Source organism: Tachysurus vachellii, chromosome 22 (genome assembly GCF_030014155.1).
Source record: "Tachysurus vachellii isolate PV-2020 chromosome 22, HZAU_Pvac_v1, whole genome shotgun sequence".
In the NCBI taxonomy this organism is placed as follows: domain Eukaryota; kingdom Metazoa; phylum Chordata; class Actinopteri; order Siluriformes; family Bagridae; genus Tachysurus; species Tachysurus vachellii.
Window position 1 is genome coordinate 16,887,705 of NC_083481.1, and position 72,089 is coordinate 16,959,793.

The 72,089-nt window shown below is 42.1% G+C and overlaps 3 protein-coding genes across 9 annotated transcripts in view; all 3 read right to left on the reverse strand.

Annotated features, from left to right (window-relative positions):
- Window positions 1-10,241: 10,241 nt before the first annotated feature.
- tafa4b (TAFA chemokine like family member 4b) lies at window positions 10,242-48,271 on the reverse strand. Its single transcript, XM_060858417.1, has 7 exons — window positions 48,167-48,271; window positions 47,764-47,973; window positions 29,928-29,995; window positions 29,629-29,738; window positions 20,040-20,195; window positions 13,287-13,411; window positions 10,242-11,082 (listed from the first exon to the last, which is right to left on the reverse strand). The coding sequence occupies exons 4-7, from the start codon at window positions 29,735-29,737 to the stop codon at window positions 11,071-11,073; spliced, it is 402 nt and encodes a 133-aa protein (XP_060714400.1). The 5' UTR covers window position 29,738; window positions 29,928-29,995; window positions 47,764-47,973; window positions 48,167-48,271; the 3' UTR covers window positions 10,242-11,070.
- A 4,627-nt stretch (window positions 48,272-52,898) lies between these two features.
- On the reverse strand, window positions 52,899-66,215 carry eogt (EGF domain-specific O-linked N-acetylglucosamine (GlcNAc) transferase). 4 transcript variants are annotated; one of them, XM_060858413.1, is made up of 16 exons: window positions 66,163-66,215; window positions 64,210-64,440; window positions 63,564-63,664; window positions 62,981-63,089; window positions 62,734-62,828; window positions 61,575-61,679; window positions 60,995-61,101; window positions 60,581-60,684; window positions 59,432-59,524; window positions 58,550-58,621; window positions 58,034-58,120; window positions 57,228-57,296; window positions 56,916-56,977; window positions 56,672-56,791; window positions 56,373-56,475; window positions 52,899-55,881 (listed from the first exon to the last, which is right to left on the reverse strand). In XM_060858413.1, exons 2-16 carry the CDS (start codon window positions 64,390-64,392, stop codon window positions 55,735-55,737), a joined length of 1,557 nt encoding a protein of 518 aa, XP_060714396.1. In that variant the 5' UTR covers window positions 64,393-64,440; window positions 66,163-66,215; the 3' UTR covers window positions 52,899-55,734. The 4 variants fall into 4 exon arrangements, with proteins under 4 accessions (XP_060714396.1, XP_060714398.1, XP_060714397.1 ...); XM_060858415.1 differs by lacking the exons at window positions 59,432-59,524; window positions 66,163-66,215 and having other exon boundaries at window positions 64,210-64,524; XM_060858414.1 differs by lacking the exons at window positions 58,550-58,621; window positions 66,163-66,215 and having other exon boundaries at window positions 64,210-64,524.
- Window positions 66,216-66,750: 535 nt separating this feature from the next.
- The window catches only part of tmf1 (TATA element modulatory factor 1), an 11,623-nt gene continuing 6,284 nt past the window's right edge, over window positions 66,751-72,089 (reverse strand). For 2 of the 4 annotated variants that reach the window (XM_060857852.1, XM_060857850.1), the window contains 11 exons: window positions 71,976-72,089; window positions 71,423-71,579; window positions 71,103-71,195; window positions 70,773-70,929; window positions 70,432-70,624; window positions 70,101-70,170; window positions 69,916-70,008; window positions 69,342-69,467; window positions 68,767-68,913; window positions 68,533-68,658; window positions 66,751-68,209 (listed from right to left, as the gene is read on the reverse strand). The exon at window positions 71,976-72,089 is cut by the window's right edge and continues 53 nt beyond it. In XM_060857852.1, coding sequence (XP_060713835.1) covers window positions 68,069-68,209; window positions 68,533-68,658; window positions 68,767-68,913; window positions 69,342-69,467; window positions 69,916-70,008; window positions 70,101-70,170; window positions 70,432-70,624; window positions 70,773-70,929; window positions 71,103-71,195; window positions 71,423-71,579; window positions 71,976-72,089 — 1,417 coding nt within the window. In that variant the 3' untranslated portion in view covers window positions 66,751-68,068. Of the gene's footprint in view, window positions 68,210-68,532; window positions 68,659-68,766; window positions 68,917-69,341; window positions 69,468-69,915; window positions 70,009-70,100; window positions 70,171-70,431; window positions 70,625-70,772; window positions 70,930-71,102; window positions 71,196-71,422; window positions 71,580-71,975 lie in introns of all 4 variants that reach the window. The other 2 variants (XM_060857851.1, XM_060857849.1) reach the window with 1 other exon arrangement.

Below are 72,089 nucleotides of genomic sequence, written 5' to 3' on the forward strand. Positions count from 1 at the left end.
GGAGGCGTGGTCTCTGTGCCTGAATCCTAATTGTGGAGGCATGGTCTCTGAGGTTCAGTACTAATTACGGAGGTGATTATGGATCCTGAGTCTGTAAGCTGATGTGTTTACTTTGTTTGCTAGCTCTAAAATTCTAACACCTCTGCTCCATGTCTGAATGGTTAATTATGAAGTGTTTATTCACACTGACAGCATGTCACATTAAGACGTGATCCTTGTTGAAACAGATTTAAACACTTTGCAGTATAAAGTATACATTATGAATGATGTGTGTGTTTTGGTTTCTCCCCAAAACATGTGCAACAAATTTCAGTACATGCCTTAGGGCAGAGTTGAATTATTCGCTTGTGTGTGTGTGTGTGTGTGTGTGTGTGCAGAAAATGTTTACATTCAATCTCTAACTGCCAGCTACCGCGCGTGTGTGTGTGTGTGTGTGTGTGTGTGTGTACAGTGTCTCTGACAGTAATGCATAGTGGCAGTAAATCAGAGCAACACGCATCAAAATTCCTTAAATAACTGTGTGGATAAACCCAGATCTCTATGAGATGATGTGATTGTTGTCTCTCATCAGGGCGTCCTTTGCATGTGTGTGTGTGTATGTGTGTGTGTGTGTGTGTGTGAGCAGGTTTTGTTAGGAAGTAAATGCTTGAAGGAAACAAACCATCTGAGAGTCAGGGTAAGTTAATTTGGCTGGATTTGATTAACTAGAACAAAACAAAACAAAACAATACAAAAGCTGAAAGTAGGCCGAGCTGCTGTATCTTACATGCAAATCACTGAGCAGATACATTTATCTCAGGGGATGAATCTGTAGTCCCTCGATTCATTTCTGATTTATCTTCTATCTTAGCGTAAAGAAACAAGTTTCCGAGACCTTTTCGGACAAAAGACCATGTGTTTATGAGATAAAAGATAATAAATTAACAAAATATGCTTTTTAGAAGTCAGCTGTTAGGAATTCATTTGCAACAGGTACAAACTATGAGTGTAATACTCTAATGTAGTTCTCATGGGCACACACACACACACACACACACACACACACACACAAAGCTACCGTTAGTAATCAGGAAAATATGAAGTAAATCTTAAGGTTATGACAGCATTGAGATGAAAGTTCATGTCCTGTGATGAATCCTATAGATATGTAAATGTTTCCCCTTAAAATTAAAGAGACGATCCTAGTAAAGATTATTATTCAAAAAGCGTCTTAACACTTAAAAGAGCTCAAAAGGTCAAAGAGTGTTAGGAGAAGTGAGAAGAGCTTAGAGTTTCTTTACCAGAGAAATAAATGACTGAAAGATGAAGAGGGAGAAGTAATGTATTATATACAGTATTTAATAATGATAGTGAGTTAATAAGATGATACAGATTAGATCGTGTAGGTATTATTGTTGTGACCAACCATATTAGAGATAACATCTCCCACACACACACACACACACACACACACACACAGTGTTGTAATGTAACGGAGTACAAATACTTCGTTACTGTACTTAAGTAGAAATGTCACGTATCTGTACTTTACTTCGCTATTTAAATTTATGTCAACTTTCACTTTTACTCCACTACATTTCCTAGATAAAATGTACACTTTTACTCCGTTATATTTCCACTAAGCATCTTCGTTACTCGTTACTACAAAATAAAATCAGATGAAATGTGTGGGACTGCAATAAGGGAGGTTTGGCGAGTCACTGCTCCTAGATTCTATTACGCTCCGCACGCTCTACGGAGAAGCACAGGGACGCTCAGCGTGCACGCGCAGTCAGAGCTGGAGGCGTTTATCTATAATGTTAAAGCCGCAAAGACGCCAACCAAAAGCAGTGAAATGTCACTATTCTTATTACCAGAGTTGTAGCACAAACAAAATATTAATGCAAACAATCCATTCAATGCTAAATAAAAATAACATTTATTGATTTGTTCTTTGTCTTGTGAATTTTTTTTATTAATGACTGCATTCATTGGACACACTGTTTGTAGAGAACACACACATACATGAACTGATCTGATTCAAGACCGGCATCATTACATCATGCATAAAATTTTGGTGTCCACTTTTGCCATTAAATAAAACCATAACTTTTGGCTTACTATGTAGTCATATAATATATAATATAAAACTCTTCTTGTTTTAAATTCTCACTGAGGGCTAAAACCCCCTAAAGATGAGACCCTAGAACCGCCCCCTGCTCTTATGCCTACTGAAAATCACTGAAATTTTACTTTTTACTTTTACTTCAAATACTTAAGTACATTAAATATCAGAAAATGACTTTTGATATTTAAGTACAGTAAATATCAGATACTTTAAGACTTTTACTTGAGTAATATTCTAAAAGGTAACTTTCACTTCTACCAAAGTCTTTTTCTAGTACGATACTTGTACTTTTACTCAAGTATTGCTTTCTAGTACTTATACAACACTGCACACACACACACACACACACACACTCACACATTCTTCTGCTATGTCATTTAGAGATACTTTAACATCTCTGAAACAAAGCAGAAATAGTGTCAGAAATGATAGAATTTGTCTCTATGACATTTCTGCTCTGTGTCGATGTTTACGTTTACATTTACATTTACATTTATTACATTTATAACATACAGATGTTAGAACGTCTCTAATATGTTCGGTCACAAACGTAATCTCTACACCATATAATCTCAAATATCTTAACATAGAGATAAAGTGAAGGTTTATTATAGACCAGATTTTAAAATTGCTCCTTTATTTATCGGTCAACCAATCACAGTCTGTAAAAGAATGTGTCACCTAGTAATGGGTTAAGCCCCGCCTCCTCTCTAAGATAAAAGCTGTTGTATTTTCCTTGCTCATAGATTCTCTGAGATCGGTCCTGAATCACTGTTAAGGTTCATAGTTAGAAATGTTTAAGATAAATTAGGAGCTCTCTGAGATAGAGTCTTCTATTACACTCTTTATGAATACACTCATTTTTATACAACTGTACTTTTTTATACCCCTGTTCTTTTTATACCCCTGTTCTTTTTATACCCCTGTTCTTTTTTATACACCTGTTCTTTTTTACACACCTGTTCTTTTTATACCCCTGTTCTTTTTTATACACCTGTTCTTTTTTACACACCTGTTCTTTTTATACACCTCTACTTTTTTATACACCTGTTCTTTTTTATACACCTGTTCTTTTTTACGCACCTGTTCTTTTTATACACCTGTATTTTTTATACACCTGTATTTTGAGACACTTAAATGTCCTCTACACATTTATAAATGTCTGGCAAACAAGATATTTCCTGTTATAACTTTTTATTATTATGGGGGGGCACGGTGGCTTAGTGGTTAGCACGTTCGCCTCACACCTCCAGGGTCGGGGTTCGATTCCCGCCTCCGCCTTGTGTGTGTGGAGTTTGCATGTTCTCCCCGTGCCTCGGGGGTTTCCTCCGGGTACTCCGGTTTCCTCCCCCAGTCCAAAGACATGCATGGTAGGTTGATTGGCATCTCTGAAAAATTGTCCGTAGTGTGTGATTGTATGAGAGTGCGTGTGTGTGCCCTGTGATGGGTTGGCACTCCATCCAGGGTGTATCCTGCCTTGATGCCCGATGACGCCTGAGATAGGCACAGGCTCCCCGTGACCCGAGGTACTTCGGATAAGCGGTAGAAGATGAATGAATGAATGAACTTTTTATTATAGCATATACAAAAGTTTCCCCATCAACATCTCTCTCTCTCTCTCTCTCTCTCTCTGTGTCTCTCTCTCTCTCTCTCTCTCTCGATCGATCGATCGATACTGAGTGATTATAGTTATTAGAAATTGCTTTGTGTTTGCTGTTACAGGAAAACACTCCACACTCGCGCAGCATGAAATGACCACAGTTGATATTCCTTGATATGTTTTATTCCTCTTAAACCAGAACATACCTCGCTGTCTCGTACTTTTGTTGTCTTTTACTTTCATTCCAAAATGGCGACGCTAAAGAAAACTTGAGAAAGACGAATCCACGTGTCTGCCTTTTGACAGCTATGTATTATGTACGATGCACTTTCTGTAATGATGTTTTCTCTCTTGACTGTGAGACACTCAGGCGTCATTGCCTCAAATCACTTCTGACAACTTCAATTCCAACAAGTACCCTATAACCATAAAACAGCTCCCACCCGAGCACCGGCGCTTTCTCTTCATGATGAACACAAACACCTCGGAGCTGTGCACGCTCTCTTCTCTCTCTGGACTTCACCCAGAGCTCACAGATGAAACGAACGCCGCTGCCGTCTGCTGCTCTCAATCCTGTCTGACACGCCGGCCGTGCCACCAAAACATGCCCGTGGACGGAGAGCTCGGCCAGCCGAGGCGAGCGGCCACCCCGAGGCTGGTGTGTTATCAGGTGCTGTCACATTGGCTCCTCCCCTGGCACACCGGGGAGCGCCGGAGGTCCAGGACTCCCTGCTGTCTCTGGCTAATCTAACAAAGGTTGCGGTCAATACAGCCTGCAGTGGCTAGCGGGGGTCCAGAGATAACAGGCACCATCGTCGGTGTACATTGAAAAAGTTGGATAATTGTCCTTTTTCTTTTCCTCTCTCTCTCTCTCTCTCTCTCTCCAATCATAAACATCTTCTTGTGTTCAGCTGTACTATGACTTGGAGAAGATGAATTTCTGGACGATGCCTATAGTGTATATGTTTCTCCTCAACATCTGAGTAAATGACTAAACCCTCATACAGAGACCGTGATCATGAACGTGCTCGGATCCCGTGCTTGGCTGACGGTTGATCAGCTGTAACCGATGTAACCTTCGTTTCTGCTCATCACGGTTGTACAGAGTGCTAATTTAAGTTACTATGTAGAGCAGAACATCAGCAGGTTCTAAAAGACACAAAGCAGCTCATCTTCTCTGGTTGAAATGATATTTTCCCTCATTCTGATGTTGGATGTGAACATTAACTGAAGCTCTTGCCAGGTATCTGTGTAGAGCAACAACTGTACTTTGTGGAAAAAGGCAAAGTGTTTCGTTCAACTGTATGAGATAATCAGTGGTGTGTATGAATTTTTAATCTCTCTCTCTCTCTCTCTCTCTCTCTCTGTCTCTCTGTCTCTTTCTGTCTCTCTCTCTCTCTCTCTCTCTCTCTCTGTCTCTCTGTCTCTTTCTGTCTCTCTCTCTGTCTCTCTCTCTATGTCTCGCTCTCTCTCTCTCTCTCTCCGTCTCTCTCTCCGTCTCTCTCTTCGTCTCTCTCTGTCTCGCTCTCTATGTCTCGCTCTCTATGTCTCGCTCTCTATGTCTCTGTCTCTCTCTCTCTCTCTCTCTCTCTCTCTGTCTCTGTCTCTCTCTCTATGTCTCGCTCTCTCTGTCTCACTCTCTCTGTCTCACTCTCTCTGTCTCTGTCTCTCTCTGTCTCTCTCTCTCTCTCTCTCTCTCTCTCTCTCTCTCTCTCTGTCTCTGTCTCTCGCTCTCTCTCTCTCTCTCTCTCTCCGTCTCTCTCTCCCTCTCTCTCTATGTCTCTCTCTCCGTCTCTCTCTCTGTTTCTCTCTCTGTCTCTCTCTCTGTCTCTCTCTCTATGTCTCGCTCTCTCTCTCTATGTCTCGCTCTCTCTCTCTCTCTCCGTCTCTCTCTCTGTCTCTCTCTCTCCCCCTCTCTCTGTGTCTCTCTCTATGTCTCGTGCTCTCTGTCTCTCTCTCTCCCCCTCTCTCTGTGTCTCTCTCTATGTCTCGTGCTCTCTGTCTCTCTCTCTCCCCCTCTCTCTGTGTCTCTCTCTATGTCTCGCGCTCTCTGTCTCTCTCTCTCTCTCTCTCTCTCTCAACACGGTCAGCATGTTCGAGAGTTTTTGGCTGTTGACGAATATAAAAAATTAGACCTGACCAAACACAAGAGGAACTACAAGAGCAGCTCTGTGTCTTTTTTATCTTCACCTCAGCTTTGCATTACAGAGGCGGACGCTGAATTGAGACGGGCTCTAAGTGGGCTCCTGGGACACGGAGAAGGATTTTAACTTCCGTTTACTACTGAAATTTCTTTGCAGTCTTATTTTTTCTTTTAACTCTTTGATTCTACAGGCAACCGTGTTGAAAAGAAGCTACATCGTGCTGATTGTTGCCCTTTTGTGTCTTTATCTAATTAAATTTCTCGCTCTCACAGACTGCGTATTTACATTACTGGTCAGGTCCGAGGAGCCAATCACGACGAGGCGCTAAGCCGCCAATCAAATCACCGGGTCAACCTTAAGGTGGATTATTGAATGTACAGTTGCTATCTAGCAGCTTTTAGTTTCCAAACTCCTTCTGGTATAGTTTTATTTTTGACTATTTTCCGTAACACACTAACAACTGCTTATGTTACAATTAAGCTGGAGATCCATGAAGAAAAGTAGCTTCTCAGTTGTAGTATTTCTCTCAGGCTCCAATGTTACTCCTCTCCTCTCTCTAGATCACGTGGATACTCGTTGTGTGTCTTTTCCTACAATTAAAATCTCTGACGGCGCCTTAAATAAAAAAAAAGAAAAAAAATCTTCTGACTCGTTCTGTGAGTCTAACACTCTTCCCACGTGTGTGTGTGTCGAGGGAGTCCTGAAGACTGTAATAGTCCCGGTCATTATATTGTAATGTAATAGTAATGTAATGTAATAGTCCCGGTCATCCCGATGTCTGATGTGTTTATATGTCTTTTTTTCTGTGTCTTTAAACGCAGTCGTTGTGGAAGTCTCCAGCTACGAGGAAGCGGCGCGTTAAAACCACACACATCGATCATTAAGTAGAGACACGTGTAAGACAGGCAGATGTGTGAGGCTCGTAGTCGGGTGTAGCGCCCCCTCGAGAACACAGAGAAAGCGAAGATTTACAGTTTAGAGTTCACAGAGCTCTTAGGATTCACAATATGTCACTGACGTTTTACCAGAATGAGGACAGCTCAATAGATCACACGCTAGGAGAAAAAGGTGAGGAGAAAAGGGAATAATGGAGAGTGCAAAGGAAGGGTAGGGATCAAGGGATCAAGGGATCAAGGGACAAAGACATTAAGAAGCAGGGTAGTGAGTAGTGGTGCAGAGGAATCATTTATTTGCTGTGAAAGTTAGATGTTTACGACAAAATGTAGTAGCTATGGCACCGACGCAAAGTGGGCGGAGCCAGATGATGTAATATTAACTCTATTAACTTTAGAGAAATGAGTGACACATTATTTTATTTTGAAGGCTCCTTCTATTCAGAATGGAGGTGTAAAGTAATCTATACAGTATAAATCTGTAGGTTGTGTATGAGATGTTAAAACCTCACCACCATTATAAGGTTCTCAATTCTGATTGGTCAGAAAGTTATTCATATATATATCAATCATTCTAGTATAATTTGTACATCACTTGTGCTTGTTTTCTGTAACCATCAGGTTCATACGAGACTTCAAGAGAGAAAAAAGGCAGTGGAGAAGGATTACGAGAACAGGAACTACCTGGTCATGCTGATGGTCCACAATTTGAATTGGATAAAAAGTGTGGATGACGTTCACACAGTAGGATTCGGTGTTGTCTCGGTGCTTTCGTTTCAGTGCAATGTTCTGCTGTTGGTTTGATTCTGATGTTACCTTCAATGTTCCAGGAGAATTTGACTGACCTGCAAAACCACCAAAGCCTCAAGTTCATAGTTAAATGTGTGGAATTAAAATAAACACAGTGATGAACTGTAGGTGAAAAAGAGTTGGGACAACATCAAGATACTTGCAGTGGCGTAAACATTCAGAAGAGAAATTAATAAGAATTGAAACTTTCAGGGAAGAAGCGTGATAACGTGTAAAAGAGCTTCATCCAGAGTAGTCTTCCTCTTACAGCTACAGAGTAAACCTGAGGTTCAGCCAGTGCTGACGGAAGCAAGAAGCGCAGTGTGAATTGAGTTGGGTTTTTTTCCCATGAAACAGTATTTAGCTCCTAAGTTTTTTTTAGCAGGGTAATTAAAAAAAAAACATTTAAAAAACACACAAATTACTAAAATGTCCTGTTTTGGAGCCGTGCTTTTGGCGTTCTGCTCCAGCTTTTCTGGCGTATGAAACCTAATACTGGCTCTGATTCATTCCGATGTTTTATTTTCACAAACACACACCCGTATACGCTTCGGTTTCGCTGCACCAGTATCACACAAGGCTCTCTGTCGAACAGCAGATGCTTGCAAGCCTAAAATACCCTCTGTGATATTCCCTGGAGAGCACTGTGGCATCCTGCAGTATCCAGACCTCCGTAATGAGACTTTGAGCTGCGGCACGGCCCTGAGTCCCCTGCGATCCCGGAGCTCTGCGCGCAACACACTGCGGCTCAGATAGATTTATCACAGCTCAGGGAGCTACACACACACACACACACACACACACACACACACACTCCAAAAAAGGTCCAAATCAGAGAGAGACTCGGTTCTGAGGAGCGCTGACACAGCAGCGAACCTGCCCTGGGAGAAACACTTCACCACACTCCACTGGAGAGTCCTGAGAGAAAGAGAGAGAGAGAGAAAGAGAGAGAGAGAGAGAGAGAGAGAGAAAGAGAGAGAGAGAGCACCTCCACTCCATCTTGTCAGCGAACCAAATGCAGATCAATCAAAGTCAGGCCCGGCAGTGTGCAAGGTCAAACCCGGCTCCAGTAAATGAAAGCTCTATTAGACTTAAGCTCTGCTGTCTGGCACACAGAGGTGACGACTAATTAATTAACCATCTGAGGAAAATTGAAGAAAAAACATGTTGGTGGAATAAAAGTGGAACTTTTATTAGAATGCAGTATTGGGCACACGTTATGGTTTTTTTTAAAACACTTTTCCTGGGTTTAAAAGTGTTTCTAGACCATACAGTGATTATAATCATATCATTTAACATTATAAAACTATGATTTTCATGGTTGTCATGCACTGGATTTCGTTACAGTCTCGGTTTAGAGCTTCAGCGTCGATTTTTCTGACCCAGAAATAACCCTGTGTCCTGTCCCGGAAACAGCTCCATGTCTGGACTTTAATTTTCTACCTAAATATGAGGTGAGGGAATGGAAGACGTGTCGAGATCTGACGCGGTTTTCTACCCTGTGATAAGTTCTAGATGAACAGCAGCACATCGCAGCGCTTTTCCACCGAACATCACTTCCTACTGCCGCATTTGGAGCCGTCCTTCTTAAACAGGTACCGTGAGATCAAGCCAGGATGTACAACTGGACAAAGCAATTTTTTAGTCTCCAAGATTGTTTTGTCTTCATTTTTAAAGCAGCACGATACATCGAGCCTTTAAACAGCTTTATATATATATATATATTACATCACTGTGATCTAAATAAAATCCCCGTCTTCGAGTCATCCAGAATCTGATATTTCTCTCATTCACTCTTAAACTTGGCACAGGGATGCTTTCAAAAGTATTGGCTCTCTTGAGCGTGTTTGGATGCATTCGCTGTGTCTCATGCTAAACGCTTTAGCCTGTTACGGAGGCACATGTTAGCATAACGTCGCTTTCAGGCGGAATCCTCGTATCTCAAAACCGTTATTTTTCAGTAAATTAAAAAAACACTGTACCTTATCTGCAGTGCACAGGGTTTAGTCCGCGTCACAGTGGATTGTCTTGCGCTAAATTCCCGTCCTCAGACGAGCACCAGAACTAGCGGGGGTCAAGATTTTTTTCTTTGAGCCCAGTGTTTTGAAGACATTTACCTCAGAAGACGTGTTGATTCGTTGCGACTCTTCTTGAGGAGAAATATGCCGTGAAGCTCTCCCACGGAGTGAGGAAGAGGTGGACAGTTGAAGTGTCCAATGGAGTTATGAGATTTGCGCTCAAGCTATTTTCAAGACTTTAGATTGGTTAATAACTTGTAAAAATAACAGACCCACATGGGGACTGACCAATAGCATCGATATGTGAAAAAATATGAAATTGACAAAATTTGGACATACGAGGTTTCTGCCCGACAGCGACGATAAGATAACCTATAATAAGATATGTATGGTATTATTTTGCTTCTTCACTAGTCACCACACCATATCCCTTCTTAAAGACCCTTGTTTATTTACGAGCATTGTTCAGTAACGGATAGCAGACCGTTCGGATTTAAGCCGCGTCGTGCTACGCTGTTCGGTTGAAAAGCACGACGTTCCTCGCTGTAAATCAAATCTCCAAACAAAGATGGATGAGTTTTAAGGATACACGTGTAGTTCATACATTTTGTAGATAATCATCATCTGCGAGTGTGTTAAAATGTCCCAAAGAAAAAAGGAGACAGGATAAATTCCAATAAGAATCTTTTGTCCATCACAAGTCTTTGTATTTTATCAGCGTCCAACCGACGGCGTATTTTTCTAATGTATTTACATCACGCTTCCCTCAGGACCTCGTGTGACATGAAGATAAAGAACTATCTAGACAAAAACAAAATTATTCTCCAAACTGATTTCTAACAAGTGCTAATATCATACATTCTTCTGACCCTATTTAGCAACTCTAATTAAGAGTCTGTAAAGACTGGGGTGTGATTGATGTGCTCGCCGTGCTCTCGCATGGATCTCTGTATCCTCTCGCTCGGGACCTTGGAGGTTTTCTTGGCTCACGGACAAACACACACACACACACACACACACACACACACACACACACACACACACACACATATATGTATGTATGCACACAAGTGCGTGTTTGCACATATATACATGCACAAACACACGGCTGTATGCATTTACACATACACACACACACACACGCGTTCACCAAGGTTGAATCTATCTTCCGTACAGTCCCCCGCAAATCTGCCACATTCCTCTAGGAGTTCAAGTGTTTAACTTAGAGAAGTCTCCGCCCACATCCTTCACCACTGGATATTTATATCGATTTACATTTTTTGTTTTTTGTATAAATAGATGTTGTCCTTCATCATGTCTTTTCATCACTTTGAGTTTATAACATGGTATATCCATCCATCCATCCATCAGTCTGTCTGTCTGTCTGTCTGTCTGTCCGTTGTTTGCTAAATTCCCAGCCTGGGTGATATCCGGTGTAATCAGGCTACTTTTCCCAGAATAGAAATCCATGTTAAAGATTCTGAGATCTCCTGGAGCTGAGGGGGCAGCCGTGTTCTCGCTATCGCGTGACCTAAAAAGTAAAAGAGAAGATAATGAGAAGTGTGTGTGAGGTTTTTTTGTGTTTTTTTTTTTTTTTCTTGGAATGGAAGATGTTCTCAGTTCTGGGTCGGAGGATAAACGCTGCCTCTGTGTAACACAGTAATCAGTGTGTGGAGTGTGGTGAGGAGCCCAAGGCTAAAGAAACGAGACATTAGAGCACCATTACACGACCTGCTGCATTTAAATTAGGAAACAGACAGGACTGGAGGAGAGAAAGTGCACTGGTGTGTGTGTGTATATATATATATATATATATATATATATATATATATATATATATATATATATATATATATATATACATATAAATACATACACACACTCGTCCTAATTCTGCCAAGTAACAGTCTGCTCTCGGCCAACAAGGTCTGAAGTAAAGTTCAATTGGACCAGCAAACTTTTCGGTTTCGTTATAACTTTACAGCAGCATTATTTATACCGCTGCACTTCTGAATCCTCCATTGTGATTGGTCAGAACAAAAGTCCTGTGTTTTTAGGTTTTGGTCATTTTGGGTTTTTTTTTTTTGGAACAGTGTTGGATTTTGTAAAAACTTTCCAAAATGGGAAAATCTTACAGGCTACAGATTACGGATTTTGGGAAAAGATCGGATTTCCCTGTAACAAGCTGAGATTTTTCCGTTTCTATAGTAACCGAGTCTCGGTCACCGGGAAAAAGATATAAAATGTGTGACTGTTGACGTGTTGAAGTTTTCTGTGCAGTGATGTTTATGTGTCTCTTACAGAAGGAGTCTCCAGTATCAGGACAGAGGATTCTTCTCATACAGCAGATGACACAGCTACCTAAATACAGCACGGCTCTGATATTAGATACCTTTGATACCTTTGAGCTCTCCACTAGTTACATTAATGAGCAAACTACTCTTTATGTACTGTGCAATTCAAGTCACGAGCTATTTAATGTCATATATCTAATTTACTGCACAATTTAAAGGTGGCTCTAATCAAAGCTAAATATCTGTCCGATTAAAGGCAGTGTTTGATGTGAAGTGGCATGAAGAGCAGGAGGAAGGTCAGGCGCCCCTGATCATGTTATCGGGATAGACCAATCCCAGTCAGGACGACTGTGAGAGCTGACAAACGACTGTTCTTCAAGGGTTCTTTAGAGAGTTAAAGGTTCTTGATTTCTTCAGAGAGTCCTGCTGGGAAATCTTTTTGAAAGGGAAACACTGATGTAGGTTTCTACATTGAATTATACAAGACGAATCCTTGTGTGTTCTTCGTTTAATCTTTTTTCTAAGAAGGAATTAAATATATAATAATGATATATATAATGTAGCGCAGAGTAACATCTGGCTAACAGCACATGTAGTGACAGCTCCATTGAAGCCTTGTACTAATTCCGTAGAGATCAGACACACATTTAAAGCCCAGTGGAGCAGGGAAGCAAGAAGCTCCCATCCACGCCTCGCTACATCTCACTGGCTCGTTACCCATCAGGAGGCGGGGAAACTGACTCCGGGCTTGTTTCAGCCAATCAGGTGCCAAACGTCTGGGGTCATAAATTCAATCGGAAGCCCAGAATCCTCAATCCGTCAGCTTCTGCGATTTAATTAGTTCTCTTGATTTGAAAGGCACGGCGGAACCTGTAGCAGTAACACGTTCTAATGACTGTGACAGATGCGCCGTTATTCCGTCTCTCCGAGCAATTACTCGCACGTCGCCCGTGTGCTCTCCACAACTGTTTTTCTTTTTCTATGTCACCTGTGAGGAAAACAGCACCTGTACCGAGCTGCTGCCATCGTCCCCAAGCACAAACTGCCTTTCGCAGGTCGCCAGATTTCAGAGCCGTGGAACGGGACCCTCGGCTCACGGCAATCTGTCCAAGCACACCGGAGTTTCCAGGACGCCAGCTGAGCGTCTGTTTTGTTTTGACATGTGTCCAGATTTCTTGGTTTTACTTCTCTCTTATTTATTATTTCATGCCACCTGAAGCTGCGTTTTCTGTCGTTCTGTCTCGGTGACGACTTCTGAAACCGGAACAGCGAGTGTGTTTTTATCTCTCGGGCCTCTGGCATTTTCAGTGCTTTCATTTGTATGATAGATGATTTGATTATCGATCACAGGTGCACGTTAAAGGTCACGTCTGATGGTCATGTGTTAAGTAATATACAGTAAGTGTCCTGCGTTAACACCATCTCCAGAGCGCATCCTCACCTTGGTGGTTTTGACTTTGTTGCCCGTGCTGCAGGACCATCCTGTGAGGTCTGGTAGAACCTTACACTCCTCCCCGTCCAGACACGGGTGCATCTGACACCACCATTTCTGCAGGACGATGGACGCTGAAAGAGAAGAGAGAAAAGAGTCAGACACGCAAATAAAAAGAGACAGATCGAGACAGGGAGAAAAAAAAACCCACATCAGAATGAATTCTGACAGAAGATCGTTATCTAAGCTATATATACACACTCCAGGTTATGCTTCCAGTACATCAGGTCCAAACTTTCAGTCTATTTCTTCACATTCAGCAAAAAGAGAAACGTCCTGCAGTAAATTTTAATAAGTCTGAACCAGTTTGCGATGAATCAGAGAGCTTCTCCTACAAGGACACTTTCGTGAGTAACTTCAGATGTAGAAAGGAAGCTTTTTTAAGGTTCATTCTCATTAAATACAAAGAAAAGTTCTTTGTCCCTGGCTTTGTTGAAAGGACAACACCTTGTGACATTTTTAAGGTAAATAACCTCATGCATCATTCGTGTGATGTGAGATGAACTTTATGAGAAGCAGCTATTTATAATAAAAGCAAACAAGAAAGACTAAAGAAGAGGACACGTCAACAATTCATACAGAGTGGCATTTCTCTTGACCTTGGATTAATAATAAACAGCAGGCTTGAACCATACGGACATGTCTGGGATTAGTGTCCTTCAAGAAAATCCAACCACAACCAAGTAACCTCTTGACCGAGGCAGCCAGATTTTGATTACGCAGTAGAAAAAACAAGTGATATTCAGCATGTACCCTATAGTTACTTTACTTTTATTACAAGGAAGTCAGCCTCTTTTTCTCGGTAAAGAAACATCTGGACAGATGTTCTGCCTCTGTGCTTTAGAGGTGAATCACTAAAATGTCCTCATATCCTGTCTAATGCGTCTCACCTGCTGCACATTTACAACACACTCCAAATGTTCAAACACCAGACAACAACAAATACAGTTCTTTTTTTCTATGAAATGGCCTGTATTCAACAGCTCATTTCTCACACACACACACACACACACACACACACACACACACACACACACACAGACACACACACACACACACACACACACACAAACATACACTAGTTCTATATTTAGTATTGATAAAGAACCTGCCACTGATGTTTCTTGTTGTCACGTTACGCTAGTAAATGTTTGTTGCTAAGCTAACAAGTCATGGCAAATCAGTTAGCCTAGCATTAAAACGCTAGCTAAAACGATGCTAACTGCTACATCATGTTAAATCTATCCTGAATATGTTCTAGCAAGCTAGCTCACTTTAGACAACAACTGTTTAAATAAAACCATTAGCCAAGCTTGCTAGCAAACGTAAGCCTCCCTGTCTGGTGAATAGACTGTGATAGATTTATAAAAATCTTGAAATAATCACAATCTCATCATAAATAACCTTGCAAAATAAAAAAAATACCGTCATTTATTTCCTGTCTGTTTGTTGATGCTGGATGGTGTAAGCGTTCTACACACTCCTCACACTCACAAACACACCCCAGAGTCCAGCAGCTCGCTAGTATACACGCTAATCAATTAATCCTCAGTGAGGCAGGCTGAACACAGGCCTCCTAACGAGCTACGCTAATCGCTAATCACCTCTCTTTGTCTCAAAGTGAGAAAATCCACTACAGCAAAAAGCTTTAAACAGAACTAAACTCTGTGTGTGTGTGTGTGTGTGTGTGTGTGTGTGTGTGTGTGTGTGTGTGTGTGTGAGATTTGTGTTATGGTATACAGATGCAGTAGCTGTTAAGTGGCCCTAGAGATCAATGACTGTAATTATCCTTAATTTAATGTGTGTATGCCTGTGTGTGTTAATATGAGTGTCTATGACAGAAGAGAAGAGAAGAGAAGAGAAGAGAAGAGAAGAGAAGAGAAGAGAAGAGAAGAGAAAAGAAACAGATGATACATAAAAGAGATCAGAAGAAAGAAGGAACAAACAAGAAGAGGCAGAAATAAAGAAGAGGAATCTTCTCATTCATCTTCACTGTCACTGCTTGCACACACCTGTCCCTGTATCAGTGTCTGTGTGTGTGTGCGTGTGTGTGTGTGTGTGTGTGTGTGTGTGTGTGTGTTCTGTTTATGGAATTCTACATGTTTTGATTAGTTACAGATCAGAGCACACTGATATGCAGGCAGCTCTTGAGGCTGATCATAATTACATCCTCTGTCATTAAGTCGGCCCTCGCGCCCCGTGAGCCGCTGTAATCCCGGGACGGGGACGGGGACGGGGACGGGGACGGGGGAACCGTAACTGTGAGGACTTCTCTCTGCTAATGCTATGAAGAGCTCAGCTCTCGTAGTGAGGGGTGGAGAAGCAGAGTGACATAAATAACAAAGCAATGTTTTTTTGTGTGTGCTTCCATTCGTGGCTGAATTGCGTCTGACATCATGTGGCAGCCAGAGAAACTGCAAGTGAGATTTAAGACAGAAAAAAAGAAAGCGAGAAAAAAGTGGAGGAGAGAAACAGAGACTCAGGCAGTACCTAAGGCGAGCTGATTTTCTTTAATTTCCCTTATTTTCTCTCTTTTGTTCTTTTCTATCCGACAAACGATCACGTGTCGATTCTGACAACTTACTGAGACGCGTGAGGAGGAAACACGCCTCGTGTTAATTGGCAGTTAATCAAGTGTCGCTAATTTACACGTACTGAACATCGCCTTCCATTCTCTCTTATTAGCGGGTTTAAAAATATTTTATAGCACGAACGACGTAATCTGAAAGATTTATTCATTTACACGTCTAAACGATTACGCACGTGTGTGTGTGTGTGTGCGTGTGTGTGTGAGAGAGTGAGACAATTGCAGACACGCTCGATGGCCATGCAGTAAACACATCTGTACACTATACTTTATTACCACATTATTTGAAGGCTCCGTCTCTCTAAATCAGACTGTACCGTGTCTTTAGAGCCCAAGATTCAGAACCACTTTTACGATGCAAAAAACCCTTCATTATTTGATGAACGATTCAACTTCATTCATTCATTCATTCATTCATCTTCTACCGCTTATCCGAACTACCTCAGGTCACGGGGAGCCTGTGCCTATCTCAGGCGTCATCAGGCATCAAGGCAGGATACACCCTGGACGGAGTGCCAACCCATCACAGGGCATACACACACTCTCATTCACTCACGCAATCACACACTACGGACAATTTTTCCAGAGATGCCAATCAACCTACCATGCATGTCTTTGGACCGGGGGAGGAAACCGGAGTACCTGGAGGAAACCCCCGAGGCACGGGGAGAACATGCAAACTCCACACACACAAGGTGGAGGCGGGAATCGAACCCCCAACCCTGGAGGTGTGAGGCGAACGTGCTAACCACTAAGCCACCGTGCCCCCCCACCGATTCAACTTCATTGTGCTGGAAATGTATAGAAGCGGATTCCTGTGTGTAGCAGCACAGCCTGAGGTGTTTTATTCAAGATCAGTACATGTCCCATGAATCCATTAAGATACAGACACGCACCAAATAAATCTATAAACTAATCATATGAACTGTTAAGACATCTCTCTCTCTTTCTCTCTGTCTCTAGGCTTTGCCACTCCATCTATCTTACGCCATATCGCTCGTTTCAGACCTGGTCTTCGTCTCTGGAGCTCGTCTGCTGCCCTGCTAACCATCTTTATCGACTAGCTGCTTTTCACTCACATTAATGCCACGTATTAACTCACAACATCCTTCTTGAGGTTAAGAGGAACCGCGTACCCACGAGGTAAAAACCGAGCCGCATCTTGATCGGCTGTCGTGACCCTGCTGACCTTTATTTATTAGACTTCAAGTATCGGGGCTCACGAAGCCGACAGACGATCTTGTGGGAGAGATGTGAGGTCATCTGGAGGTTTCCTCTGCAGCCCTGGGCTACTTAAGGGTGATGTTTAGTTTTTATTAGCACACGGAGAGAGGGAGATTATTCCTCATTTAAGCCTGTCAAAAACATGTCAGGAATTCAATAGAGAGAGAGAGACAGAGAGAGAGAGACAGAGAGAGAGAGAGAGTGAGAGATGGCTGCCAGTTCTGATCAAACTAGATGTTTCGACATTGTAAACAAAAAAATTCTAGCAGAGAGGAATTGAGAGGAATATGAACTTCAGAGAGTGAGAGATGGTGTGGAATAAAAGCAAGCACAAGGTTAGCCTCAATTCCAGCGTAGCACTTCTACAAATTGGTAGGAAATCTAAGCGAGCCGATTTCACCGTATTTCATAAGATGATCTGAAATAAGTTCCAGCCACTAACACATCAGCCAACGCTCAACCATTCACAACTTTTCCTTTCCAATTATTTTTGAAATTCACAGAAATTCAAATCGGTTTCTCTTGAGCGTGTTGGGGAACGTTTCCAAAATAGTCCGGACTCTTTGACAAGAACAAGAACTAGCAGGAACCGTTAGCATGAACGGTGATATTTAAAGCTAACAGGTGTTCGTTTTCTTGTGGATTCGCCGTTACATTACAGAACATATCAAAAATCTTTGAAATACACCAAGATCAAATCCAGGATTTACAGTAAGAAATTCAATAATGATTTAAAAACACCTCCTAGATAACACCTTCGAGCAGCGCATGCGGTCCCTGTGTAGTCGCGCTCTTTAATGCTGATGACAAGTTGCAAATCTGCAATGTACTAGTCCTGAAGTCCTTGAGTCATCCAAGGTGCACTGGTGTAAAAATGGAGCATTTGGGACACAGAAGCTTCACACATTTGACACTGTCTGAACAAACTCATCTGCTGTGAACGCTGTGGGGACTGCTGTAAAGCGTGCCGGGGCTCATAGAGGACGTTCATACGCAACCTTTTTTCGAAGCCTAAAATGAGAAATGAGACAATTTACTCATCGATGGTATTCAACATTCAACCAAAATTCAAATCAGATTCCTGTCTTAAAAAAGTCTGGAAAAGCGACTAACATGACGGAGCAGCGACGGCGCTGAGCCATTGATTAGAATGAGTATAGTGTGTGTGTGTGTGTGTGTGTGTGTACGTCTCTGTTCGGTCATCTTTAAGCATTGAGCTTCCTTACCTAATTCACTCACATACCTGCATCTGATTGGTTAACCTGGAGCTTCTGAGCTAGAGCTATTTTACAGATTAATCGAATAACTTTCCTTATAAAATGCTTCAAAAAGATCTCTAAATACAATTCAAATGATTTTATTGCAATCGATTAAATGTCCAGAGAAGCAATGTGAAGGAGATTTTTTTGTTCGTACTTAACAGGACCGGTGTAACCGGGCACGGATGGACTTCACATGCCTGGCGTGATGCTCCTCTGATCAGCACCACAGTGGCCTCGTGTCCATCCAGAGACTTTATCACACCTAACCATCTGCCCCAGAGGGCAAGTCTCAGCTCATCCACAGATTAAATGGCAGATCTGGGAACAGCATCCATCTGGTTTTATAACCACAGAACAGTTCAGAACTGACTGGAGATCAGGGACTTTCGTCGACTTTTCTCTCTTTATTTCTGTCTCTTTTTTCTATAATGGCTTTTAAATGGTCACACAGGTGTGCGGTGACCAGCAGAGAATTCTCAAGAGCTCTGAAATTAAAAAGAGAGCATGAGGCTAAGACGGTGGAACGAGGAACCCGAGAGAATCCGGTGTGACCCCTAAATCCTTCAAACAGTTATTATGCCAACAAGAAGTGTTAGATTAATAATAAAATAATAACAGATATAAAGTCATTGTTAGAAGAAAAACGGATGCGTGTGTGTGTGTGTGTGACGTGTCCGTTCTAATTCCATGCTTGTTGTTCAACGTTACGGGTATCTATTCAACACACACACACACACACACACACACACAGACACTCATCGAGTCCAGTCCCTTGTGTCCCTCGAGTCCTTGTGTTCTCATGAGAAAAACCCAGGCTCCTGTATATAGAGGAGGCAGCTTTAGGACCTGCTCATGGGAACAGTGTTGTTCTAAGACAGAGAGAGGTTCGGCACAGACTCTGGAGCTTTAGAGCTGCAGCGGTGTTGATGGGGGTGAGTGACCCTCAAAACCCCTTCTCTTTCTCCACATTGCTGCAGAGAAAATCCTCCTCCATCAGCCCGAGGAAAACACGGGTCAATCAGGATGAACCTAAAGCTTACACTCTCTATCAACACAAAGGCTGTTTACACACACACACACACACACACACACATTCCTGATGTGTTGTTTCATCAGCACTACACTGTGTACTCTCTCTAAGGAAGCACTTTGTTTACAGACACAGTTTATAAGCTTCCGCAGACAAAAACATCATATTATACCCTCGGAGTTTAATGGAGTCAAGGAATTATCTTAGTAATATATTTAAAAACAGAGGTTTTACAAAACAAAATCTCCGTCAAAAGAAAAACACAAAGCAAATCTCACACGTTCCCTGGACCCTGACACAGGGGTGTAATCATCAAAGATAAATAAACTGGAAACCTTCTCAAGCTTTAGACGCAAGACACGATGAATGATTCCTAACACGCTCATAACAAAATCGTACGTTCTCCGTTACGAAGGGTGTTTCATGGCAGAGCATAAACACTTAGCCACGCCCACCTTTCGCCATAGCACAAAGACCACAAAATCATGGTGTATGCTGAATCTTCCAGTAAAGTGGCTCAGTCAATGTAGCACCTCATCTCACACAGATACACACTATAGGTGTATCCTGGACGCTGGTTTTGTGAGTGTGACACTTACCTTCCACGCAGGACGGCTGAGCGCGTGTCGTTCCAGCGACCTGTCCAGGAAAACAGGAACACTTGACGGTCTGCGAGCGCTCCTCGATCCGGTTCTTATTGCAGCAGCGATGGAGCGCCACGACCTCACAGGTACCCTGCTTTACCTGGTACTGACCTGACAGAAGAACAGAGAGGAAACAAGGCACAGGGCATCAGAAGGTGAAATATTAATGCACTTAAAAGTTCATCAGCAGCTCATTCACAGGGAATTTCACACTGGAGATAAGGTGAGGTTTTCCATGAGGAGATGTGTTTTATGGAAGGAGTCTCCAGTGTCAGTGCTTTGTGACACTTTTTTATGCTTAGCAGTTTAAAAAAATAATTAAAAAATAAAAAAAGAGAAGCTGCCGGAAGCGACGGACATGAGACCAGGAACTCGTTTTTTTCGCATCGTTGTTTAATTAATAAACTCGTTTATAAAAATCATGATACAAGCAGAATAAAGCACTCGCTGTTTGTAGTAAGATCAACACCAGTGTGGGTCCTGTGTTCTTTTAACAACACACACCCCATAGCTTTATTTCTTACTTACCAAATCAAACCACAGCAAGCAACAGGTTCTCTTCCACTACCAATCACCTTCACAATAAACAGCATCGGATAACGCTCGAAACTTTTTAGAGAGTCTGCTGAACCTGATGCGATGGATTTCAGCACTTTTTTGTCCCGCGAAACCTGCTGAGATCCATAAATAAAAGCGAGAACGTAAACACGGCTCACGCTGATGCTTTCTTCTCCAAATAAAAACTACATCATTATCATTCACACCCTGGGAGAGCGGGACAGAATGATGAAAGAGACAGGACAAGGGGAGAGAGAGAGAGAGAGAGAGAGAGAGAGGGAGAGAGAGGGGTAGAGAGAGAGAAAGGGAGAGAGACAGGGAGAGAAAGAGAGAGAGATGGAGGGGGGAGGGAGAGAGAGAGGGGGAGAGAAAGCGAGAGAGAGAGGGGGGTAGAGATGGAGAGAGGGGGGAGAGAGGGAGAGAGATGGAGATAGGGAGAGAGAGAGAGAGAATGAGAGAGAGAGAAAGATGGAGAGGGAGGCATAGAGATAGAGAGGGAGGGAGAGAGAGAGAGAGAGGGAGAGAGATGGAGAGGGAGGGAGAGAGAGAGAGCTGGAGAGGGGGGGAGAGAGAGAGAGAGATGGGGAGAGAAAGAGAGAGAGAGATGGAGGGGGGAGAGAGAGAGAGAGATGGAGAGAGGGGGTAAGAGAGAGATGGAGAGAGAGAGAGGGAGTGAGAGAGAGAGAGAGAGAGAGAGCGTGCCAGTTTTATGTAAAGAAGTGGATAAATAATGACAAAATTGGGTCTCTTTTCAGCTCCTAATAAACCACCTGATGGCACTTAAGATGGCAGCATATCAGAGGAGACTGCCAGCATTTAGCAAACACACTGAGGCCTGCCAAAGCACTATTTATCTCCCTCTCTCTCTCTCTCTCTCTCTCTCTCTCTATCTCCCTCCTTCTCTCTCGCTTTCTCTCTGGCAGTGTTATGGTACATTCGTTCATAATGCTCACAGCTCTATGAATACGAGTGCAGGATTTCTCACAGCTCGTGACAGCAGAAAGAAGCAAACGCTGGACTTTGGCCAGGCCGAGTCTCGGAGACATATGCAGCCATAAGAGGACGTGTCGAGTATCGAAACACACCTCATCGCTCGGGTGAAGCCGGGTGCTGCGCCTTACAAGATGTGATAAATAATGTTAACAGGCTCCATATCGTACAGTGAAGGAAATAAAAAAGAGGCCCAGATGCGACAGAGCAGCTTTCAAAATAATCAGCAGGAGCCGCGATTATGTGCCGCAGATCAGACTTAACGAACGCTCAGGAGGTTCGAGAAATAAATCAACTGCGATTTAGCAACTTTTTGTCCAGTGGTTAATTAAATATTATTATTATTTTTTTATTTTTTTTTTTTATTTCATCTTTCTGTGTTTTTATATATTTAATTATTTGCTGTTTTTATAGTTTGAAGTGCATCATAAACAGGAAAAAATTATTTATTCCTAAATTATTATTAGTTTATTAAACTATTATGTGAAAGTCCTCAGTTCACAGATTTTAGAACCAGTTATTGTGGGCGTGGCTTTTGTGTTAAAAGTTTGACATGAACTTTTCGATGAGTTTTATAAACTATATAATCTGAAGCATCCCTGAAGGTCCTCGACTCCACTTCGACTAAAAAAAGTGCAGACGTGCCTCCGGCTTAGCGAACGTCTTATCGTCTGACGTCTTTAATCGATCTGTCGATAACTGGACGTGTAGGAAATCGACGGCCGCCACACGGCCAGCTGTACTGAGAGAAGGTTTCTCACAACACTTTAAAACACATTTCAAGGTTAAAACCTCACAAGTGCCTGATATATCTGATTTATTTTAAACAGGACGCAGCCTTTGAGCTTTATGTGAGCTGACGTGTCTGATATCGACAGAAACATCACCGATAGAAAGAAAAAAAAATGATGTAAATAAAGTTTGTATAAAATCGGCGGCAGCTTCGGTTTCACAGGACGAGCTGCGAAGAGTGAGAGCTTTTAAGGTGAGAAGAGAGCAGACAAACTGATTGGGTTTTTTTTTTGTTTTTTTACAGATTATCTTATCTTATTTTTTATGAAGCTGCTGCATGATGTAAAACTTTGTGATGATTACAAACGGCTCATGATTAATTCCAACAGATTTTTAATTTAATTGCTGATATCATTGTTGTTTTTTTCAGTAGGTTGTTTCCTCTGTATCCTCTCCACCCCCTGGTTCCCCTGGTTCCCCTCTCCTGCCCTCTGCAGCTCTGCAGCTGGAGTTTAAACACAGTGAACGTGGCAGGTCTTGGAGTTCAGCACTTATGGGAACCGAGCTGTCGGTGTGTATGAGAAGCTGTTCCTCCATCACACGCTGACAAAACACACGGAGTCACGGCTCTCGATTCAGAGGCACGTCTCTGAGCCTCCAAACACACACGCAGTGATGAAGGAAAAAAAGAGGCTGGTGATGAGTGTTTCTAGCTGCTGGAACGTAAGTGACAACATTAAATGTAGCTATAAATTAATAAAAACTGTGGAAACAGTAGCTCTGAACTCAGTGTAACACAATGTTGTGTATGTGTGTGTGTGTGTGTGTGTGTGTGTGTGTGCGGGTATCAGCCCTTGTTAGTGAGCAAGGAGCAGGAGGTTTTAGGTGCAGGCAGAACACAGGGGCAGACACCCTGTCATACACACACACATACACACACATACACACACACACACACTTACACACACACAGAACAAAGGCTATGCCGCCTCCTGCTGGCATAATGAGGTCAGAGTGGACACAAATGCTAAGAAAACACACACACACACACACACACAACCTTAAGCATGATGAAGTGCCTGAACACTGAACTTGAAGAATGAGATAAATCGTTGCTCCTGTACAGCACACAACATTTAGAGCCCATAAAGGTTCTTCAGTTGTCCCTCTGGGGAACCATAAAGCTTCTACAGGAGACCGTTTCCTTGTGAGAAGGAAATCAACAACGTACAAGACTTTTTTTTTTATGAACTTCAGAGCTTTTTGTTACATATAAAACGTGAAAACGTAAAAAAAAAAAGCCACAAAACAATCCGGATGTAAGAATTGGATCAGAGACATTAGATGTAACTAGAAACAGATAAAAACACACATTCATTAATAAGTACCGCTGCTATGTTGCTGTTGTATAAAAGCAATAAAACACTTCATGTTGTTAAAGGAAAGTAATCAACAGTAAGTCTGCTTCTTTACCTTTATCACAAAGCACAAAATGGGAACAAGAACTAAGACAAGGAATTAAAACACACGTGTTTTAATTGTGGTGCTTTACACGAGCAGTGATATGGACGTGTTTAAATCCTGCTACAGATTTGCGCCATTTCACAAAAACAATCATCTTTCTAGAATCTTCCAGACTGGCAGATTCTTTACTGGTGTTTTTCTCGGCTTCTTATCGTTATTATTCTTCTTGGAGGACTTAAAGTTCATTTACGTCAACCTGAGCACAAGAAATCTCCCATCATCTCCAGATCAGATGAGATTTCAGGCATGGCTAAACGTCTCCTTCGCTCAGCGTGTCCTGAACGGAGTGTTAAGCTCCGATGAGCTGACGAGGCAGTCGGAGAGCTGATGTGTCCTGACGTTAATCAATAAGCGTGCGTTTTCTCTCGATGATTGATTAGCGTGTTTGCGCCCGACAGACCCCTCTCGAAACGTTAACAATAACATCGGCTCATAAAGGAGAAGTCCTTAAAGAACACACTGTAGTAGGGCTGATGGGTTTAGTGATTTTCTGCTTATTCCTGTGAGAGGTTCGTGCTTGCGTTCTGCTCCGAAGTCGCATGAGCCGAGAGCTTCTTTTCTCACTACGTTTGCCGTCATGTTAATGAGCGGAGACGTCGGTGCGAAGTCCCAGAATGCAATGCAGCTACACGGCAGAGTTACTCAGGTAGATTTTGGTGATTTATGAGACGAACATAACGAAGACGACGGTGGTTTTATCATGAGCGTACAGACGATGAGGCGAGAGAGAAGAACAGGCTAAAGGACTAAAGCACCGCCTCATCGCTCTCTCACCGGCCTTATTATCACTACAGAGTTGACCTGCATGTCAATCCAAAAGCTTTAAAAAAGAAAAGAAAAAAGTTTTCTTAGAAAGGGAACCGTAGATGCTGTTGTAGATCATGTGATAATCATAAAGATTGGAGAAACTTTAAGCGATAGGATGACAGAGAAGAGAGAATAAAGATTAAAGAGCTGCATAAATAAAGGCTACTTTAAATATCTAAGAGCCGGACGTGCTCGGTATGATTTGCTGCTTGAGATGAAGCTGAGTGGCGTGAGATTCGCTCACTCAGCCATCGTTTCTCTCGCTAGCCCTCATTCCCTCGCTTCCTAAATTGTCCTGTCATGTCCCACACACACCATCAGTCAGGCTGACATTATCTCAGTCTAACAGGCTGCACTGAGGCTAAATCGGTGGCGGTATGCTAATCTTACAGGTTGTTTGTACGGCTGATTGGACAGACGGCGCTTCCTCATTTATAGGCAAATCTACCTTTGGTAAAGCCGATGTGGACACAGAGCTTTATCTCAGAAGGGGGAGTGGGAGTGATGTCTGTACTGTTTATTCACACACAAGCGCCGAGTGCTGATAGGCTTCCATCGCATCTGATGATCTGTGTGAGCATGTAGAAGAGCAAGGTCGAGTCTCGATGAAGGATAACGATCTGATCTTCGTCTGATCTACGCTAATCTACTCCTCTTTGATTATATTTTGGGGTAAGACTGGAAAACTACACATTTATAAAAAGTAGCAGTCAGCTAGAGGCTAATGCAGCTAACAAGTTTGCATTACAATTAAAATTGACTTTCAAACTTTAGGCCACGCCTCCTGGCTGGTACTGATGCTGATGCTTGTGGATGTATCGACTAAAACAGTTTATAGCTCTATGTGTTATATATCCATATCTAAAGAAAAAGGTTTGTTCACAACGTTATTTACGAGTCTATTACTCAGTACATTATCCTCAGTGCAGTACAATATAAATCATGTCTTGACTATCAGGTCCCATGTATTTGTGGTTTGTAAATTTTAATGAATTTTTACAATCTAAACCCGTGTTTAATTAAGTAAATGTAAGACATTTACATTCAAAACGTCACATTTATAAATATATATCTTGCTATGAGGTATAAAAAGTTCAAGTAATCGAATCTTCCCATTTTAGCACATCAAGCGCACGCTCAAGGATAATCGAAGAATTTTCCTGCTAAAGGAAAGCTATCAGCTAACTAGTTAAGCTGAACATCTATATAAGAATTCTTATCATTATTAACTGATGATTAGCATAGCTCAGATGATGAGGAGGTTGTCTGTCACTTTGTGAAGTCGTGAATGTCCCAGAATTAAGAGTTGTGTTGTATGACACATTGTTAGCTATAAACAATGTTCAGAAGGACATTAGAGAGTCGTAGCGGCGGCCATTTTGAAAGTGACCCGCTGTTTCCTCGGTACACAGCTGGGTGTCGCTCTTTGTTTTCATAAGAAAGTGTTTGTTTATGTGAAATGTTGTTTCTGGGGTCAAATGATTCATGTGCCAACAAAGAGGCTTAGCATTGTTAGTAACGAGTTAGCTACATTAGCATTGTAGCTCTGATGCACATCTAAAAAAGACAAGCGTGTAAAGTACATTTTTGGCTCCTCTTCTAACAGCTAAACTTCTGCTAGGAGTTATGCTAGGTCACAGTCATCAAAGTGTGTGTGTGTGTGTGTGTGTGTGTGTGTGTGTGTGTGTGTGTGTGTGTGTATGTGAGTGTTAGCAGAGGATGACACTAACAAGCGCCGGAGCAGAACAAAGGCTGTAATGGAGTGTAGCTGAGCCCTGAAGTCGTTTCTCATTTCCTGAACGGGGGACGTTAGTGGCGGCAGCTACACCGGGGCCGAGTCATGTTCGCACCATGTAACAAACCGGCTTTTAATTGGATGTGTCAAAGCGTCACACGAACTCGAGGTGCCACTGTGCTGTGCCAAGGACAAACAGGGTTTGATTGACCGCTGCTCTGGGTGTTGTGTAGACTCGCCGCTGACGTCTAACGTCATCTCAGACGTGTGTGTGTGTGTGTGTGTGTGTGTGTGTGTGTGTGTGTGTGGAAGTCTGTGTGACTGTTAAACCGGCTAACAAGACACATTTTGTATTAACATGTGTGTTCAATTGATGTCATCGTTTCCTTAGTAGCAGCAGCAGCTAGTTCACATGAACTCAGTTGAATTAGAGTATGTTTAGTGCTTCAGTAAATAAAACATATAACAGTAAAGAAGATGATAAGAGGAATAAAACATTCTGAGGCAAGCTGCTTTAAGAAATTAATCACTTCACTTCACATCAGAACGTATGATGGATTATTATCCTTTTACAACACACTAACACATGCTTTATACCTTATGTAGGAATAACAGACAACCTAAATGTAGACTGTGTTTCTGTAAATGAGGCGCACACACACACACACACACACACACACACACAGCTTGAGATCCATGCGTTCACTTTAGCGTTTAGTTTCCACACAACGTGTCTCATCCAGGCCGAGATGCATTTTTAGACCTTTAGAGCCACCGTGTGGCCGCTGGAGGTACTGCACCAAAAAACCCCTAACATCCAAAAACAGATAATGACTGAGGAAGGTGGAGAAGACGATCCCCTGTGAAAAATATATGCAATTTTCCCAACACTTTCATGGCTCTCTGCCAATTACACTGTTTTCCTTTAAACGCTCAGGTTCACAACAGTTTTTCTCCCAATTAGCACCATCAAATCAAGGTCGAAAACACTTCAAAGTGAAGACCTGTGACGAGAAGACGGTGAAGAAAACGAGAAGCCGCCATCTGCCGTGACCTTCAGCAGCACCGCCGCTGTAATTAGCTCGCTCAAAAAAATAAACACAAGTCACCTCTATCCATCAGACAGAAAAGAGGAAAGACTCCCAGCATCAGTCAGAACGAGGAAGCAGGACACCGGTGGCATTTCTGCTGGCCGCAGAAAAAAGGTCACCTTGCATTAGTATCAACAAAACAGAGGACAGACATAATTAAAGAAACGGGAGTAATTAAGGCACAAGCCGCAGCTGTCTTTAGGGAAGAACTTTGCATATTATGAATGATGCAGAGGAGCAGGGCCGAGAGTGACCTTTTGCCACGCTAAAATATTTATGTACTGCTGGTGACCGCCTCGCCGAGAGCACGGAGTGTCATGAATTATGCAAATCAGAATTAGTTATCTGGTGGGTGTCAACAGAAAGGGGTGGGGGTGAACATTATTTTGGTTTTGTGCTTCAAAATGTGTGGAGTGTGTGGAGTGTGTAGATGTTAAGGCAGAGAGAGGTGTGAGAGTAGGGTGGAAAGAGGGGAGGGAGTGTTGTAGCCTGGCCATTTAACATCATCCATATTAATACAGTCATTACTGAGTTGTCCTTCCCACGCCATAGAAAAAGCTCAGGACATGTGAGGGACTTTGCAGTTTCATGGCAAGAGGACTACAGATCACACTCACATCAGGACTGCAGATCACATGTACATCAGGACTGGAGATCACACTTACATCAGGACTACAGATCACACTCACGTCAGGACTGGAGATGACACTTACATCACTACCAGAGATCTCACTCACAACAGGACTGGAGATGACACTTACATCAGGACTGGAGATCACACTCACATCAGGACTGGAGATCACACTCACATCAGGACTGGAGATCACACTCACATCAGGACTGGAGATCACACTCACATCAGGACTGGAGATCACACTTACATCACTACTAGAGATCACACTTACATCACTACTAGAGATCACACTTACATCACTACCAGAGATCACACTCACAACAGGACTGGAGATCACACTTACATAGGGACTGGAGATCACACTCACATCAGGACTGGAGATCACACTTACATCACTACTAGAGATCACACTCACATCAGGACTGGAGATCACACTTACATCAGGACTGGAGATCACACTTACATCACGACTGGAGATCACACTCACATCAGGACTGGAGATCACACTTACATCAGGACTGGAGATCACACTTACATCACGACTGGAGATCACACTCACATCAGGACTGGAGATCACACTTACATCACTACTAGAGATCACACTCACATCAGGACTGGAGATCACACTTACATCACGACTGGAGATCACACTCACATCAGGACTGGAGATCACACTTACATCACTACTAGAGATCACACTCACATCAGGACTGGAGATCACACTCACATCAGGACTGGAGATCACACTCACATCAGGACTGGAGATCACACTTACATCAGGACTGGAGATCACACTTACATCACGACTGGAGATCACACTCACATCAGGACTGGAGATCACACTTACATCAGGACTGGAGATCACACTTACATCACGACTGGAGATCACACTCACATCAGGACTGGAGATCCCACTTACATCACTACTAGAGATCACACTCACATCAGGAGTGGAGATCACACTTACATCACTGCTAGAGATCACACTCACATCAGGAGTGGAGATCACACTTACATCACTGCTAGAGATCACACTCACATCAAGACTGGAGATCACACTTACATCAGGACTGGAAATTTCACTTACATCACTACTAGAGATCACAATTACATCACTACCAGAGATCACACTCACATCAGGACTACAGATCACACTCACATCAGGACTACAGATCACACTCACAGGACTACAGATCACACTCACATCAGGACTACTGATCACACTCACAACAGGACTACAGATCACACTCACATCAGGACTACAGATCACACTCACAATGTAAACGTCGTGTTAATCGTGGGTCCTTCATCAGAACCCGGTCTGTAACCAGATTTTTGACTGGTGAGTGTTTCAGAGACATGAATGTGTAATAATCCCTGATACACACACACTATTTCTATGTCTATGTATGAGTTATCTGTGTGTGTGTGTGTGTGTGTGTGTGTGTGTTTATTAGTGTATTGTACCTGTACCTGTGTGAGTACGGGTACCACCACACACTGGTCGGCATGACAGCGTCACCAAGACGACCAGGAGGATGAGCTGCAAGAGCCATGCAGACCTCCACCTTATTTCCATCATCCTGAGAGAGAGAGAGAGAGAGAGAGAGAGAGAGAGAGAGAGAGAGAGAGAGAGAGAGAGAGAGAGAGAGAGAGAGAGAGAGATGGAGAGAGAGAGAGAGAGAGAGAGAGAGAGATGGAGAAAGAATTCAGCATGTGAGTTCCTCTGAGTGAGTTCCTCTGTACTGATGGACGCAGTGGTGCAGTCTCACCCAGTGATGATTCTCTCACACCAGCTCCCCAGATCAACTCCAATTCCTTGCCTCTGTGTTCCACTCACCTGAAAGAGAAAGAGAGAGAGAGAGAGAGAGAGAGAGAGAGAGAGAGAGAGAGAGAGTTAGTTAAACAGGGTCAGAAAGAAAAAAAAAATCTGTGAAACGGGATGAAAAAGAAGTTGACAGAGAGAGATCGGAAGGCAAGAAAAAAGTGATAGAGGGGAGGAGAGAAAAAGAAAAGAGGTAAAGGACACCTTCAGAGACATCTGCCCTGAGGGCTTTAGTTCAAAACACGCACACACACACACACACACACCACTTTATCTACAGAAAGGAGGACACACATATACCCTCCTCCAGCTGAAGTGCTTGTGTTCATAGTTCATCTTCTGAAGTGTGTGTGTGTGTGTGTGTGTGTGTGTGTGTGTGTGTGTGTGTGTGTGTGTGTGTGTGTGTGTGCTGAATCCTTCGCATCCATGCCTGTGGTTAGGGTTGAATCAGAAATAACACATAAAGAAGTACATAATGATTCTATTCCTTTTTTCACACACACACACACACACACACACACACACACACACACACACACACACACACACACACACACACACACACAGGTGTCTCTCCTGCTCCTCCTCACACATCCATGCATGAACAAAGCTCTAATTAATACATCTGCTGTGAAAATCTCTCACATGTCAGAAGGATGTCTGTAAATATCGTACAGTAAAACTATAAATATCAGCATGTGTTATGTGTTCAGATGACAGTTATTTTAATGAGATGATTACTCATCCCTCAGAGGAGCCCTGAGTCAAACAAGGTGTGTGTGAGTGGACGTGGTGCTCGCTTCTGCCCCCTTGTGGCTTTAGTGAGTATTATAATAGAAAAAAAAAAATCCAGTGTCCTGTACATATGTTACAGTGATTACACCTCAGTGTCTTTACTCACAAGAGTAATGATGACCATGTGTGTTTGTGTGTGTGTTTGTGTGTGTGTGTGTGTGTGTTGTCTTTTGTAAGGAAGCACTTGCGACCCGGCGTGTGGCACATTTCCCATTGCAACCCCAATCTCTTTACACAAGCAGCTTCACCCTGCACATTTTTATCACCTTTGTATTCTGACACGTTCATTAAAGCAAAGGGATACAGGAACAGGAATGAACACACACACACACACACACACACACACAAAACCTCTGTACATTATTCTGTACCATATCATGCACATATCCACACTGTCCACACTTCATAATAGAGCTTGTTTATCTCTCTGTGTCTCATACACATAAACACACGCTCTCGCGCACACACACACACACACACACACAAAGCTGTTGAGTGTGATAAAGTAGGGGTCGTGCTCCTGCCACATCTCTCACGTCTCCTTCTGTTACTTCCTCCCAACACATTCGATTCAGATCTAACTGGGAAACCATGTGTTTGTGCTGTAGAAAATGAGAAGGAGAGAAAGAACACACACAAACGCAAACACACACACACACAAACACACACTTTCTCTCTCTTTGTGTATTTATATGGTGTATTATTGTGAAGGTTCATGAGGAGGAGAGAAGTTCACGGTGAACTGTGAAGCCGTGTGGATTAAGAGCTTTGGAGGATGTTGCTTTGATTTTTATGTTCACACACACACACACACACACACACACACACACCAAAATTAACAAATGGCACTTATTATTATCTAAATTCCCACACCTTTATATCTATTTTGTGTAAACACTTGTCATGATGCTGTAAATTTTAGCGAGTCGTTTTTTTTTCTTGTCTCGAAGGTCTGACTACAACAGATATGTATTAACTTTTATTTCCCAGGAGAAATGATCAGTGTAGTGCAGAATGCCTGATTTTCCCAAACAGAACTTCATTCCATCCTAAAACATCTCTAGACATCCAGATATCCAACCTAACAGACATCAGACTAAAGAGAATAAACCTTCGGATTCAGTGGATGGAACAAACAGCTATTATTATTATTATTATTATTATTATTATTATTATTAATTCATTCATTCATTCATTCATTCATCTTCTACCGCTTATCCGAACTACCTCGGGTCACGGGGAGCCTGTGCCTATCTCAGGCGTCATCAGGCATCGAGGCAGGATACACCCTGGACGGAGTGCCAACCCATCACAGGGCACACACACACTCTCATCCACTCACGCAATCACACACTACGGACAATTTTCCAGAGATGCCAATCAACCTACCATGCATGTCTTTGGACCGGGGGAGGAAACCGGAGTACCCGGAGGAAACCCCCGAGGCACGGGGAGAACATGCAAACTCCACACACACAAGGTGGAGGGGGGAATCGAACCCCCAACCCTGGAGGTGTGAGGCGAACGTGTTAACCACTAAGCCACCGTGCCCCCCGATATTATTATTATTATTATTATTATTATTATTATTATTATTATTATTATTAGACACGTAAACCCAGCCAATCGACCTTTGATTGACAGCTAAGACAGAGTAAGGCCACAAGTGACATCGTCTGGATCCAAAACGTGTGATTTCCGGAAAATAAGGCTCAGTTTTCATCTCTCATGTACACAACAAAGTGCCTGTGTTTTGTCTGTGAAAATTGTTCATGTGCATCAGTTATCAACACTTTCTGCTTTAGTGTGTTTAATCTTTTCATTCTTAACAAATCGACTACAATCAGTCAGCAGAGTGAAAACGTTCAGCCGTAAACGCAGTACGGTTCATTTTGACACTGCTTTGTGCTGCTGTTTATAAAAAGTGACGACGATCTGGAGAGCACATGCGTGATGGAGGGGGTGTGGCCAAGTGACAGCTGTGGGCGGAGAGGAGGCAGGGAGGAGGCGGGGCCAACAAGCAGGTAAGGCTTATTACTGCCAGTCTATTTGTGCCTCATTGTGCTTGACAGTGTGTGAGTCGTGTTTGTGCAAGACACACATACACACACACAAATTCACACGCCCTCACACTCACACAGACACACACACTCACACAATCTCACACATCCTAACAAACACCTCAAATACAGACACACATTCTCACACATTCTCACAAACACCCCTCACACACACACACACACACACACACCCTCACACACAGTCACACTCTCACACTCAAACTCACATCCTCACACACACTCAAACTCACACATCCTCATACACACTCACACATACTTACACACACTCACAAACACCCCTCACACACTCACACACCTCACACACAAACTCACACACCCTCTCACACAGACTCACAAAGACCCCTCACACACAACCTCACACACCCTCACCCTCATACACAAACTCACACACAAACTCACACATCCTCACACACACTCACAACCACCTCTCACACACTCACACACCTCTCACACACCCTCACACACAAACTCACACAACCTCACACACCCTCATACACAAACTCACACACCCTCACACACAAACTCACACACCCTCACACACAAACTCACACACCCTCACACACAAACTCACACACCCTCACACACACTCACAAACACCTCTCACACACCTCTCACACACCCTCACACACAAACTCACAGACCCTCATACACACTCACACAAACACCTCTCACACTCTTACACACCCTCACACACAAACTCACCGACCCTCACACACACTCACACACCCACGCAAACACCTCTCACACACCATCACACACAAACTCACACACCCTCACACACACTCACAAACAGCTCTGACACACCCTCAAACACAAACCCACACAACCTCACACACACCCTCACACAACAGCAAATGAGCCTTTTTTTAAAGAAATATAAAAAAAATAATAATAATAATAATTTTTCCTAAGTAGACGACCGAATTTACTTCAGTCAAACCCGACATAAAGACGACGATATATTAACTAAAATATTCAAAATGTTTGCTAACTTCTGAGAAGTTATTCACTGTTAAAAAGAAACCCAGAGGTCACAGTCGTAGTTAATCATTATTTACAGATTCGTTGTTAGTCCTAATTTCACAGTCCCAGGATGTAATTCTCATGGCTGCATTATATAACGCAGTCCTGCCGCAGGATATTTTGCATACTTCAGCGAAAAATGCTGTTTTAAAAAAGGGTTATTTTGCGAAATTGATACACACTGTGTTATTTAAACGTTTGTGGAACAGAAAATGAGTTTTAACCTGCATTACTGTGATAAAATGAGGTGCCATGTCAACATGTGTGTGAGTGTGAGTGTGTGTGTGTGTAAAAAACTCATAAAAAATCTCATATCTGTTTCCTTAATGCTGCTGCAGGTCACTGTGTGTGTGTGCATGTCTGTGTGTGTGTGTGTGTCTCGCTGCATGTTCACCTAAAGAACGATGTGCCAAAAAACCATTAACCTCCTGCAGTGCCTTCCACTCACCTCACTGGAACATCAACACGCACACACACACACACACACACACCAGAAGGGATCTGCGGTGCGCCATTTCATGCAGCAGAGCTCAAACGGCACAGAAACACGGCCCCATCTCGGAGGGAACGCAAAAAAGAATGAGCAGAGCTCAAAAAAAAAAAAAAACAGCCAGAAAAGGAAATAAAAATTCAAACACATCACACTGGTCTGTGGAAATGCACAATATTTCAACAGGAGGTCCAAGATTGTGGGATATTTATCTCATTTTCCTGAATATGAATGTCTAAATGTGTGTCAGGACGCAGATACGGCAGTCCATCACAGCGGCTGCTCCGTGTGTGTATCAGTGTGTATGCATATGAGCGCCTCTTCCCTCGCGCTTCCCCGCTACGCCTCATGATAAGCGAGCAATTTTACCCCCTACACACCCGGCAAATCGGATTTCCCTGTGTACGCTTTAACCGGCTGAATATTTGCCGATGGATGATTGACTATTTCAGTCACTTCCTATTTTCTCCAAAGTGTTTTTTTTTTTTTTATATAAAGTTTACTACTTTTTTTTCACAGCCATGTTCATAGCCAGCACATCCTATGAATACACACTAACACCATTGTTTGACAGTTTTGATTTCTTTTGATATATACGTGTTGGTTTGGGGTTGTTTTCCTCACCAGAAGGGGGGCACGGTGGCTTAGTGGTTAGCACGTTCGCCTCACACCTCCAGGGTTGGGGGTTCGATTCCCACCTCCGCCTTGTGTGTGTGGAGTTTGCATGTTCTCTCCTCCGGGTACTCTGGTTTCCTCCCCCGGTCCAAAGACATGCATGGTAGGTTGATTGGCATCTCTGGAAAATTGTCCGTAGTGTGTGATTGCGTGAGTGAATGAGAGTGTGTGTGTGTGTGTGCGTCCTGCGATGGGTTGGCACTCCGTCCAGGGTGTATCCTGCCTTGATGCCCGATGACGCCTGAGATAGGCACAGGCTCCCCGTGACCTGAGGTAGTTCGGATAAGCGGTAGAAGATGAATGAATGAATGAATGAATGATACCAGAGTGGAGATGATGAGGTTTTCACTTGGATTGCGCCGATGTGCAAAATGGATCGTTCCACTTCACGCTTAGTTTCCCTGCAGCAGTCTGAAGTAAAAGCAGCACCACGTGTCGATACCGAGCCTCGATTCTGATTGGTCAGTAGAGAAGGTGTGGATTCATGTTTTTTCAGCATTTTTGGAAGGAGTCTCCAGTGTCAGTGTGACCGTCAGAAGTAAAGCTGTAACTTTTCTGACATTTTCAGGACACAGGAGTTTTACGCGTCGTGGTTCCGCTGTAAGATTGTTTGGTTTTTGATTTCTAGTGAAGTGAAGTGAAGTGAAAGTGACATACGGCTAAGTACGGTGACCCGTACTCAGAATTTGTTCTCTGTGTTTAACCCATCCAAAGTGCACACACACAGCAGTGAACACACACACACACCGTGAACACACACCCGGAGCAGTGGGCAGCCATTTATGCTGCGGTGCCCGGGGAGCAGTTGGGGGGTTCGGTACATGTCTTGCTCAAGGGCACCTCAGTCGTGGCCGGCCCGAGACTCGAACCCACAACCTTAGGATTACGAGTCAGACTCTCTAACCATTAGGCCACGACTTTATAGTGTTTTATACGTTTTAGACTATGTTAAAAAATGCACCTTCACATATCAGGTCTACTAACAACCAGCACTGAGCATCTCTGGTGGCAGGAAGAAAAAAAGAAAGAAAGGCAGAAAGCTTGCTGACGGTGTAAGTGTGGGGTTAAAGCAGCAGCGGAGTGAGAGCGATGAGGAAAAACCCTGCAGGGAAACACCTGTGACATACGTTCACACACACAATTACCTCACAGGTCCAGAACAGAAACATTTCCCGACACACTCCAGAGTACGGATTTATCCGAGCCCATTACCTGAGCTCAACTTTTTTCCATTGACTTTGTGAGGAAGAGGACGGAAGCTAACGTTACCGAAGAATTGATCGTCTCTGCACTTAAAGTGCCATTCGGTGCCCTGCTGCTGGGACCACCGTCTCTGTCCTTAAGATCCGGTGACTCCTCATGGCCTGCTTTTGTACCAGAGAAAGGAAATAAAACCACCTGGTGTTGTATTTGTGTTGTGTTGTGTCATGTGTGTGTTTGTGAGAGCGCACTTAAGAGCATCTCCACAAAGCCGGGACACAAACACATCCTATTTTTTACAGCATCCTTTTATTATTTGTGTATATGTTTGTACAATGACCTTGTTTGCTGGAAGGTTGCAATATGAGTAAAACCCTTTTCTTGAATGTGTGTGTGTGTGTGTGTGTGTGTGTGTGTTGCAGTGCCCCCTGGTGGTATGTCATGGTTTTTGCCCTCCACGGTTCAAACTTTTTTTATTTAGCTTATTAATACACACCGTTTGCAAATATCACACGTTCCACATCAGAGGATACAAAACAATGAGCTGTAACGTGTTCAATTTTTCCTCTTTTTCACGCTTCACCATTCTATTAGTTCTGTGTGTGTGTGTGTGTGTGTGTGTGTGTGCAAGTGAGTGTGTGAGCTCTGGGTTGCTGTTTCTTTATGAGCAGACTGAGACACTAGCACTAACAGGCTAATAAACTTCTCTTCCCAGCAGCTATATCAGCACTATTACGAATCCCGACACAGCCACAGCCACACACACACACACACACACACACACACACACACACACACAGTCCTGGGGCTTTACAACCCCATTTACCGACCATGTCGACCTTGCTGTGCACTAATACAGCTCAGACTTGGGCTCCTAAACCCCGTGGATTGCCACAAACCCATCAGATGTTCAGTCCAGCTCGAGCCTCATCCATCACCTTCCCTCAACGCTGGAGGGATGAAAGTCAAACACAAGCTTATAACCACAAAGTAAGATTGATTTCTGAGTACACTGAGCTGTTGTGCATATGAAATGCTCCATGAGACCTCTGGAGTCATTAACCAATAAACAACATCAATGCACTATGGCCTGCAAACTCTGTGTGTGTGTGTGTGTGTGTGTGTGTGTGTGTGTGAGAGAGAGAGCGAGAGAGCCTCGTCACATGGAGGAGACGTTTCACTCTGCTTTGTCAGACCTGCGTCAGCTCATTTACACATCACAACACACCTACAGCAAGCCTCTAATGAAACTAGTGAGAGAATCACAGGCTCAGTGATTAGTCACTAGTGATTTCACCTCTTTCTGTCCTACCTTCTTGTACGTTTACTCCACACACACCTCACATCATTTGTACGGCTGCTCGTTCTTGTAGTTCATATCTAATTCGGACGATGATGTGGCAGCGGCGTGATACATAAAGCCATGAAGTCACAGATTAAGACACAGATCTTAACTTAATGGTGGAAAACTGTGACCTCTGTGATTTTGGCTTGGATGTTGGTTTGAGCATTTCAGAAATCTCCTGAGATTCGCACACAGAAGCAGCTGTTTGTGTAGAACGACACGCACGACAAACACGCAGCAGATACGTAAGTGGAACCGTCTTATTGATGATAAACGGCCAGGCTTGTTCGAGACGACAGGAAGGCTACGGCGATGCAAATAACAAATGAGGTGTCGAAGGTTAAACAGGATGTGCTACTGTGGCAGAAGACCACATCAGTGTCTGGGTTGAACAGGAAAACGCAGGATAACTGCAGTGACAGGGAGGTTTTACTCTGACCTGCTCGACTGCTCTTGTTGTTCTGAGGTATTACTGTGTTTGAGCTCTTACTCAAGCTGAATGGATAAATAATTATGTTAGCGCAGTAGACCTGTATCGAAAGATGTGCAATGAATCTAATTAATTTCCTCCATTCTTCCGTCTCAACTCCAGGGGATTGTCATGACTCTGTACTTCTTACCGTTTTGAAGAAGCAGACAGAAGCTCTGTATTGTACCAACTTGTTTAAAAAAGAAAAACAGCCTTCCTCGTCCTATTTCATCGCTCTCATCAGAAACGCGCATAAATAGACCACAAGGGCACTCGAGCTTCCGTCTTTTCGCCCTCAGACGTTACGAGTGCCCTCTTGGCCTGTGTGCAGAATAATTATATTTTATATGACTTTTTGTATGAGTCATAAAACAAAGCTGCGCGCCTGGAGCCCTGTGACCGAGGGCTCGTCCAAAGCTCACTTACGTGAGGCGCAATTGGCCGAGTCTCACCCCGGGAAGATCGCCAGCGTGTGTTAGGTCAGCTCGGGTGCCAAAAGTTTCATCGCTCATGGGTGACCCTCAGGAGGAGTATCAGGCTCCTGTGGATAGTCTACCTCAGTGACAGATTGCACCAACATCACCAACACGTTCACAAAGGGAAAGAGAGCCAGGCTTGTGCACCGATGGCAATTACAGAAATAAACAGAAAATTAGTTTCTTCACTGAAGTACTTTACAGATGTAGGTTTATGTCTCATTTGTTTTTTAAAGATCACTCATCTAACATGACTCAACTGGTCAACTAAACCAGCGTAAGAGTCTAGTAGTCTGTATCAGTGTCTGACTGTAATATTACCAGATTTTTGGGGTTTTCACGTATGGGCATAAGGGTCTCCCATGTGAACAATATTGTGTACAATATTGTGTACAATATCTGAATCAAATATGAACCAGGGGAATTATTCATACAAGAAAAATCCCATCAGAAAATTTCTGACTAGAATTAATGTTCGACGATATTCTACAATCACAGATAAATGATTCGCGTATAAGAATCGCATGCGCGTACAGTATGTATCAAACACGGACAAATGAATCGTTTGTAAGAATCGCTTGTGAAAACGAACGAATCGTTTAGGAATCACATGTCGGAATAAATTAAGTTTTTAAAAAAATCCTAGACATAATGTGCAAAATACGAAAACTTTTTGTTTAACTGTGTGTAAAAACATAAAAATATGTAACATCCTACTGTATTAAAAAGATCCATATACACCTCAAATGACATTTTCTAGCCAGGAAACTGTTTATATGACAAAATAAAAAAATAATACAAACACACAGCTTCGTTGGGTTTTACGCTGCTAACCAAATGTGAGTCCTAATTTATGCACAGACAAAATGCAGTAATTTGAGTTGCTGTGGGGAAACTTCAGTCCAGACATCAGGCCTAAAGCAGTCACACACTGTCACACACACACATTGTTATATTGTCTGCATAGCCTATTTATTGTTCCTACATAGTCTTTGGTGTTGATGTGTGTGTGTGTGTGTGTGTGTGTGTGTATGTGTAATTATAATCTGTTTCTGCTGATCAGGTCTAAGTGAAACATCTACAGACTCTGAGATCTGAGATCAGATTAATGATTAGTGATGTAATCAATGTGCTTGGTTTAAAAAAGACACACCTCTCTGCTTCGCTGTCCATGAAAAACAAAGTGCCTTAATCACACTTTGGGTTCAAATGATGATTAATGGAAAACAAACAAACATCACACTCAGGCGCCTTTGATTTTCAGTGAGAGCCGTGGCGGGGGATCGGTTCGAGCTTGTCAAAGATTGCTCTCGAGTTCTGTTCAGGCCATGTCTCTCTCTCTCTCTCCTTCTCTCTTTCTCGCTTTCTCTCCACTTGTATTTCTGCCACCCCGCTTCTTCTAGGAAAGTGTCAAAGCTGTGATCATCCGTGCTCATCGTGCTGCCTAGGCTCAGCTCTCCGATGCCGACGTGGCCGTCTGGGTCAAAACACACCAATTATTTCGCACTCACTAACGACCCGCCAGCCACACACCGCTCTGTAATTATATTAATGACCGAACGTGCCGGGCGTGCAGATCGAGAGGCCGAAAGGTGAATGAGGGAGAAAGAGAGAGAGGGAGAGAGATGGATAAGTGGAGCGAAAGAGAGAAAGTCTGATCAATTGTTCATTTTACAAAGTCAGTGAGACATGCAGGAGCTGTCAATAAGTGAATTAGTTTGTCTGTGAGCCTCAGGAGTGTGACTCGCTGTTCCTTCAGAGCTACGGGCTTCTTATGCTCAAACTCAACCTCACCACCCCCTCGCTAATACACACACTTAAACACACTTCATCACGCACATATAACTGTACAAATTGACAACAGCACACATGTGCACGACACACTCATACGATGGCATTTCTATCTCTCTAACACACACACACATCATTTCAAGGACAATAAACAGCAGACTGCTGCTTGTTAAAGATTGCGCAAGTCTCTCTGTATTTAGCACACACACACTCACGCAATCCAAATAGCTCTTTCCTTGACATCATTATGTGACCTATAAGCGCAATGCCTTTCACTCTCGTTGTAGGTTATTTGATCAGCCAACTGCAAGCAAGGCGATACATCAAGACTACACTTTCTTTGCATTTTGATGTACTGAAACAAATGATAAAATAATTGGAGAAATTCACACAGTCATTTCACACACACACACACAGGCACAGACACACACATACACACTTATTTTTATCCCTAGGGGCATCAATAAAATTTCCAATCCAAATACAAACATGTTTTTCGTAGGCTAGAGGAAACAAGAGATCTCTGGAGAAAGCATTAGCAGTAGAAAGCAGCATTAATCCTGGTCAAAGCCGTAGTGGATCCAGAGCCTGTCCTGGGAATACCGGGAACAAGGTGGGAATACAATGGCAATGGACGCAGGGAAGTTCATCAAAGGTTATCACACACATTCTCACTCGTTGCTAGGGGCAATTTAGTGTAGTCAATCCAGCTACCAGCAGTAGGTTGGCCAAAACTTGGTTAGAACTGGAGAAAGCTGTGATGCAGCAACGCTACTGACAACAACACAACTTACACAATCTGAAACACAAGTCTGACCTTTAACTGCCAGTTGTCGGATTTGATCAGATTACCACAAAGCTAGTTCACTTTGACCTTCAGTTTCTACTGATTGCTGCACTTATTTAAGCAGTAAGCTGTATAATAAAAGAGTAGAGCAAATTCTCTTTATCCTGAAGCTACACAGAGACAGCGTGATTGGGTTAAAGTGACTGAGACCATTACAGAGTCAACACTTACTACACTTGTACTATAGGCTAAATTTGCAGACATCTCCTAAGAGTGTTGTTCACTGAGAGCCTCCAGGTCAACACTGATGAAATGTTCCTGCTCTTATCAAAGATAAAATATGGAAATGAATGCCCCTAAGTTACATTTAAAATAAGCAGACATGACTTGTGATGTGTAGCTTATATGACCCCATTGTGCATTTTCTAATGCAATATGAATCGGTCTGATTAGAGACAAATATGATGCCTTGCCACAAAACACCCCATAACTTAAAACACGCAGCCAAAATGATTTGTCTTAGCTTTCCTTATGCACTGCTACACCGGTCACACTCTAAACTGCACCTTACACACTCCAGTACCAGGACCTGCTCCAGTGGTTCCGTAATCACTGCACAGCTCTCTTTCATCAGTTATTTGTCAAATCCTTAATTAGAGTTTATCATTCAGTGTAAACTTAATAATGAGCAGAGTGTAAGTCCAGAAACAACTGGACTACACACATTACACACTACACTCTGACCCACACACTATACATTACTCACTACACTCTGACCAACACACTATACATTACTCACTACACTCTGACCCACACACTATACATTACACACTACACTCTGACCCACACACTATACATTACTCACTACACTCTGACCCACACACTATACATTACACACTACACTCTGGCCCACACACTATACATTACACACTACACTCTGACCAACACACTATACATTACACACTACACTCTGACCAACACACTATACATTACTCACTACACTCTGACCAACACACTATACATTACTCACTACACTCTGACCAACACACTATACATTACACACTACACTCTGACCCACACACTATACATTACACACTACACTCTGACCAACACACTATACATTACTCACTACACTCTGACCCACACACTATACATTACTCACTACACTCTGACCCACACACTATACATTACACACTACACTCTGACCCACACACTATACATTACACACTACACTCTGACCCACACACTATACATTACTCACTACACTCTGACCAACACACTATACATTACTCACTACACTCTGACCCACACACTATACATTACACACTACACTCTGACCCACACACTCTGACCCACACACTATACATTACACACTACACTCTGGCCCACACACTATACATTACACACTACACTCTGACCAACACACTATACATTACACACTACACTCTGACCAACACACTATACATTACTCACTACACTCTGACCCACACACTATACATTACACACTACACTCTGACCAACACACTATACATTACTCACTACACTCTGACCCACACACTATACATTACTCACTACACTCTGACCCACACACTATACATTACACACTACACTCTGACCAACACACTATACATTACACACTACACTCTGACCAACACACTATACATTACTCACTACACTCTGACCAACACACTATACATTACTCACTACACTCTGACCCACACACTATACATTACTCACTACACTCTGACCCACACACTATACATTACTCACTACACTCTGACCCACACACTATACATTACTCACTACACTCTGACCAACACACTATACATTACACACTACACTCTGACCAACACACTATACATTACTCACTACACTCTGACCAACACACTATACATTACTCACTACACTCTGACCAACACACTATACATTACACACTACACTCTGACCAACACACTATACATTACTCACTACACTCTGACCCACACACTATACATTACTCACTACACTCTGACCAACACACTATACATTACACACTACACTCTGACCAACACACTATACATTACTCACTACACTCTGACCCACACACTATACATTACACACTACACTCTGACCAACACACTATACATTACACACTACACTCTGACCAACACACTATACATTACTCACTACACTCTGACCAACACACTATACATTACACACTACACTCTGACCCACACACTATACATTACTCACTACACTCTGACCCACACACTATACATTACACACTACACTCTGACCCACACACTATACATTACACACTACACTCTGACCCACACACTATACATTACACACTACACCCTGACCCACACACTATATATTACACACTACACCCTGACCCACACACTATACATTACACACTACACCCTGACCCACACACTATACATTACACACTACACTCTGACCAACACACTATACATTACACACTACACTCTGACCCACACACTATACATTACACACTACACTCTGACCAACACACTATACATTACACACTACACTCTGACCCACACACTATACATTACTCACTACACTCTGACCAACACACTATACATTACTCACTACACTCTGACCCACACACTATACATTACTCACTACACTCTGACCAACACACTATACATTACACACTACACTCTGACCCATACACTATACATTACTCACTACACTCTGACCAACACACTATACATTACTCACTACACACTGACCCACACCCTATATATTACACACTACACTCTGACCCACACACTATACATTGCACACTACACTCTGACCCACACACTATATATTACACACTACACCCTGACCCACACACTATACATTACACACTACACCCTGACCCACACACTATACATTACACACTACACCCTGACCAACACACTATACATTACACACTACACTCTGACCCACACACTATACATTACACACTACACCCTGACCAACACACTATACATTACACACTACACTCTGACCCACACACACTATACATTACACACTACACCCTGACCCACACACTATACATTACACACTACACCCTGACCAACACACACTATACATTACTCACCACACTCTGACCCACACACTATACATTACACACTACACTCTGACCCACACACTATACATTACACACTACACTCTGACCCACACACTACACATTACACACTACACTCTGACCCACACACTATACATTACTCACTACACTCTGACCCACACACTACACATTACACACTATACTCTGACCCACACACTATACATTACTCACTACACTCTGACCCACACACTATACATTACTCACTACACTCTGACCCACACACTATATATTACACACTACACTCTGACCAACACACTATACATTACACACTACACTCTGACCAACACACTATACATTACTCACTACACCCTGACCAACACACACTACACATTACACACTACACTCTGACCCACACACTATACATTACACACTACACCCTGACCCACACACTATACATTACACACTACACTCTGACCAATGCACACTACATATTACACACTACACTGTAACCCACACACTATACATTACACACTACACTCTGATGTACACCCAACGCACACTATACAGTACACTGGCCCACACACACACACCACACCCGACACTGTATATGTCATAAACCACATTTCTGAGGTCTGCATCCTGTATGCGTTATACTCTGCACCCTACATCATCCTCTGACTCATCTAATGAAGGTCATGATATATTAATTAATTAGATGATGTGTTTAGCATGTTAAAACAGGGAAAGTGCTAAACTGCTCAGTGCTCTGACTGTGTAGGACAGCAGAAGGGGAACTCTTTAATTGTGGAGACATTCAGTGGCCCTGCGTCATTTCTATTTTGTGCAAAACTGCTGTTCAATCTGAGACATTACTTCTCTACAAGAAACAGTTGAATGTATGGTACAGTTTTTCAGACACAGCATATACATTACATAAGAAGCTTGTGCCATAATCACTTATACAATACATTCATTTAGAATCCAAACTCTAAACCTTATCCTGTCTTATGCGCCACATTCTAAACTTTACACACACACACACACACACAGAGAGAGAGAGAGAGAGAGAGAGAGAGAGAGAGAGAGAGAGAGAGAGAGACTGAGAGAACATTTTGTTAACACTAACATACTGAGACGCTCACTTTCAACTGCTTTAAGGTTACAGACACACTTACACAAAATAAATAAATAAGTAAATAAGTATTGCTCACGTTTATCTGGAATAGTAATGTAACTTGAACATGAATTTCAATGTACTGCTTTTCCCAAAATGTGCTTGTTCTTAATTTGAATGCATGAACATCATACACTGGCGAGTGCTCTCCAAACCCCTTATAATGTGATTCACATGTTTTTCTCATATCCTTTAGTCAAATCGGTCAATAAGCTGTTTGGGCGAGCGGTGAAGCCGAGTCATGGGCTGTCAATCAGGCAAAATCTCAGTGAATGGCAGGAAAGGAGGCCCAGGTGGAATAAAGCATTCATGACTGTCTCTGATACAAAGCAGGGTTCGGGATCAATTAAACTGTGCAAGAGAAACATCACCGATTCGTAGAGAGAGAGAGAGAGAGAGAGAGAGGGAGAGAGAGAGGGAGAGAGGGTGAAACGGAGGTAGCAATCGAACAGCAGCGGGTTTAATCTGAGACCGGAGCGAGCGGAGAGGAGATAGAACAATGAAAAAGATGAGATGAGAAGTTGAAGATGACAGCATTTCAACCTCTGCTGTGTGATCCAGAATCTCTGCCTCACTCTCATGTGCTAGGTGAAAAGCAAAGAGCCCACAGGGAACACGTTCCACCCCGAGACCGCACTCTGTCAGAAAACAACCCACAGCAACCAACCTGGTCTCCTCATATTCTGTGAACCAGTAATTCAGCCTTGCACATAAAAAAAGAAAAGAAAAGAAAAGAAAAGAAAAGAAAAAAAAAAAAGAAAAGAAAAGAAAAGAAAAGAAAAGAAAAGAAAAGAAAAGAAAAGAAAAGAAAAGAAAATGAGATAAAGACGAGATGAAACACAGCACAGTGAAAGGAATCTGAAAGAGAGACGCTGCACCTCTGGATGAGTAAAGAAGAGAGCCCAATCCCCTTCTCTCTTTCTTTCTCTTCTTTTGTCTCTGCTGCTCTCACCAGAGGCACAGCAAAGCGTTCGCACAAGGCCCCCATGAAAGACAAGACTGTGTTTGCGTCCCTGTCTGTATACCGAGAGACAAGTCTAGTCTGCAGGTCAAACTGCACAATTCTTAACAAGAAGCGAGTTCTGTTCACACACTCCGTCTCCGCATCATGCATGGTGTGGGTGTCTTACGAGTTTTCATGCAAAAATAATGAATCCCGCTTTTCATGATATTCACAGTGACAGAGAACAGATAAGGGCAGGGAGCGAAGCACGCTGGTCAATGCAGACAGTTCCAACACGCCATGGTCATGATCTCATTACTGCACCAATTAACATGCAGAAGGCCTGTTCTGTCCCACAAAGGCCACTAGGGAGCAAATGTGTGTGTGTGTGTGTGTGTGTGTGTGTGTGTGTATGTGTGTATGTATGTGTGTGAGTGTGTGTGTGTGTGAGAGAGAGAGAGAGGGAGAGCGCGCACAACTAACCTACACAATTACACTCACATCATGTATGTAATTATGACTGTACCGTAGATTATTAAAGTGTGTGCGTGTGTTCGTGTGTGTGTGTGTGTGTGTGTGTGTGTGTGTGTGTGTGTGTGTGTGTGTGTGTGTGTGTGTGTCCAGGTCACTATCAGAATCATCCGTGCCGATCAGGTCACTACAGAATCATCCGTGGCTGCAAGCGCGCATCAGATTAATTTGTAATAATCTACAAGTCGTAATAAAACGTATAAAATAATAATAATAATAATAATAATAATAATAATAATAATAATAATAATAATAATAAATAACAGATTTTTTAGTAACGTAAACATTACATCATCGTTGATCACTATTAATCTATAAGACCATCCAGAAGGAGAGAGAGAGAGAGAGAGAGAGAGAGAGAGAGAGAGAGAGACGGAGGAAGAGAGAGAGCGAGAGAGAGAGAGAGAGAGAGAGAGACGGAGGAAGAGAGAGAGAGGGAGAGAGAGAGAGAGAGAGAGAGAGAGAGAGAGAGAGAGAGAGATTATGCCCAAAATGCATTTCATCTCATTACTTTATTATTTACTTTTTTCACTGTTTTATATATAATTGGTGTTTCGGCTCTTTGGCTTTACCGCACATCCCAACACGCGCTCCGTTCGAAAGAGAGCGCGAGGAACAGATTTGAGGCGAAAGAAGCGGCGCGCGAGCGTGATAAAAGCGCAAACCGTGAGCGCGCGCACGATCTGCCTGGTAAGATCCACTAGAGCTCATGTGTTCGAGACAAACTAGACAAAATCTTCTGACGTGAACATTCGTGTGTTGGTTTTAAACACAAGACGGTACACAACAGATCCCGTGAAACGGGGCTTCATCTTTACGCGTTTAAAGTTTCCGTGTGATTTACGGTGTGATAAACGGACAGATACGGAATGTTTCCTGTTGAAATAAAGTCGCTCCAACACTTTTACACCGAATTTGTACAAATAAAATCACCAGACTTACCGCCTTGTCTAGTTGAGCAGGTGCATTCTCGCTCGTTTCCGGTGAGCTCGCGCACTTTCCCCTCCGCTCCTGATTAACGGGAGCCGCCGGTCCATCGCGGCCAAAACTGCGCGCGAGGAGGGAAAAGAGGCGGCGGAGGTGGTCACGCGTTCCGTGTTTTTGTCCTCTTTTACCTTTTTTCTTTATTTTCTTCCTTTTAAAATCTGACCGCTGTTGAACACAAGATTAAAACAGGAAACACGCCTTCAAAAAACCGTCAGGATGAAAAAGAAACGTCTCCGTTTACAAAAAAAAAAGATATATGTGAGAAACGGGGCAGTTAAATCCGTACAGGACATTTAAAACTAAATCATCATAATAATAATAATAATAGTAATAGTAATAGTAACAGTTAATTAATGACCCTCGGAACGTCTCCGGTCGAGTCCGTGAGTCTTAACGGGCGCCTCGTGCGGTGCGGGTCGAGCGCGAGCAGCTCCGGAGGTGAAGCAGCGCAGCGTCTCGCGATCGATTCGAACTGGATTTGAATTTTGCGAACTCCGCCGAGTGAAGTCTGCTCCGCGCACGTGCGCCGCGTCCCCCCACCCGGCGATATTTTAATTATTTATTTATTTCCAACTCGCTGTGAGTAGTGATGTCATGGCTCTCGAGGCGCTGATGTGAACGGGTGTTAGAAAGAAAGACAGAAAGAAAGAAAGACAGAAAGAAAGACCGTTAAAAACCCGGGGGTCAGACATTTTGTCATCATCAGTCAGAGTGACATATGTGCTCTTTCTCTCTCTCTCTCTCTCTCTCTCTCTCGCTGTCTCTCTCTCCCTGTCTCTCTCTCTTTCTCAGTCTCTCTCTCTCCCTCTGTTTCTCTCTCTCTCCCTCTCTCGCTGTCTCTCTCTCTCTCTCCGTCTCTCTCTCTCTCTCTCGCTGTCTCTCTCTCTCTCTCCGTCTCTCCGTCTCTCTCTCTCTCTCTCTCTCTCTCTCTCTCTCTCTCTCTCTCTCTCTCTCTCTCCGTCTCTCTTTCTCTCTCTCTCTCTCTTTCTCGGTACGTGATAGAGTTTTTAACCGTCCACGAAACGGAGCTCGAGCGATCGATTTTTTAGTTACATCTCGTTACAGTCTCGCGCTGCGTTCGGTGAGACGTTTGTGTCATGTCAGAGATGGAGATGACGACGATGAAGATGATGATGATGATGAAGATGATTATATCGGTAATCAATCACAACTCAAAAAGGCTCCGTGCGTTTTTCCATCACAGGTGTCAATTTTAGATCAGACTTTGATTGACAAGCACCACGTCCCAAACCGCACTCTAGCACTCTGGACTAAACACTACTCCACTCTACTGTGTGCTAAATACAAGAGCGCTCCTAACCTCACATCCACAAGCTAGTGTGATAAATATGTAATAAATATCACAAGTATTAGGCTAATATTAATAATAGCTGCATACTTACCCAAATTGGCCACAGAAGAACCTTCGATTTCCCATCCCAGGTCCTGGAGAGAACATCATGGAGATCCCAGCTTGTGTTTTCTCTTCTCTAACCTGAGTCAATTTAACAATACCTCTTAATTAGGTAATTAATTGATTTGGGCGTGTTGGAGATGGAATTCTCAGGTCTGTTGCAAACAGAGACCCCTTCAGTGTAACAGCACTCACTAATTATCAGAGCTCATTTACACTTTTGTGCACAACAGGGCAAATAAATCAACTTTTATAAGAGACGTTAAAGCTTTATATCTTTTTTCACAGTTTCAAACACCGTTTAATATCTAACATTAATATTAGTTTTGTTGTTGTGTAAGAAGTGCCATTCATTGTACTTTATATAGGGCCTTGATTTAACTTGATTCTAAAACATTTTAAAAATACACCATCCAATCATGCTGGATGTACTAAATTACTATTAACGTGTTCAATTAAGGCATCTCTGGAAAATTGTCCGTAGTGTGTGAGTGCGCGAGTGAATGAGAGTGTGTGTGTGCCCAGCGATGGGTTGGCACTCCGTCCAGGGTGTATCCTGCCTTGATGCCCTTGCCTTGATAGAAAATGAGTGAAAGAGTGTTCAATTAAAATGAACTACTAACTCAGATCAATCACATGGAACCGATGTCAACATCTGAATGAAGTAAATTTAATAACTGCACTGCAGAGACCTAAAGGGTGCAGAACAATGGCAGAGAACATAAAGATGATTAAAATCTTTAAAAAGAATCATCTGCTAAAAATTCCGCTTGTCTCTCCGGTCTTAATAGATGGTTCTTTCGCCATTTTTAGAAATTGTTCTTTTTTTCTTCTTTTTTTTTTTTTAATAGATCCATCCACCAAAATCCTAGTGGCGCACCACCTTATAAACGTAACTTCCTGTGCTCGTACCATGGATACACCCAATGATTTACTGCCCTAACTGGACAGTTTTGAGGGTATCTACAACAAATCTAAATAGCTTCAAGAAATTTAGAGAGAAAACGATCGTTTATTAAGCTACAATAAGACACTGTTTTGGTCTCTTAAACATCCAAACACACTCCTCTAACGCTCCTGATTTAAGACTGAAGATCCGTCTCAATGCAAGAGGAAAATTATTCTGCAATGAACTCTTTTTCAAAAACACTGATATGGCCTCCTACTGTACTGTATATTGCAGCGCTATTATTTTCCCCCCCTACTGAATATCTTTTTTCAGGCCAGACGTTTAAGGCACGGCTTATAAAATATTAACCACAAACAACCTTGCGATGCTCTTTCACTTTTTTTAACGACTTGTTTTTCCAAGGCCAAAACACGTTGTCCAATTTCACGTTTCATCTGGTCCGTACTGTGGGAGAGTCGGGTTTGAATATCGCATGACGGAGTGGCGATAGGCACAAAATATTTAGACAGGAAGTGGAAAGTGCACGAGATGCAGAGTTACATGTGGACTAAAAGATTGGGTCATGTGCTGCTGAACTGGAAAAAGCCATAAAGTATACTGCAGGGATCTTTAAGTATCGGTCCGCTTCTGTGAAAGACAAATTTTTATTCACAAGCACTCCTGATTGGTCAGGGTTCATTTGCATTTCTGTTTTGTGGGCTTATTACACTTTACTCTAGACTGTATATTTATTTAAGGCAGCCATTTTGTGGATAAAAACCAGCACATATAAAATGAAAAGTAACATAGCTACTGCATATGATTTATCCAGGCCATAAGGATGTAATAAACCTGAATAAATGCACGCTGTGTTGAGGTACGACAGGACATCAGCTATAGTTTTTTTTTTTTTTTTTACTGATGTTGAACTGTAGTGTTACTTAAATAATATATTTATATACAGGACTATTTCTGACAGTCATGCATGTGTACATCTATCTGTACATTTATACACAGTATGTATATAACAAAGCAGAATTTAGACATGTATATGCTGCTGGATCCGCCCTTTCTTTTTGACTTAATATAATCCAGAAATTCATGTCTTCTTATTCAATATGCAAACACGGTGGGACTGGGCCGTGTGACTCTCGTTTGTACATGGACGTGTAGGATTCATATTCGCTCCCTGAGCTCAGCTCCATGGTGTCCTATATGATGCGTGTCCTTCCTGGAAGAACAATTAAGCACTGCTTTGTAATTCAAGGCCAATGATTTGCATGTCCCGTATTACCATATGTCCCATAATACCCAAGGCCACCCCGTTTGATGGCAGAGTGTCGAGAATGATACACTAGATTAGATTTAATGGCTGCGTATCTGAGCTGTTTTACTAAACACCTTCTTACAAGCCCAATACTGTGCTCAGTGCTCAGAGATTAAAGATCTGCTTTAGGTTACTCTTTCAGCACGGATCTAATGTTATATTCTATATATCTTACAATCTGCTTAGACTGAACGCAGCGTGTTTTACCCTGCACGGACACGGGGCTTGTTTCAGCACCACAGACAGCAGCAACACACTCATGAGTTTACTGAAATATTATTGACTTGTCGGCATCGCTGCTGTTCAGTTCTTGAGATTTAAATTAAACCAATTCGATTGAAGTGTCCAGCCGAACAAGTTCATACGAAAACAATTTGTGGGCTGTGATTTCAACTACTGTGAAAAATCTAAACCCAGACAGGGTTCTGCAATATAAACACCAGTTTGAGAACCACTGCAGAACATATAAATTATACAGTAAATGACCATCTTTAGTGTTTTACAGTTGGAAAAAAAAAATCACTAAAAAGTGTGCTGGATGCTGGGGGTAAAGGATCACGACAAAGCTCACGAAGAATTTTAGCTGGTTGGTTAGGGCTTGGCGTTCTGTAAATAATTACAGTTCTGATTTCTGCTACTAAAAATGACTCTCCGTGATCACACATGTGAGTTGAGATTGAGTTGTAACACCACTTCCTGGTGAGTTGTAACACTCTCATCCAGAGTGAGTGAAACAAACAGCCTATAGCGTCGATGATCTGCGATCGTCACGTCATGGAACCGTGCTTTCTTTAAGGTGAAGAGGATGAAAGAAAGCTTTTAGTGTTGATAATTAATTACAGGTCACAGAACAGATAACAAACCCCAAGGAAGATTTAATTTGTCCATCTCAAATCAATATTCCCACATTTCTACTCTGAAAAGCAGACGTTTTCTTCACGCAGTGGTTCTGTAAGACGAGCCCGTGGGTTGAGCCGCTTTATTTCCGCACGGCGCCTAGGAATATTCCTCTCTTTATGAAATGAGATTAGATTAAGGCGTGGATAAATACACCCAGGATAACGTGTATTACTGCATATATAGAAAGGCAAAAAAGGCATGAGACGGATAAAGGATGACGGAGGGGGGAGAAAAAACAAAACTAAAAGAAGCCAAATCAGCAGTGAGATTCAGATAAGCCAGAAATCATTTCTTCATGTCTTCTAATATTGATACGCAGGCAGAGGAAAGTGGATAAAAGTGATGCTGAGCGGTTCATTTAGGCCACAGAGAGGGGGGAAAAGACTGACGTACACTTTTTGACTGATTTGTGCAATAAAACAAGAGGCAGCTTTTATTCAGTTCAGCACTGAAAAGCAGCATCATGATCATGTCTCATCCTGGCAGCATGCAGAGGGACATCAATAACAGCAAAAAAAATCCTTTTTGGGGAGATTTAGTCATTAATTTATAAGACCTACTCCATGAGAAAAGACATTTTAATAATAGATGGTACATATGTAATACTTAGGCTTGGCAACAAAACAGATGTTCAATTAAAACACTTTTTTATTCGTGAATTATTGAGTGAAAGATGATTCAAAAACAATAAAATAATAAAAGTTCTTGTACTGACGTGTAATATATCATCGTATCAACACTGCAGGGGATTTGTCATGGGCTTAAAAGTAATGGCACCCTGAATAAAATTTCCAGTATAAATATTTTCCTTCATTTTTAACACACTCCAATACAAACTAAATAGAGATAAGTGTGCATGTGTGTGTGTGTGTGTGTGTGTGTGTGTGTGTGTGTGTGTGTGTGTGTGTGTGTGGAATAGAGGATGGAGTTTTACATTCATAATTGAATATTTTATCAAGTTTGAAATTGGTTCCTCTTAAGAGCTTTAAAGAGTCTACAATCACCAGCATTTATATGTCAGTAAAAAGGTACAAGAGTTTTCTGCTAAATAAATAAATCTACTATCCTGAGAATAATACAGTATACACTCTATATATCCAAAAGAAAACACAGAGTCCAGTCAAACCCTACAAGTCAGCACGGTTATTTATCTCTCTGACTTTTTTAATACTTTTCCAACACTTTGTGACAACATGACTAAATGCCAAGTCAAACTTCTCACAAGTGAGTCTCAACTCGCACAATAAAACCGTCAGAGCCCAGAGATCACTCGTGGTCTTCTACTGCCATCTAGTGGAGTAAAAGGGGAACACAATGTAAACTAAAGCGGGAAAAAATGGCGGCACGTTTTTAAGGTCACGCAGATTAATGACGGTGAGGCCTGGACTTGTGCCCTTTACGGTGCACTCATAGCTCATATCGAGCAGAGGAAGTAATGTGATGCCGAATGGGATTGCAAGCAGAAGCAGTCCAATTAATAATTTTAGAAATTACACACACACACAAACACACATGCACACACACACACACACACACACACGAAGCAGAAAACTTTTCTGCCTCGAGATCAGCTTCCTCTGAAAGTATTGATCCTCAAACTCATTAACATTTTTCAAGGTGAGACAACGAGCAAACAAAGCAAACTCCTCTTAAATAAGACCATTTCAAGTTTTAAACACATTCATATGCACAAAATAAAACTACATTCATTCTTCAGAAATACTGACACGCTTAAAAATGCAAAACTGAAAAGGTTTAAATATCAAGCAGCAAACTTTTCTTTCCACGCTAACACGATACTCAGTACGATCTCCAGCTTCTCTCTCGGGAATAACAACACTCTACTGTACCTTAACTATGTGCTGAAGCTTCGTTCCTTTTTGTTGTTGTTTTTTTTTAATTAAAAAGGTGAACTGAGCTTAAGGTTAAAATGACGCCACGTGCACCTTCCCTGGTAAAAGTCACACACTAAAAGGTACAAAACAAAAGGTTCTGGACAGTACAAGGAAACGTAATGAACTTTATCCTAAAGAGTTCACTAATACACTGTAAATCACTGTAAATCTTGGTCTTAAAATCTATTGGCAGATCATTTCTCTTCTCTTAAAATGATCTAGCAACAAAATATATTTCTTTACGCTTGAAATTCAATAAAAAAAACACTAATAAAAAAACAAACTAAGAGAAATATTAGCTGGAATTTTTCGATATTAATGACGTCTTCTTGTTTGCAGTGTAATGGAAGTCTGAGGGAAGTCGATGAACTCAACACGTTTATTTTGTGCAATAACATCCAGTTCATTTGCTTATAAATGATGTGTTTGAGAACAAATTCCTAAAAAGAAGCTAAAGACATGACGAGACGGTTTGGCCAAAGTAAGAGGCGGGTGTTTGTTAAAACATAATGAATAAAACATGTTTGTGTAGAACACTTGTGAATTTTGCAGTCAAAGGGTTTGTAAACTAAGGATTAAAAAAGAAAAACATGGCGTGACACGTCTGAGAACATCTGAATGTGTGACCTACGCTCAGCTACTGTACAATAAATACTGTAAGTCTGTTTACTGGTAAATGACAGTAAATCTGTTCAAATCACCCAGCTTGAGAACACAATAACACCAAAATAAATACATACTTCTGCCAATGAACAGCGATCCCACTACACGGATCAAATATTCCTGGCTCGGAGGAGATTTAAAGCCGAGCATGTTGTATCACGGGAGCACAAAATAAAACAATGAAATTCTCTGTAGGAAAATAAAACACAAAATAATGAAGCGGTCACGTTAACATTGAAGGGTTCGAACCATCAAAAAATAAGTGAACAAAAAAAAAACAGAATTTAAGATGGTGTGTGTGTCGAGTTCATGATTTTTGCGATAGTGGACACTGATATAATTGATATATCAACCAAAATATCTTGTATCTAGGTGAATTTGTCTAATATTTCTCATTAACAGATGCTAAAGTATTATAAAGCCTATTTTTAGACCTTTTGTCTTTTTCCAAGCTTTAAATTGTCTTATTCTGTAGGAAGATTTATTTGATTTGAGACTTGAAATGAGACAAAACGTCAGGAAATATGTCTAGAAATCCTACCAGGAAAGGTTTCTCTATACAGCCTCAGAAAAATGTTTATCATAATCGGAAAATGAGAAATTGGTCAACTTCCATACTCAAGATATATAGAACTTCTAGAATTTCTTCTAGAATTACATCGCTCTGTATAAAATGTAAAATAAATAAGAGTTTTGATCTAAGTGCTGATCTCAGATCAGTTTCTAAGTCCATAGTATTATTATATGAAGAAAAATACTGATCCTGAATCAGCGCTTTACAATACAGCGTTCTGTGTGTGTGTGTGTGTGTGTGTGTGTGTGTGTGTGTGTGTGTGTGCTACAGCTCATCTCGTCTCTGTGTGGAACGCCACGCCCGGTGTCTCCTCACGTGATCTGCAGCCAACATGACCAAGCGCATGAACTCCTCGCGGTCGAAGGTGTAGTTAGTGAATTTCGGGTGATCTCCGAGTGTAGGGTGGTGTCCCTGCAACACACACACACACACACACACCTCACATTAACAGAATGATTAATATATAGATAAAGTGTGAGATTAACCTGATTCAAAACTATAGCATTCATTTTCACTGAATGCTTTTTGAAAATATTGTTTTTTTATTTTATTTTTATATATGATTTATTTATTTTTATTTTTTATTACATTTTTACAATTTTAGTTTTTTTGTACAAATGTTTGTTTTTTATATGTTCTCTTTTCAAGTAATTTTTTTTTCTGTTTAATATTACAGACTGCATTTAATGATTATGTTTAAGATGAAAAAAGCCATTGAATATTTAGAGAGTGTGTGTGTGTGTGTGTGTGTGTTTGTGCAAACCTCTAACAACCTGTAAGAACCTCTGACAACTTTAGTACAAGAGCAATAACTAGAAAGCTGCTGTAATGCTGTAATTCTCAGGGGTGTGTGTGTGTGTGTGTGTGTGTGTGTAGGGATTTGAGGCTCTGCATCATCGTACCTTATCCTGAGGGAACACTTTGTCTACTCTCTGCCAGGTCAGGTAGTGAACGCCCCGGAGCCGAGCCAGATCCCGGTAGCAGCCTTCATCGTGACAGTTATAGCTGTGAGACAGAAACAGCTCCACATCACCATCCTGAATACAGAAAGCTCTATATTTAAATTTATTTTACTTTAGTCACATGGCACGAGTCCCTTTTTTTTTTTTAAAAAAAATAGCCTTTTTGACACTGAATAAATGTGTATTTTGAATTGTTTTTGTAAAAGTATATGCATGTTCTGTGTGAAATCATCACGTACAGCTCGAATATGACGGCCCAGTCCGGAAGGAAGAGCAGATGTGTGAGGCCAGCGCCATGCATCCCGATAAAGATGTCCGAGTTATGAGTCACCCTGATCTGATCCAGGAATGGCATATCTCTTCAACCCATACACACACACACACACACACACAGACACAGAAAAACCCAGAAAGACATGCAATCAATCAGCTGTCACTCAGCGTCACGACGGAGATAAGAAGCAGGATGACTGTGTCACTCACTTGTACTTGTAATCCACCAGCTTGACCTCAAATGAAGCCACAGTCTTCAGGGCATTTATGAGCTACACACACACACACACACACACACACACACACACACACAGTAGGGGATCGGTAGGTGATTAATGAGAACTAACTGTCTTATGGACAGAAGCCAAACTAAATCAGGGATTTATTCCAAGAGCCAACTGCAAATAAGAGTTTAAATGCACAGTTAAGGAACTGGAGTGATAAATCAATGAGAGTGAGACAGAGACAGATAGGGATTGTGTGTGTGTGTGTGTGTGTGTGTGTGTGTGTGTGTGCTCTGACCTCCTGCTGGTTTAATATCCTGCGATACTCCGTGCTCCGAGCCAGCAGTGTGACCCGGATTCGGTCTCCCTGCAACACAACGTAGCCAGGACAGAGTTTACTGACAATCTGATCAAATAGTATCAGTCATTTAAAATATAAATGAAAAAGATTTTTTTTAAGGTTTAATCAACTCCTGGTTGGAAGAGTCTGAATTATTACGCAGAGTTATAATATTAAAATCAGGACACGAGTAATACACTATGACTTCATGTACATTTGGGTTTAAGTTTTTACTTCTCCACCACCTCTACCCCCATCAGATCATCAAATCAAGCTCCAGTCATGATTAACTTCTTATCTGACTATCCAGTTATCTGACTATCCTGTAAGGCTCAGTGAATGATGTGGCCCACTTTGGATCTTTGCAACACTGGGTTTTTGTTATCTAGTGCTTCCCTCTAGTGGCGGTTTTGTGGTGGTGCGTTTAAACGAAGCCACACTGCTGATGTTTTGTAGACCTGATGTGCAGTTGTGGGATGTTTTTAGATTAGAAATCGATTTGTGCATGTAATTGTCGATTTTGGTGTGATGCAGAGAAGCAGGTGTCTCCGAGAACTGATGTCTGTATCAAAGATAGATAGATAGCTGGATAGATAGAAGTATAGATAGATGGATGGATGGATGGGTGAACTAAAGCTGGGCTGGAAAGATGTAGAAATGGATGGATGGATCATTTATTATGACAAATGACTATCATTTATTCCTTTCACACACTGTGTGTGTGTGTATGTGTGTGTATGTGTGTGCATGTGTGTGTGTGTTACCTTGGGTCCCTCCTGTGGGATGTTGAGTCGATGAAGGACATGCTGAGAAAATGCTCTGAACATCCCTTCACTCTGGCAGTTTGAGATCTGTCAATCACACACACACACACACACACACACACTTCATCGCATTCTCTTCCACTCCTTCACTCATGTTTCAAAGATCTCAATATCATTTCTACCTTCAACTCATATGCTGAAGGTCATGAATATAAAGCTGTTATTTTAAAGACAGATGTGACACCACACGTGCGCACGGTGAAAAGAAAAACACACGTCTGCATTTCACGCTTCAGGGCCCAAAAAAACTATACATCAACAAGCAGTTGTGTGTAATGTATGTAGAGCACACACAGATGAGGGTGAAGCGGAGCCACGGTCAAAGCCATGAGTGTAACGCATACAGAACAAACACAATCCTCACGATTTGTTATTCAGAATTTTCCAGATGTTTTGATGGCGAACCTGACAGGAGATGAAATTTCTCTCTGAAGGTGTTTTTTAAAAGGTTCTCACCAGGGGTGTGTTGTAGAAGAGGCCATATCTCATCCGTGGTAATAGTGAGAAAAAAGCATCCCTGAAACACACCTGTGATGGAAAAAAGGCATCAAAGACACCATCAGCCCCCAACACAGACTGCAACACCCGCTCTATCACTTCATCACTCTATTCTCTCAGTGACACCCACTGACCTGGAGACTCTAAAAGAGTGCAGTATTAAAAACATTATGAAAAAAACAGGAAACTTTCTCAATACACTTTAGATTTTTTTTTTATTAAATATAAAATCGAAAAACATGAATTCACTTAACAAAAAGGCTGGATGGATGAATGGATTGAAGGATTGACAGGTTGATGGGGGATAGAGGGATAAAAGATAGATTAATGAATGAATGGATGAATTAATTGAGGGATTGACAGGTTGATGGATAGATGGATGGATGGATGGATGGATGAATGGATGGAGGGTAGGATGGATGGATGGATGGATGGATGGATGGATGGATGGATGGAAGGTAGGATGGAAGGAAGGTAGGATGGATGGATGGATGGATGGATTAAAGGATTGACAGGTTGATGGATGGATGGATGGATTAAAGGATTGACAGGTTGATGGATGGATGGATGGATGGATGGATGAATGAATGGATGAATGTATTGAAGGATTGACAGGTCGATGGATAGATGGATGGATGGATGGATGGATGGATGGATGGAAGGAAGGTAGGATGGACAGTGATGCTCTAAATTCAAACAGTTAAGTGACACGTGCATTGATTTCTTTGCTCTCTTTTGAGGAATTCAGTAGATTGCAGTCCAGAGATGACAGGAACTGACATCGTTTTACATTCATCTTCATCTGGGTGATTTATTTTGTAGAGCAGTGAAGGATCTTACCCTTTTTGTGTCATAGGTTTTAAGGTGTATGACGTCATTATCGGAGAAAACTCGCCAGGTTTCGCTGAAGAGGTCTCCATAACCATAAAAACTCTAAAATTAAAAAAAAGGACAAAGAAAATGACAAGTATAAAACAGCTCCATAGATTTATCTGAGCTTTAAATCAGTGTTTGGTGTCTTTTGTTTTTTCTTTTAATCTTCTGCCACTCTGATAGCAGTATCCGTTTGGTAGCTTTATTTTGGTCTAAGGAAGTCTTTCTGCCTGATTATTCTTCAACCTCTTCTCAGAACATGGAAAACAGTTTCAGGAAAGGAAGCCAGGATTAGGTTTGTCCATAAATCATGTAGTTTTACACCCTCTCCTATTTCCTCTCCGCTCACAGCGGCTGGAGACGAGGCCCAGATTCAGCACGACGTCAGAAACAGTTTATTTCTACTCGGGTACGAAGAACAGAAAGATGGTTTTAGCTCTGAGATTCTTTACAGACGATTGATCTGCCTGCCGTATGCTTTATACTGAACATATTTTCATACCTGCATAAATTCTGAGTTTATTTTAATGCTCTAAATTTTCTTTCTTAATTCTGTGTAATTCACCATTTATTTATATATTTTTCATGCTTTTTTTGAGTTCTGTTTCATTTCTAACCAAAGTAGTTGTTTTTATTTACTCACTCTCTCTCACTCACTCATCTTCTACCGCTTATCCGAACTACCTCGGGTCACGGGGAGCCTGTGCCTATCTCAGGCGTCATCGGGCATCAAGACAGGATACACCCTGGACGGAGTGCCAACCCATCGCAGGGCACACACACACACACTCTCATTCACTCACACAATCACACACTACAGACAATTTTCCAGAGATGCCAATCAACCTACCATGCGTATCTTTGGACCGGGGGAGGAAACCGGAGTACCCGGAGGAAACCCCCGAGGCACGGGGAGAACATGCAAACTCCACACACACAAGGTGGAGGCGGGAATCGAACCCCCAACCCTGGAGGTGTGAGGCGAACGTGCTAACCACTAAGCCACCGTGCCCCCCTGTTTTTATTTAATAATATATATATATATATTTTTAAATGTGTCATACCAATAATCCTTATAATGTTAGAAAAGTGTGTGTGTGTGTGTGTGTGCAATACCGTGTCCCACATGACGATGTTGATGTCTCTGCTGAATGAGTTGTTGAGGTGCTGAGAGATGTACAGATTGACAAAATCACAGAAGTGATGGTACATGTTCACACCTGGAAAGTAAATATACAGTAGACCTAAAGACGAACAGTCGCCGATAAACAAAGTAGTGTGTTTAAGATTCAGTCAGAAAACATTTATGTGAAAAGTGTTTCAGAAGAGAAACTCTAAAGTGATCTTATTTGCCTGAAGGAAGTATTAACTATCCCCCCCCCACACACACACACACACACTGTTTTCTAGAAAGTCTCCTTCTCACACCTTTGTTGTTCGAGTGTGTTATATTTCTTTAAACGATAATCAGATGTATGCTACAAGTTTGTTTTCTCTGTAAACAATTCAACACATCAATGGAGATCCCACCTGCATCCAGCTTCATGAAGACCGTGGGTCGCTCGATGATGACATCACAGTGCCCGTCTTCTACGGGATGGAAGTCGAGCTCCGTGTACGTCTGCAGCTCGGCGAACCTGAGGAAAGTAAATCGCCGGTCATCAGAGATGTCTGATTTGCTTGGGCTAAAATTACATCACTGGAAGGTCTCTAACCTACAAAATATTCACTATAAACTTCAGTATAAACTAAATAGATTGAAGCAATATAAATATCGTCCTGTCTGTCTTCTATTCTCTAGTAACTAGTTGGACAGGAGACATCTTGCAAATTTTGTCTCCCTTATTATTTTTTATATGGGTTTTATAATAATATCATGTGTAGACTTGTAGAATTGTATTGTGTGATAATTGTTTAACCAACATATTATGTGTACGTGCATAACATGTCTAACATTATGGACATCTGTGTCTGAATGATTTATACTTTTATTCCCCAGTGAGAATGACTTCAGTCTAATTTAATTGAATCTGGATTAACTGGAGTTACTCAGGAGCACAAACACTGAACCTTAGTGTAGTCATTTAATATTGTACGCTGTCGTACTTACCAGGACTGCAGGGGGCTCTTGTGCTGCCCTTCTGCCTTCAACAACTTATTGTTCAGTCTGCAGTGACCCCCGACCTCACGTTTCTGCAAGAAATCCTCATTAAACCTGGGAGAGAGGAGAGAGTGGAGAGAGAGAGAGAGAGAGAGAGAGAGAGAGAGAGAGAGAGAGAGAGAGAATGAGAGAGAGTTTATTATACTTCAATTGTCTTTTACTAGACAATATAATTAGTCCCATAAAGGAGGTGTCTGGAGGTGTGGCCAGTGTCAGTCTCAGTACTGGAGGTGTGGCCAGTGTCAGTCTCAGTACTGGAGGTGTGGCCAGTGTCAGTCTCAGTACTGGAGGTGTGGCCAGTGTCAGTCTCAGTACTGGAGGTGTGGCCAGTGTCAGTCTCAGTACTGGAGGTGTGGCCAGTGTCAGTCTCAGTACTGGAGGTGTGGCCAGTGTCAGTCTCAGTACTGGAGGTGTGGCCAGTGTCAGTCTCAATAATGGAGGAGTGGCCAGTGTCAGTCTCAATAATGGAGGAGTGGCCTGGTTCAGTCTGAGTACTGGAGGAGCGGCAAGTGTCAGTCTCTGTACTAGAGGCATGGCCGGGTCGGTCTCTGTACGAGAGGAGTGGCCAGGATCAGTCTCAGTATGGGAGGCGTGGCTAGGGTCAGTCTCAGTACTGGAGGCATGGCCAGCTTCAGTGTCTGTACGGGAGGCGTGGCCTGTGTTGGTCTCTGTACGAGAGGAGTGGCTAGGGTCAGTCTCAGTACAGGAGGTGTGGCTAGGGTCAGTCTCAGTACAGGAGGTGTGGCTAGGGTCAGTCTCAGTACAGGAGGCGTGGCCTGTGTTGGTCTCTGTACAGGAGGCGTGGCCCTGTCTGTCTCTGTACAGGAGGCGTGGCCAGTGTCAGTCTCAGTACAGGAGGCGTGGCCAGTGTCAGTCTCAGTACAGGAGGCGTGGCTGTGTCTCTGTCTGCCAGTCTCCGTAATAGAGCCGAGTTTTAAGTGAAACATTTTTACAATTAAAGCACAACCTTTCTACACAACAGTAATTAACTATCGGTTTAAACAGATTACTCATTTTTTTTCTACAGTAGATCGTTCATGACATTTCACACTGTTTCACACTGTCCATTTCCTCCTCACCACCTTGTTGACTCTTTGGGGTCACTGACCTCTCATGACCCCTGCGGGGCTTCCGGAGGTCCAGATAGAGGTTGGTGGCTCTGCAGTAGCGCATGTGGCTCGTACACTTCAGAGAGGATTCCCCCTGAGACAGGAAACAAACGAAGGACACAAAACAACTTGTCACATTCTAGGACAATTTCTACCGGTCGTGTAGGAATAATAACAGTTTCTTCATAGTCAAAGAAAAAGGAAATCATGAGCACAGCACTGAGAATGACAGGAAATCCGTTTTACGGGAGTTAAAGGCCTGCAAATGGTCTTCATCTCACTCAGACGCTCTTTAACGTAGCCGAAGTCGGCCTGCTTCCAGAAGATTTCCTGAGCCATCTGCACTGTGCGAGCCCTACAGCACACACACACACACACACACACATACACACATCTGTGATTTACAACACCGGTAATGACTGAATTTTTTTAGAATGCCCTTTTTTAATAAATTATAAAAGGTGCCAAACAGGTCGCTCCTGAAGCCACTGTGCTTTTTCAAAATTTCTTAATAACTTAAAGTGCATTTATTCGACTGTGCAGCTAAAAATCATGCTGAAAAATATGAAGTCAGTTATAACACCTGTTACTGTGTCTTAAAATATACAAGTAACCCCTGATTTAAAGACATACATGTGTATTGCGAGTTGAAGTGTTCCCGTACACAGCACTACGGCCAGGCTGAATCGTTTTTGTAGCAGTGATTTATTTATTTATAAAAGAGTCTTTGATTATTTCCTGTTTCTGTTTAAGTGCGTTAGTTTTATCGGGCTGCTCATGCAGCATGACTGACCGAAAGGTAAAGACAGAAGCAGCAGGTTGATCTCACCATGCAGAGTCCACGCTGGTGCAGGTCGGGAAGCTGAACCTGTGCTCAGGAGAACAGCTCATCTCATAACCCCAACACGACTGCTTCTGTGACAGAGCATCCTACCGACAGCACAGAGAAAACACACCGTTGCAAAGCCTCTGAGGATACACTTTTTTTAAGATGATGCTTCTTTCACAAGGTTTGGATTGAGCTCAACTGTGGACGTTTACGTCCTTTTTAAAAGTCAAACTGGAAAATTCTTTTGGTTTGTGGTTCCAAGTTATATCTGAGGACTATTGTCACAGACCAGAGTGAAAGCAGTTCCAAAAAAAATCACAATCATTTAGAATAATTGTATATTCTTTGGTTAGATTACAATATTCTAGATCGACTTAGATTTTTAAAAAAAATGGCACTGGTATCATGATCTCATTTTAATAAGTACAAAACTACGTCAAGCAGAATACAAGAAGTTGCTTTTATGTATTTTCTTTAACTTTCCTAATCTTTATAGATTAAAAACACTTTTCAGAGAATTCTTTATATTTGCCACCTTTATCATCAGACTCAGTTTGTAGTACAGGATGATGCGGCTTATCAAGGAACATTTTTTTTTTTTTTTTTTATAAACTATTATCGAAAACCCACACAGAGAATTTCTTACTTTAAATGGACAGAGAGGGTCGTCTCGGCAAACTCTTTCCACGTGTGTGTTGCTGTTCAGGAAGTAAGGGATGTGAAGACTCGGCAATGTCACAGAGCTGTAGTTCATCTGCGGCTTAGGATCACCGACAGCACCAGACCAAGTGCCGAGAGTGAAGAGCAGCAAAAATGCTAACAACGGCATAGTCTCACATACACCGACACACACGAATCTCCAGCCGTCTGCCTACCTCTGAGATAGAGAGAGAGAGAGACTGAGACTGAGACTACAGGGTCCTACAGGGTCTGACTAATGTGCAGGTCTAGGTCAGGCTGCACCGTGGGAACCTGTGAATGAACGGATCTAACCCACTCAAATACCAACACAGGAAGCTTTAGTGACCTTTTTCCTACCATTGTTTAGGTTTGCAAGGCTGTAACTTAGGGACATTCATCAAATTAAAAAAAGCTCTCTAACCAGATGTTCTGCATCATAAACCTTTATCAATATTGCCTTGGCAGTGTTTGTGTGTGCACGTGAGTGAGTGCGTGCGTGTGTGTGTGACCAGGTATAACAGTGTTGCTGAGCAGTATTCACTGGAACGCAGTATTTGTTTACTGTACCAGGTGATGTTCACATTACAGTCTCAGTGACTCTGACGCTGTCATGTTATAGCACATAGCACATAGCACATACAAAATGTTTGCGTCCAGTGAGTGGCGGTTCTGCTGGTGGAAACAGTATAAAGAACATCCAGGATACAGCAACTCATTCATTCATTCATTCATCTTCTACCGCTTATCCGAACTACCTCGGGTCACGGGGAGCCTGTGCCTATCTCAGGCGTCATCGGGCATCAAGGCAGGATACACCCTGGACGGAGTGCCAACCCATCGCAGGGCACACACACACACACACTCATTCACTCACACAATCACACCCTAGGGACAATTTTTCCAGAGATGCCAATCAACCTACCATACATGTCTTTGGACCGGGGGAGGAAACCGGAGTACCCGGAGGAAACCCCCGAGGCACGGGGAGAACATGCAAACTCCACACACACAAGGTGGAGGCGGGAATCGAACCCCGACCCTGGAGGTGTGAGGCGAACGTGCTAACCACTAAGCCACCGTGCCCCCCAAAAAAACTCAAATTCCCACAATTTACAAATGACAGTAAGCAGGAAAAACATCTCAAAACCTCAATTCCATACTCAAGGACAGCAGTGTGTCTTACTTATGTACAGTAGTGAAATACTTGTGAAAGTCACAACACTGGTGTAACACACACACTCTCACTCACACTTCCACTAACACACACTCTCTCTCACACACGACACACACTCTCACACTTTCTCTCTCTCACACACACACACATGTCAATGCCTATGGATGATGGCTCACTGTTTAATTATAGGGTACATGGATGTGTTAGTATGTCCTTTAAGGGGAAGTGTTTTCTTTCCCTTCTGTATTTAAACAGAGCTGTGAAAAAGGTTTCACATGTTCATGCTGCACTGCTGAATATCCTCAAACATCTTCGCATTTCTTTGTACATTTACACACTGCTGCTTATTCAGTCATTGGTTTTACTATCAGCATTCCAATAACTTGATTTGTCTCCTATCTAGTGTCACTACTCCATAACGGTGCTATTTAGTCACCCTACACAGCGCACTAGGGCGGATTTCTGGACGCGACCATAATATGAAAATATCTGCACGTGGGCTGGATTTAAAACGCACCGCCATAGCGACGGTTTCCGGTAGCCGCGGTTCCCCACCATAACCACCCGTTTTCCGGGTGACCTTCCGCCCCTAAAAAAAACCCCAGGATATTTATAAACCCCAAGACAAAAAATGGGTCGTTTGCGGTTCTAAACGTGGTTAAAACACCACTAAAGAAAGCACTAAAGCTGAGAAAAGAATAAACGAACAGTAATAACAACATGAAAACATGAATAACAACGTACCTCTATTTATCAAAGAAAAGTGAAGGAAAGGAAGCAGGTCGCCATCATACCGGAAGAAGCCGGCGTGCAGAGTGCAGGATAAACCACAGGGGGGCGCGCGTGAGCTTCCTTTTATATAAACACATACATTTATTTATTTAACATTTTCATGTAGTTTTTTTTGTTTTGTTTATTTTAGCAAAAATATAGATGGAAATTCTTCTGATTACTTAATGTACCTTACTGCATAAATCACACTGATACACTGACAAACATTCTTCACAAAATGTAAATACAAATAAATATTATGTCGATATATTAATAATAAAAATCTTAACATTAAAAAAAAACTTTTAACTGAAAATATATTTTACCAATGAAATCTGCAAACATTACACAAGAGTCCTAAACTGTAATTAATTAATAAATAATTAATTAGCTCTCATGATAAAATAATTAGTTCATCTCGTGATATTCTTATTCATCCATTTACCCTTTAATATAACCTTTATAATATAACACTTTTAAAAAAAAAATGTATTTATATGAAAGTTTTATTAAAAGTTTTTGCATTTTAAGTTACCAAAACCCAAATGAACCAAACACAAACAGGGCAATATTCATTTTATTTACACATTTACACAAAAATGGAACCTTATCCATGTATATTATACACAAGCCCAAGATAAATGTGAACTTAAAAAAAATATATACAAAGAAAAACAAAAACCGGTCGCTCTGTTACAACATAGGGGCGTTTATTTATGTTGCTGAATCCGCTTAGTTCTCCTGTGATGAAACGTTTCTCTCCTGATGGGTTTGTCATTTGCAGGAAAGCGCCGCCGGTCCTATATACGACGTACTACAGACGCTTTGTCCGTGATGAAGACCTGAAGAAAGGTCTTCGTCGCTCTATTACAGGTCCAAAGATAGGAAGAATTGATGCCACAAAGTTGAACCGAAGTTGTTTTAGAGGCTCGTGGTGGTCCAACACCTTAATTGTGTTTGTTTTGTTCTGTTCATCATTTCATTAGAAAGCCAATGTGTCCAGTGAGAATGAACAGAACAGCTGAGAGACAAGAGGACACCCATTAGAGCTCTGTTTCTTTACAACTGTAATGATTACATAGGAAAGTATTGATGAGACAGTCAGTCATTCTCACTGCACGAGTGTTATGACCATGTATTTTAAGAGAGCACAGCTTTCTTTCCAAAAGAAATATATCTCTAGTCCTTTGCACCCTATAGAGACTGCCAGCGTTCCTTCATTGCTCGCAGTGAACTGACGATGTCTGTAAAGTGCAAGGCCTGAAATTTATAAAGTCGCAGTATGTGTTTTTGATAGTGTTCTAGCTCTGTCCTAATCACACAATCCAGAGATGCCTACAACAACTGAGAACAGCAATACTGTTGTGCAAAGGATCGGACTAGAATTTTTTTTATCCAAGGTTTCTGTTTTACAGTTTTCTGGCCTGGAATTTAACTTCATCCCCTCCAACAAAATTTGGATTAATTCTGCCCCATGGGGCATGAACACATACTTTGTCCTGACCAAGTGTATGCTTCAAATATATCAAATTGCTCCTGCAACGTATAAATTAGCACAGAGCGAGGAAAACTTTAACTTCTATCTTAAATGTTATCTTAAAAGTGCAAATTGATGCCCATGGAGTCGAGTTCCACGCTAAGAGAAAAGAGCTTGTCCGTTTCACGTCCGCTAAGGATCGCTGAGGAAAAAAAAGCATTAACGTTTAAGATGCCTACTCCCAAAATCCCATAAATAACTACAGATTATAAAACTGATCCAGGAAAATACAGAGCACAAATGAGGAAAAACACAAACGTTTGTGGAACCTCCTGCCCACCACCGATCAGATAATTTGTCTACAGTAAATGCACTTCGATGTCCTGTTGTGTGTAAAAGAGGCTATTTCTGGTTCTTGAGCAGCTCGTCGATTTGGGTCTTGTACATATTCTTGACGTCCTCCAGGTCGAGCCGCAGCTCCTCGGCCTCTTCTGCTTTCTCTCCGTACATCTGCAGGATGGTGTTGTGTCTCTGCTCCAGGTCCTGTGGGGAGGAGCGGGCACAAATGCAGCACAGTTTACTTATCAGAGTTATATTTACTTTTAAAGACCCCATCAGGATAAAAACCCTGTTGATGAAGTTAGTTTCCAAAGCTAATCCAAAGATTATTTACATGTTCAAAAACTAAAAAATCCACTCAAATATTTAAGCTGCACAATACATAAGAAACAGAGATATGACTCGTCGCTCAGTACAGGATTAAATCTGTGTCGTTTTGCAAACCAGTGACAAAACAGCTGGACACCTTCCCCTCAGATCCCCGTCAAACTCCTCATGCACCTTCACCTTCTCTACTTTAAGCTCACCTTGAGCTGCACCCTGAGCCTGGGGATCTCCTTCACATTGTCCTCCAGATCATCGTTCTGATTAGTCAGCCTCACCAGTTCTTCCGCCATTGCAGAGCGAGTCCTTTCAAGATTTGAGATCTCCACCTTTTCCACCACAAACGAATATTAGAGAATATTTTATTAAGGAAATGACAGTAATAACTACCTGAAGCACACACAGAGAGGAACTGTGTGTGTGTGTGTGATTTCTACCTGAAGCTGTGCGATTTCTCCCTCCCGTAGTTTGAGCTGTGATTGCAGGTTCTCAATGATGCTGGAACCTCCGCTTAGACGTGCCGCGTCGTACAGGCTGCTCCCGCCGAGGGTCACAGAGGCGAACGAGTGATCAGGAGAATCTTCCTGCTTTCAAAACAGTAAAAATAAATAAATAAATAAAGTCTTCCATAAATAATATCAAGAAATTACAGTTTACCCTTAAAGGGATAATTAGAAACAAAACAGCTCATTAACTACCTCAGTACTACTAATATTGTAAAGTTGACGTAAAATGGATAACAACGTAGAATTTAAATAATAATAAGTCGTTGTCTTACAAGTGTGTGTATTAGGTAGCTGGGGAAAATAAGGTTCAAAACATTTTTACCCGTCACACCATTAAACGTCTACAAACTAGGTACTGAAGGTGATGAGACAGATCAATTTAGGGTAGTTTAACATTCCTTCAGCAAGCCTTTTTTTTGTTTCGAATGTAAAGAGGTCAGTGTATTGGCTGGTGGCTAATTTCAGTCTTTAAGGAACGGAGAGAGTTTTTAATGTACTGTACTGACGTGGGAGAGCAGAGACGTGTGTATGCCGCTGTGTGTATCCACACCACTGATGGAGCTGGAACGAGAGAGAGATGGAGTGGAGGATGCAGGAGGCTCAATCAGTGGTGCACTTAGCGCCTTTCGCTCCTAAACACACACACACACACACACATATATACATACACACACACATACATACACACACACACAGGCAGAAAACGATTACAAGTCCATCAAATCACTTTTTGTGGTATTGCAAATATTACGCTATTATTTGGAATATTGCTAAAAGGACCTTTTATGAATGTTTGTAAAAGGGTTTATGAATGCAATGATGATCTCGTGCTTTGTCCTGGGTGCCAGAGCACCTTTGCTAGTTATGTTTATCATCACTGATTCCTGGAGCTACAATCAATTTTTTTTTAATCATATTTGACTGGGATGGAGGGATGGATGGATGGATGGATGGATGGATGGATTTTATGAAATATCTTCCAGGTGAAAATATCTATTATCCTACATAACTGACAGGATGACACCTGATTTTAGCATAAATTCCAAAATAATACTTATCCCTCTAAATAAAAGGTCACACCTTTTCCTTCAAGGCTTCTTGTGCAAGGTAGCATTTCTTCTTCTCCTGCTCCACCTTCATTTTCTCCATCTCAAGCTGATTTGTTAGCAGCAGCTACAGAATCGTATGAAAGAAAACAAAAAACACTCAGTGAGTATTGTGATGTGCAGAGTGTGTGTGTGTGTGTGAGAGAGAACAGACCGTACCTTCTCCTTTCTGGCCTCTTCCAGAGCTCGAGTGTACTCGCCTTTCAGATTCTCCAGTTCAACACGTTCCCTACAAACACAAACACACACAGTTAGTTACACAAACACACAGATTCGTGTGTACAATACACGATCATACACACTGACTATGTGTTGAAGAGATATCACACACTAATTATAAATAATAAAAGAGGTTAATGGATCTGATCCTTAGTTTTCTCCTTAAATTAGAAGTAATTTGCACAAGATATTTAATATAATAAAGTTGCTTATCGTAAGACTTCAGATGCGGCATCGACTTGAGTCTCTCCTCCAGACAGAACCTATTTACCTGCTGCTGTCGTCCTCCAGCTTTTCGCGCCGAGTCTTCTCCACGTCCAACTGACCCTGCAGCCTTCCCTTCTCCTGCCGCATTGAGGAATTCTGGGACTCCAGTGAAGCCAGCTGAGCCTTGATGGCATGCAGTTCCTCAGTCACAGAGCGCTCCTTCTCTACGGCAACAGCAAGCTGGGCCTGAGCCTCGGCTACTCCAGCCACAAGACAAAAAATAAAAGAGGAGACATGTTGGTTATTCCCTATGTATATGTTAGAGCTTGAAATTAAAACTGCACCAAATCAGCAGTAAACAGTGTCAGCTCTAAAATTCAGGAATTTCCCCTGCTGCGTTTTCACCTAAGCGGTCTGAGATGTTCTTCTCCACTTTTTCCCAGGATGCCGAGTGAGATCCCAGAGTTGACTGCAGATTCTCGATCTGCCTGAGGAGGGGCCTGGTCGCCGAGGTAACGCTCTGACTTAGTTCCTGGTTTCTGGTCTCCGCTCCCTGTAGCCTCTGAACAGACAAATGTTGGAAAAAAAAAATAGAAATTGTTGAACTGACGGTTTGCGATGCTTTACAAGAACACAGGCGCAGTAGCTTCCACGGTTAGCGGAGCTTTATACGTTAGACGAAATGTCACAGAGGGAAGAATGTTAATGAAACGATGGGTTGGTAATGTGGCTTACCTGCTGAAGCTCACTGATCTCCTCACGCAGGTAGTCCTCTTTCCTGGCCTGTTGCTGCTCCGCTCTCTGCAGAGCCAACCTCAGATCTGCCACCTAAAGCAACAAGTAAAATAGGAAATCTAACGTCAAATCAGGCTTCGAGTGCAAGAGTATTTTAATATTGTTGTTTGTCGGTTTAATACAAAAAGAAAAAGGTAAGAAAAATCTACATTTTATGCACATACGCATTTTCCACCCTGTTCATTTATCCGACTAACCGAGTGGACTAATGATAAGGATTAATCTAATTCATTCAATGTACAATAATTCCATCTACTCACCTGATTAGCTAATGCCTCCTGCTGAAGGCGAGCCTCTTCCTGGGCTCGGTCTAATGCCAGGCTGAGCTCCTCCTTGGCCTGGACCTCACGGCTGAGAGCCAGCTCCTGTGCCTCGCTAGCCTTTGTAGCGTTAAACTTGTGCAGCTCTGCAAGCTCCCTACACACACACACGCACACGCAGACAAACACAAACAAACGCAGACAAACACAAACACAAAATACAGTAAAGGATTAACTTTGCTTAGAGCTAAGAATGCAGACCGACTGGAAGAGAAGGGTGTGTATGACATCAGTGTTTATACACAGAACGTGTGTGTAAAGTGTTTACACAGAGAATGTGTGTTCAGATCGTCATCTATTTGTGTTCCTTACCAAGTCAAAGCTCTTAGCTCAACATGAACAAACTTTTGGGACAGAGGAACCAAAGAAAGCTTTCACTGACTAACTCAATTTGATTATTACTTTTTTAACATATATATTTTTATATACATATTTCATTTTTATTTAGTATATAGATAATCATCGTCTTCTTATGAATCTACTACGTATTTACTTGTAAGAGGCATCCAAAGCAGCCTGCAGGCTGCGGTTCTTCTCGTGCAGCTCCTCGTTTTCAGTCTGCAGCCTGCTCATTTCCTTCTCCTGAAGCTCCACAGCAGAGTTCAGC

Bases quoted from the DNA above. Each gene is read 5' to 3' on its own strand.
- tafa4b (XM_060858417.1), bottom strand. From the start codon at position 29,737: ATGATGGAAATAAGGTGGAGGTCTGCATGGCTCTTGCAGCTCATCCTC. The intron at 20,196-29,628 runs GTACAGGTACAA...TTCTTCTGTCAG, and splicing joins TGGTACCCGTACTCACACAG to GTCAGTACCAGGTAAAGCAG. The intron at 13,412-20,039 runs GTAAGTGTCACA...CTTCTCTTTCAG, and splicing joins TCAGCCGTCCTGCGTGGAAG to CGTCCATCGTCCTGCAGAAA.
- eogt (XM_060858413.1), bottom strand. From the start codon at position 64,392: ATGCCGTTGTTAGCATTTTTGCTGCTCTTCACTCTCGGCACTTGGTCT. The intron at 60,685-60,994 runs GTGGGATCTCCA...TTTACTTTCCAG, and splicing joins CTTCATGAAGCTGGATGCAG to GTGTGAACATGTACCATCAC. The intron at 56,792-56,915 runs GTGAGTGACACA...TATGGGTTGAAG, and splicing joins CTGGTGGATTACAAGTACAA to AGATATGCCATTCCTGGATC.